General features: G+C 38.4%; 3 protein-coding genes across 3 annotated transcripts; 2 read left to right on the top strand and 1 right to left on the bottom strand.

Annotated features, from left to right (window-relative positions):
- The first annotated feature begins 998 nt into the window (after positions 1-998).
- Positions 999-12,547, top strand: LOC105044212 (uncharacterized). Its single transcript, XM_010922034.3, has 5 exons — positions 999-1,076; positions 1,512-1,568; positions 1,658-1,755; positions 11,540-11,856; positions 11,942-12,547. Exons 2-5 carry the CDS (start codon positions 1,560-1,562, stop codon positions 12,364-12,366), a joined length of 849 nt encoding a protein of 282 aa, XP_010920336.1. The 5' UTR covers positions 999-1,076; positions 1,512-1,559; the 3' UTR covers positions 12,367-12,547.
- Positions 12,548-15,873: 3,326 nt separating this feature from the next.
- LOC105044257 (transcriptional corepressor LEUNIG_HOMOLOG) lies at positions 15,874-40,033 on the top strand. Its single transcript, XM_073255984.1, is given in 18 exon segments — positions 15,874-16,519; positions 16,657-16,754; positions 17,811-17,920; positions 18,021-18,325; positions 18,413-18,488; positions 18,575-18,680; positions 21,478-21,563; positions 32,726-33,031; positions 33,337-33,411; positions 33,601-33,735; positions 33,737-33,839; positions 33,932-34,066; positions 34,133-34,242; positions 35,400-35,547; positions 37,313-37,470; positions 37,548-37,664; positions 37,822-38,019; positions 39,610-40,033. Coding segments are annotated over 18 exon segments (2,442 nt in total). The 5' UTR covers positions 15,874-16,487; the 3' UTR covers positions 39,754-40,033.
- A 4,481-nt stretch (positions 40,034-44,514) lies between these two features.
- On the bottom strand, positions 44,515-44,910 carry LOC140857225 (uncharacterized). Its single transcript, XM_073255983.1, has one exon. It carries the CDS (start codon positions 44,908-44,910, stop codon positions 44,515-44,517), a length of 396 nt encoding a protein of 131 aa, XP_073112084.1.
- Between the last annotated feature and the right edge of the window lie 9,285 nt (positions 44,911-54,195).

Genomic DNA, 54,195 nt, shown 5'->3' with positions numbered 1-54,195 from the left:
TTGACTCATGACCATAACAAAAATATTATTTAATTTTATGAATCAAGACCATTATTTCACATCCATCTCATATTCAATTCCAATATTCCGACTTCTCTATCCTTCTTGAATCAATATCTCTGATCCCTTCTATTCTCCCAACCCCTAAACATAGTAAAAAATTTAACATATAATCATCTACAATAATTATAAAAAGGATGACTGATAAATATGATCATCCTCTAACCAATTTACTTTGTTTATTTTTCAATCACTGAAGCTAATAAAAAGCCATAATTGTTTTAGATAATGACACATTACTTATTATGATGCACCATTCATTTTCATGCAATTGCAAATGTTGCTTGATCTTTACGTGGACGACATGACTATAAAAGCAACAACCATGCATGCTTGTGCCGGGCACTATTTTATATGTATTATATGCAAATACATTGAATTGATTGTTCTCATTTATCTTGTTTTCCAACTTAAAATATCCTTCTATGTTTTCTATATTATACATTTATTCTTAGATAATCATGCTTCAAGAAAAATCAAAATTCTAGCTGTTAAAACAAGAAAGAAAATATTTGATAATGATTTTTGTTTTCAATGAAGCAAGCCTTCCCTGGGTGGATTGGTTTGGGTTGCTGGGACACCGGCCCAACCGGTCGGATCAGAACGTAGCAGACTCAACTGGCGGTCTAACCGAGCCGGTGTGGTATCCCGAAGCTTCTTCCATCAGATCAGAGTTTTGCATGCGCGTCCCCACATCGTACCGGGATTGTATCTTTCGTTCGAAAAAACGATTTCCCTTCCTTATTGCGTTTCCGCCGTTCGATCGCTCAATTATCGCTTCGAGATTTGTGCAAAGAAGCCCTCGGGGTGCTTTGCGATCCGTTTGGAGCGCGATAAAAAATCAATCACTCTTTCGCGTGAAAGATACAACCCGAACCCCTACGTCCACCGGCCAGTAACCTCTAGAAGGTGGGTCCGGACCAACCACCTACGCGGAGGGCAACGGGACTATAAATTGGCTCGAAGCCTTCATTTTTTCCCTGCTCTTTGTCGCCCTCTGACCTCTGGCTTCCCAGGTACGCTTATTCCATCTTTCATCTTCTTCGTTTATTTTTTTTGGGCCTCCCCCCTTGCCTATTTTGCATTATTGTCTGATCGCAAGTGCGAGCTTTGGTTTTCCTCCTCCCGCCCTTTTTATCTCCGTTGTTCCGCCCTTTGATTGGTTCTTTTTCTTTTCTCTTCCTTGAAGTTGCGGAAGAATCTAGGGTTCGAAAACTGTGGCATGAGATATTAAGTGTGGAATTTGACATCATAGCCCTTTTTTTGGTTCCTAAACAAATTTCTATTTTTTTTCTTGAGAAAATGTATGAGGTTTTCTTCGAGACCTTTTTTTGGGTTAAGGTAATTTATGCTTGTTGGCATCATCTTGCATCTGTCAGCTGGTTTATTCGTAGGAAAAACAGGGATGTAATGTTGAAGATGTTTTCACCATCTTGCTATTTCCATTTTAGGTTTCCTTTGTTTGAAGTTTCGGCAAAAGGCTTTGGGCTCCTAGAAAGATGGCAGAGGTATTAACCTTCAGATCTTATTTTAGCTTCCCTATGCTTATTTGGGACTCTGGATTGCTTTAATTGAGACTGCTACCTTATCTGTGCAGGACGGTTACAAGGTCAAATTGAATGTCTATGACCTTAGCCAGGGGCTTGCTCGCCAGTTCTCAACTTCATTTTTGGGGAAAACTATTGAAGCCATATGGTAAGCATCTATTGCTGTATTCGCTGAATCTCTTTATAACTAAATTTGGATGAAATAGGGTAAGTGCTTGCTTATGGTGTTTAATCGAGTTCTAAGATAATCAATACCATATTTTAGAATGGGCAAGTCGTTCATTCGGAAAATTGCCTTAATCTAAGTTAGTTGAAAACATGTTGACTAGCTCTTCTTCTGATTCTTCTTCGTCTTTTGTCAAATTAATTTTGTTATTGAATTAATTTATTTTTGATAATTTTATGCCATATAAGTTTCAAAATGGAAGCAATCATTGCAATGTTAAAATGTTTAATTTTGGGAAAGCAAAATAGATTTTTCCAAGGTGCGTAATTTTGGTACTGAGTATCATACTAGTACATGACCGGTATAGCATGGTACTGATTTGTATCGTATAGATATTTTGGTGTGCAAATGCATACCTTTTGATGATACAATGTTTTTTTTTTGTTTAATCTTCTTTTTTTTTTTTTTTTGGTTTTTGTGGATTATGTAAGGTTTATGACATTTTATTGTGGCATTTTAATTGATAGTGAACTTTTTTGAATAATAGTAGGCAAGGCTTTAAATCCCATGGAACGGGGCTGTCCCAATTTTTTCATGGAACAGGATGCGGCATTGTCCTATCGTGTCCCAGCAGTTGGTACAGGTGATGTTCCAAAATATCCTGATTGGGACGTTGGGAGCCTGGGACGATGGCGGGATAGTCATGTCCCAACATATGGGATGGTATTCTATTTCAATGTCTCATGGGACGTCCCACTGGGACTTGAATCTTTTGATAGTATGACATTTTATTTTGTTTGTAAAGTCCCATCTATGCAGCCTTTTTGAATAATAGGATGGCATTTTATTTTGTCCATAAAGTACCATTTACAGTGGCTCAAAGTAGGGATGGGAAAAATATGATTCGATCTGCCAATCTGACCCGTGTTCTACCTGCCATAAACATGTTTGGGTTTGGGCTAAACAGGTTTGGGTTGTAAACAGATCAATCCGTTTAACTTGTTTATTATTTGGGTTGGATTCAGTTTTTACATATCTAACCTGTTTAACCTGTATAAGTTTTGGGTTGGACCAAATTAATAATGTATGGGCCATTCAATTTATTGAGTTGTGGGCCGGTGGGCAGTTGGGCTCCTCCCAGGTGGTGCGTAGCGCGTGCTTATTTTTCAATTCCTAGGTTACCCTCTTTTTGTAATCTCGAATCTGTGTAACCGTGTCCAAATGTCAAATCCAGCGCGGTGAGGGTTTACTCATCTCCTCCCTTCTTTGCGTCGCCGTCCACGAACACCAAACCGATGGGGGGCTCCGCATGGGGGATGGACACCAGGCTGCGCATGAGGACACCGACAGGACACCGACAGTAGCGACGAAGGAAGGGGAGGTGAAGGAGGTGGGAACAACATCGACCTCGGTGAGGTCGGGGAATCGGAGGGGGGGAGGTGGTGGTAGGGGAAGGAGGGTGAGGGAGCGATGGAGGTGATTGAGAAGGAGTCATCGCTTGCAGATGAGGGAGGTGGGGCTGTGGAGGGGTCAAGAAGGGTACTGAGAATGCGGCGGAGAAGCTCATTGGAGAGGAGGGCAGTGACGTCAGGGCCAGCCGCCATTGACGGTGCCGAAGGGGAGGGATCTAGGGTTAGGGTTTCATCTCCGAGCTGCATCTTCAGGACCACATGCTTGAGGGGTTGGTTGCCGAACCAGAAGTCAGGCTAGCTTGCCAGACAGCGTTGGGTGCTTTGAGGATGCATTTAGGGTTCCGGTGGGTCTCTTCGGCTGCGGCGGTGGTGCAGTTGGATGAGGAGAGGGCGGCCGATCGGGCGGAGCTGGATGTGAGAGCGCGGCGAGGGCTTCCAGTCGGGCGGGGTTGGAGGCGACAGTGCGGCGAGGGCGGCCGATCAGACGGGGCTAGAGGCCGGAGAGGAGGCCGAGAGCACGATGAGGGTGGAGGTCGGAGAGGCGGTCGGGTGGAGATGCGGCGAGGGTAGAGCTGCAAATTGGAGACGAGTAGGTTTTTTTTTAAATTTTTTTTAAATGGGTCATAAATGGGTTGGACTTTATTTTTTTAATGGGTTATAAACGGATCATAAACAAGTTGGGTCGGATAACCTATTTATTAAGTAGGTCAGGTTCGGATTTTAAAACCTGATCTGTTTAAATAAACAGGTCCAGTTCGGGTTCAGAGTTTTTTTGACTTGATCTGTATCTGACCCAACCCGTTTATACCCGACCCCACCTGATTGCCACCCCTAGTCCGAAGAAGAAAGAAGGAAAGAGCAAGAAAAGGAAGAAACAAAGGAATGAAAGAATAAGAAAAGGAAAGGAAAAAAAATATAGGGAAGGAGGAGGAAAAGGAAAGAAACATATGAAAGAAAGAAGATAAAGAAGAAGTGAAAAAGGATTCAAAGAAGGAAAGGAAAGGAAAAGAGAAGTAAAGAAAGAAATGGAGGTAAGATAGAAAAATGAAAGAAAGAAAGGAAAGGAGAAGAAAAGTAAAGGGAGGAGGGTAGAAAGGAAAGAAAAGGGAAAAGGGAAGGGATAAGACAGAAAGAAAGAAAGCAAATAAGGAAAAGGGGAATAAAGAAGAAGGAAAAAGGGAAATAAAAAAGTATGAGGGATCCAAACTGCTTGGGAGGTTCTGCTTGATTTGGGCTGGTCAGACCCTTTACTAAGCTGAACTCTCGAACTGCTCAATACCATGCTAGTGTGGGTTGCTTTGGTGTACCTTGGTTTTTTCTATTGGCTATGGGAAAGGGGCTAACTCGTGAAAAGAGAGAATTTGATTGCCTTTATATTTTATGGAGGTTTAATTTGACTCAAGATGGATTGAAATTTGATCACAGTAAGCTATATCGGGCCTCTATCCACATCTAGGCATTCTATGTCTTGTCACCATCCTTACAATGATGGAAAAGGTGAGACACACTTACCAATTGTATTTTGCGTGTTTAGATGCAAATTGTTAAATGATTGGAGACAAACACTATATACATAGCCAATACAAGTTGTATCATTGGACTATTGAATTGGTCGCATAGAAAAATGTTGTCCTTGAATGTTGTTAAGGAGCTGAACCACATCCTGATATATGAACTACTGTATCCTAAATTGTGTTAAGGAGAACTTGGAAGGTATATGAGCTTTTACGGCTACTTTAAATCATTTAGGTGTGGTGAACTTGATAGAGTCATGCACTATGACATTTGGGGATTCCAATTCCTAGACTGCATCCTGGTAGGAACTTGGAACATGCCTCACATACGCTGATGAACTTGAGATGTTGCACATGGGGAGTGAAACAGAATAAGGGAGTGAAACAGAATAAGGGCGTCTTTCTGGATTCAAGGAGGTGAAAAAGCCTTGTTAGGATTTAAAGAGGCCTAAAACCTCAAATGGTTTGGAAGAATTTTTAGAATTACGGGAGAATGTATTAGATGTTCCAAGCAGCTGAAACTTGTGGTTTTATTTCATGGGTGAAGTCATTTATTGTAGGAGTTGGTGGCTGAAACTTTCTAGAGCTGCTACTCTTGCAGACAAGGAAGCTGAAAAAGTACTCCATGCTAGAACTTTTTCAAGAGCTAGTGATGATTAACTTTGTGCCTAGCAAAAACTTGCAAGGACGTCTATTGTCAAGCATAAATAGTCCTTGTGAAGCCTCTCAGGTCTTAACTTTCATTTTTCTGTAGAGTATTATGATAACAAACTTTTCTTATTTCGTAATAACATGGAAGTTCCCTTCTGTTTTGCTTGTTTTCAAACAAAGGTTCGAGTGAAATCTTGCACAATTTTTAAAAGAAATCAAAATCTATAAAAAAAAGGTGATGCAAATTAGTTGTTGATTAGATTGCATGTTGTCATATGGTGACCTTGTTAATTTTCTTTATCTAGTTAACCTTATTTATAGCCACTTAATTACAAATAGTGTGACAAGGTTAAATCGATTCTGCCTTTGGAAACCTTAATTCCAGTGAAGATGTCTTGTTTTGGAGGATCTGGTGTGCTGGGCAAGAATTAATGATAAGGTAGGACTACAAGGTTGGCTACAACTAGAGGAGATCATGTTTATGGAGGATTAGGATCCCTACATCACAGTTATGTTATTTTGGCATCAAGGGCATGGCTTAAGATGGGAGGGATACAATTTGAACTTGTGTTGGGAGTACATGCCATTGGTAGGCCAACATACTTTTGTGGTTAGGGTTTCAAGAACCACTTATTGGCCTTTAGGTTGATCATATGCTTGCTTCGTAGTCCTTGTGCTGTGGATAAAGGGTTGAAGTGCTTCATTTTGTGCTCGTGCCAATTCAAGTTGGCATGGTACATACATGTGTTTGCCGGTCATCATGTGCAAGGGCTTGAGGTAGACAACAATGGGTTTATGTCAACCTAAATTCGTCTTTATGGCATGTGCTAAATAGGTAGAGATCTGTTCACACAATTCTAGGGCATATGCTCCCATATCATGGTGATGTCTTGGTCCTTGTTGGCATGGTACAACATGGTGGATATGCATGACACATCACTATGGTTGGCACTATGGGACAGGTGGATTTTTCTTCATACAACCAGAGCATCGTAACGGATAGTCTTTCAAAACCTTTTTCTTTACTTGATAAATTATCTATTGTGGAGTGGAATGTTTCACATGTATTTGTCAATCCAATTGCGACCGCTATATGTACGTATATGGACTATACTTCTTTTCAGAGGAGAATATCTATTTGTCTCAACTCCAAAATTAATAATGCAGTATACAAATGAAGATCCACATCATTGATCATGATTTGTACCACTAAAAATGTCCAAAAATAAAAATCATGTGTTTTGATGGTCTTTAACCAAGACATCATGTAGACACAAAAATGGATAGTTTGTATTGTTCTAGTGTGCACAAATACATGATAAAGCATTTACTTGAGAATCCACTTTATTGATCATGATGTAAAAGTGTTAAAACATGTAGAGATTAAAAATGGAGAAAAATGCTTTGATCATAGCAAATCATGGTCTCCTATCATTTTAGCTTTTCATTTTTGCAACAATTTGATGTATAAGTTAGAGATCATCAAAACAAATGATTTTTTAAGTTTTTGGGCATTTTTAGTGGAATAGATCCTCATCAATGGTGTGAATTTTTGATTTGGATCTGCACTATTGATTTTGGAGTCGAGAGGAGTAGATACCATCTCCTCTTGAGAGGAGCAAAGTCCATCTCATTATATGTGTATGTATGTGTATATACATTTCGGGGTCATTATGTGGTGCGTTGATAGAAGACTTGGATTGATATGTATAATGGCATAAGTTCGAGCCTCGGGGCAGTCTGTGTTAAAAAAATGCCAAAGATTTAGGTGTGTTCCCTGTTTCACTCCTCATTGGACCCTGAATTTCCAGGACCATAACTCGGTAATGGCTTTTATATATGTATTTATGTTTGCGCTTATGTAGTATGTATGTATGTATGTGTGTATATATGTATATTTAGATGCATATATGTACATATATTGGATTTATTTTATTTGTTGTGTTAAGGGATTAGGTGGGATATATCTTGAAATCAATTCTGATTCTGATCATTGGAAAAGATCATGGGATTATGAATTTGAATAAAGTCAACAGGAAAAAAGGGGGGGGGGGACAATAGAAGCTATCATCTAAGAGATGCCCATGAATGTACCTTTCGTGGGTATATCTTTAGCTTAATTGACAAATTAAAAATTTACATCTAAATATTGATGGTATGCGTGTATCTATGTATATGTATGTAGGTATATATGTAGGTAGGCACTTAGAAAGCATAGATACTGGTACATGGTACAGGTACTTGATGATACGGGTACGTCGATATGGCGAAAATTAAAAAAATCATGATACTGGTACGGCTAGATATTTTATATTTTTATTAATATTTGAATATATATAATATTTAAATATTAATAAAAATATATAAAAAAAATTGAATCATATATATATTCGAATATTAATAAAATTAATTTCTCAAATTTCAACTAAATTTATAAGTATCATCATAAAAAACAAACAAATACTTGTAATTAACGAAAAAAAAAAAACTAGCAATCTAAATAAGTAGAATAAATCAAAATAGTAAGTCTTGATAATCAAATGATAATAGTTTTAGCTGCTTCATTCTCTGCATCATCAGCAAAAAACTTCTCCGCATTTGATTTATCAAGGGACAAACTTGCAATCTTAAGAATGCAGAAATAGGAGTACCGGTGTCGCACCGGAAACATACTCACACCGAAAATGTATCCGGTATTGGTATACGCTTGAAATAGGAGTATCCGTGCTTGATAGGTAGGCACATAATTATTGATGGTGGATGCAACTGAACAACATACCAATTTTCTTTTCATTTCATACTTATGTTGGAGCCTTGATGTTGTGATGGTTGAAAGCATGCGACTGGTATCAGCTGTTCTGCAACTGGGTTCTGCTAACAGCTCTCTACTCAGAAACATATATGAGAATGATTGATGGCGATCTTAGGTCTGATGTCTAGCATTAATTTGTGATGCAATGAATTTTAAGTTTTGATGTATAGATAACTCTATCTATTATTTGTTGATAGTGTTTCAAAACTGTTGACCTGGACAGAAGTGTTTATGACTGGATCAAGCATCAATAGACCAACCTGACAGAACTCTTTTTCTTGACTGGGTGGGTCAAGCATCAAACATTCAACCACAGTTGACCTATTGACCTGTCCCATCATAAGTAAAAATATAGATAAATGTCCAAAAATTTTGAAAATAATGAAAAATTTTGTGAACACAAATATAATTAATTATAAAAAATTGCAATTGTAATCAAATTACTTGGGTAGTGTCTACCGAGCTGGCTCAGTTTTTCCTCATACTACAGTTCAGTAGGCAGTGTTAGATTGATGCCTAGATGAAGGCATTTCAATACCTTGAATATGAGGTCCCATCCATATATGGCAGTTACAATATACACCCTGTCCAAAATGATGAAATAAAAGAGCCATTAGGTTGCATTCCAATGGAGAAGAATAAGATGTTAAAATAAAATGAGAATTAAGTTCAACCACTATTTAGGGAATGAGATGAACATAGAATATAATTGGAGTCTTGGATTTAAGCTTAGAATAAACTGTAGATTGAAGGAAAATAAGGGCCTGAGGAGGAGTCCCGGTAGGACATCTAGGACACTAGGACGGGATGCCATCCTGAGGATTTAGACAAAATCATTCTGCCAGCATCTCGATCGACATGTCTTGGGAGAGATGAACATAGAATATAATTGGAGTCTTGGATTTAAGCTTAGAATAAACTGTAGATTTAAGAAAAATGAGGGCCCAAGCAGGAGTCCCGGCAGGACATCCAGGACACTAGGACGGGGTGCCATCCTGAGTATTGAGATAGGATCTTTCTGCTAGCATCTCGATCAATATGTCCCAAATGTTGGGATTAAGCGGGATGGAGGCGTGTCTCGTTCTATGGGAAAACCATGATAGCCCCATCCAAAGGCATTTAAAAACTTGTGAGGGCCACAAACATTATATGAACGAGCAAAAAGACTTTCTTAATGTTTTGTAAGATTTTTTTATTTTTATTATTTTGTTTAAGCAAGACACATGAGGGCATGTGAATTTAAACTCTTCTTGTGAAATCAACCTGTGGATTATATTCTGTGTCATATATGCCATGTAAACAGTTGAAAGGATTTCCAGTCTTCCAAGTTAGACAAATCTCAGTCTATTAGTGAATGAGCTCATAGCCTCTTAGGATCAAGTGTAATGAGATTAAAATGAAACAAAATAAGTTTGAAGTGGAGAATTTAATTTGTTGATTTCATTCACATGAGACCAAATATCTAAAAGAGAGATATGAACCATTCCATATGCAGATTCACATTTCATAGGTAACTCCAGCAGATTCACATTTCGTAATTAGTCCTACTGGGAAATCTTTTTGCTGACAAGTGAAACAACCATTAGAATTTAGACCCATTTGTTAATAATGGATCGTTGGTTCGGCACATACGCAAGAAACATGGTATCCACATTTTGTGGTTTTCTTCATAACAAAGCGTATCACCACAAACTGATTCAAATTTCTAATTCCTGGTTATGGTACATAGCAGACTCCATAGACCATGAAAGAAACCCTGGGCTAAAATAAATGTTAAAAAGGGGAAGTTAACTGTGGAACCTGCAAAGCTTTCAACATTTATCATGAAGATGAGGTAGGTTGTTGCCACTTCTTTCTAAGTGCAGGTCTACCATGGAATTTGCAAAGATTTCAAAATTTATCATTGAGATGAGGTAGGTTGTTACCACCTCTTTGTAAGCGCCTATGACCCCTGCTGCTAGCAGCTGGCAGGTGATGGCTGACCACCTTGTGGTGTGGGAGGTCGGAAGAAGCAGTAGTATATTATGCTTCTCAGCTGCCAGACTGCTGATATCTGATGGTGATGCTTGAGTCAACTGAAGGATAAACATGAAACTGGAGCAGTTTGTTTGAGTTGCTAACATCAGCAGTTCAAATTGGTTTTAGCAGTTCGGACCGGTTAAGCATTTTGGGTCCAAATGTGACCCAACCTGCAGTACTGGCCGGTGGGTCAAGCTGGTTGACTTGTTTGACCTGAATGGTTTTTGAACACATTGAATTAGTAGTTGCTTGATAGTGGTACTAAACTTTTGTTGTGGACTCATAAGCTAAGTTATTGAATACAAAATATGATTACATTATTTAAAGCATTACATGGTATATGTGATAGTTTTTCATCTGAGCATTTTGTAACTATATGTTTTCTTTTTATATTCATGAACTTGTCATAGGGAGGAAGAAAAACGAACTCAGAAGATTGTAATTGTGTTTAAGTGACATTTTCCAATTTAGACTTTGGCAGGTTGGATGTTGGAAAATATTAATAGAACCTTGTGTGAAGTTTTATATCTTTTTGGAAGACAAAAATGCATCGTGAAGGAATAAGCTGCATGTTATTGGAATAAATCATTTTCAACCAATAATGCCACTGAAGTTTGTAATATTTTCTCAATAGTGGGATATATATTGGCATAAATTGTTGGACTGTTGAGATTTTCATCATGGTGTTTCAAGCTCTTAGTGTTGCTTAGGAAGTGAAAATTTGTCTCTTTTTTAGTCTGTCCATTGTCTTGTGCCTTGGCCATTGCACAATGAAGATTAATAAAATCTTGTTGGAGCTGCACTTGCGGCTTGTGTTTACAGAGAATCCAAGGATTTTGATGTAGTAGATGTATTATAACGTAAAAAGAATATGTATCTGTTTGGTGATTATCAAACAAAATATGGTAATTGTGGCTACAACGAACTCAGAATATTGTAATTGTGTCTGTCTAAGCGACATTTTGTAATTTGGACTTCGCCATGAAAGATGTTAGAAAATATTAGTGGAACCTCACATGAAGTTTTATTTCTTTTTGGAAGACAAAAAAAACAGCACAAAAGAGTAAGCTGCATATTTATTGGAACAAGCCATTTTCAACCAATAATGCAACTGAAGTTTGTAATATTTTCTCAAAAGTGGGATATGTGTTGCCACATGATCACCAATTGTAGTAGAGATCTCAAATTTCCTATCTTTTCCTAACAATGTATAGCATCACCTTAATTTGGTGAATTCCTTTTGTTTTTTTTTCCCCCACCATTTGACTTACATATGCATTTATTGCCAGCTTCTTTGTATGGTTAACTGTATTAGTCGGTGGTCACTAAGCTTTTGTTTTTTCTATAATCCATAACAGGCACACTGGGGTGGTAGCATATGGAAATGAGTACTACTTTGGCGGAGGCATTCAATGTGATCCTGCTGGAATGACACCTTATGGAACTCCGGTTAGGGTGGTGAACCTAGGTGTGACGCATGTGCCTAAGGAGGTCTTTGAGGAGTACCTGCATGAGATTAGCCCGCGCTACACTGCTGAGACCTACAACCTTCTCAGTCACAATTGTAACAACTTCAGCAATGAGGTCGTGCAGTTCCTGGTTGGTACCAGCATCCCTGACTACATCCTTCATCTCCCAAATGAAGTCATGAGCAGCCCAATGGGAGCGCTTATATGTAAGTCATCAATCCTCAGAACTTCATGGAATAGGTGGCATTATTCAGGGCTTTTAATAATTCATTCTCTTTGATGCATCTGCAGTACCCATGATTCAGCGGCTGGAAACAACACTGAGATTAGGTGCTGTTCCTCAAGCTCCCCAGTTCACGCCTCCTGCTGCTGCTCAACCATCTATACCAAAGAATATTGCATCAAGCCCATCCAAGGACGAGAGCTTGGGGCAATCTGACGGCCAAAAAGCCGATTCTGGGAGTTCACCCTTCAAGGCTCCAGAAGGTGGGAAGGCAGTCTCACCTTCTCTTGAAGCTGCTTCAGTTTCAGAGAAGAAAAAACCTCCAGTGAGTGATCCCCTTGATGCTCGCAGCAGGGTGCAAGAAGAGATCACAAGAGAGTTTACGGCAATCATGGCGACCGGGACGCTGCGGGCGAGTGAGGCGGCAGCCCTTGCAGCAAGAAGAGTGATGGAAAGGCATGGGCTGTTAAATGTGCCCATGCAGCAGAGTTAGGCTTGTGCCCAGGGATTTAGAAGACACACTGCTATTCTTCAAAGCAAATTGCTTTGTTCTTGTTTGCTGGATTAATTTTTGTGGAATTATAATGGATAAGATGTTGTGGACATTAAACTGGTTCCGCGTGACTGCTGCAAACTTTCTTATTGAAGGGAATCGAGCAAATGAACTTTCGGAATTGATTTTGCAACCTTTTGGTTAAGTTTTCCTGTTAGATTCCATCGCAGTGTAATTACTTTGTGGAATGACGGTGTTGGTTCATGAGATGCATTTCTTGTTTCTTTCTTTGAGCACATCGAAGTATGGGTATATTGATGGGATGTTGCTTTTTCGCATGCGCACATACACGGGTAGCGGATGGAGATTACCATCTCATGGTCTGAAAAAAAAAAAAAGACTCAATAAAATAGCGTCGACAGCTTAAAAAAGAGTTCTTGGAGATCAGAAAAGAACGTCAAAGAGGCCTTAAGTGGATGGTGGATGGTCTCATGTTTGGGGAGAATTATCTATGCTGCCACGCAACGCTTGCAGGTTGCTAACGGACGGGAATTTTTAAAACCTTAGGTTATCCGATTGAGTCATTCCGCTGTGGCCATATAAACGTGTTTCAAGATTTAGTTTTAGATATTTTAATTTAATCTGAATTTTAATTTAAGATAAATTTTTCATAAAATGATAGAATATATTTTGTATATTTTATAGTTAAATTCTACATGATCATTATAGATAATATTTTTTTAATTTTTATAATTAATTTAGATATTATTTTAATGAATGAAACATATCATAAAAGGACATATCCTATGAAATTGGCCAATACTTATGAGGTTTTTCAGTTTGGAGTTAGGTTTGAGAAATCAAAATGGCATATTGGGATTTTTTTTTTTTTAATGTTTGCAGTCGGATGGCATTAATGACTTTTTTGTCGTGTAAGTTCTATTATTCAATAAAATTTAATAATATAGTATCAAAGCCATACAAAATTTTATACTTGTAGTTTGTAGTTATCTTTTATTAAATTAAATACTACCGTATTATTTGCATTGGACCCTGATCATTGTTTAAAAAAATATAAATAAAATAGAAGGAAAAAGGAAGGACGGTGGATTTCCCGCCGTCGTCCTCCTGATGGTAGGGAGATAGACTCTCCGATAGCTGCCCAGACGAGCCGCCGTCGCGCTGCCATGCCAGACAGCCGTCTCCAACATCGCAATGCCGACGGTGTGATTTCCCGATCTCACCGGACGATCCTCCCTCTTCTCCTCTGCTGTACCTCATTTCGACCGGCGGTGAGATAAAACGCGAGGCTCATCGGCCGGCGGTGTGACGGCATTCCTCTTGTTCCTCCACCAATCTGACTCCGGCTTCTACTTTCCTTGCTTTCCTCCACCGATTTTCCATAGAGCCTCTCGACCGCCGATGATCCAGCCCCATGGACACCGGTTGTGGACCGACAGGCAGGCCACCGCCGGGGGAGGGGCCTTCGGCTTCTTGCTCTTTTCGGTGCTCGTGATCTGAGGAGGAGGAAGGAGAAAGGAGAAGAGGGTTTCGGGTTTCGACCCGAAATCGAAAACCCGATTAGGTCAAAAAGGAAAATTTGTAAATTAGTCCATAATGAGGTATTTTATTGTATAAAAGTCCTTATAAAATTATATTTTTGATCCCCGTAATAATATGACATTAAGATCTTTGGATAATTATTTTGTTCTCGTAATAAAGTTTTATAACATAACGATCCTTTAATTATTATATTAAGATCCCTATGATATTATTTTGTTGTGCAAGGGTCTTAAGTTTGCCATTGCAAATTTCATATATTATTTAATTTATTTATATGTAAATAAAGTATTATAGGCCTGATATTATGCTCTTGATGATCATTATTCATGTATTTCTATCGTATTTTATATATATAGTTAATTGACATTATTTATAGAGAGTTGATACTATAAATAGAAAATTTTTGGTTTAATTGCTTGATGTGATTATCAAATTGACCTCAGGCATGAAGAATCAGAAATTTTTTATAATATATAATTCTATAATTTATCTGATAAAAATTTAATAATATCATAATTACATCTAAACTATTGAAATATTGAGCTATTCTTAAAAAAGTATCTTCATATTTGATGTGTAGACAGATGAGATAATAGTTGTGCATTGGACCAAGTTGCACTTTCATGAAAGATATGATGTTTAATTATACTTGATATGTATATCTTATTATGTTTATTGATAATGATGATATATCATTAGACGGATATAGATATTAGCATGTTATAGCACTCGTTCAAAAGTGAGACATAACACTACATATAGTTATCTACCAAAATTAAATATAAATAATATTTAACTTATTTTGGATAAAGTTTAATCATTAGTTAGTCTCATTATTTGATGATGACATGAACATATTTTATTTATAATATTAATTTCCATAATCATAGATAGTAGCAAGAAATATTTTTTTTGTTGATAGATCAAATTTTTTGAAATAGAAAGATAGAATGATGCTAGTATTAGGATAGGCTAATGTTGGTCTTATATTCCAAATAGATAAATCTTGATTACTTGTGAATGAAAATATATATAAATAAATAAATTTTTTTAAGAAATCGAAGTGTTCCAATCGTCTCAATTTGTTTCTAATGAAATCAAACAGAGCCGGACATTTTAAGAGATCCATCTTTTTATGCGACAACATATCTGATTTCTTGGAAGTTGTGGAGCAGGAGGGATTTAATTGAAAAAGAGAAAATAGATAAATAAAAAGAAAGGTTTTAAGATTATATATAATAATAAAAGATAGAAAAAAGAGAAAATTAGATATATAGCAAGAAAGGTTCAATATAATATAATAATATAAGAAAAAAAAAGCATGCTCTTGATATATGGTCCCCTCATGGACTCCAACGTGATTGTTGTGGTTCACGTTATTCGTGAGCAACTCTTATCCTATTAATTATTATATTCAAGTATATTACACACGTCTCTAATTATGGTATAGTTTAGAGATTACAATTGAATAGCCCTCTCCAATATATGGAATCCAATCCATGCCTAATAATAAAATAAAATTAAGCTCAATCCCCAAACTCATTCTATCAGGTTATGACCCTAGATGTACTTTAGAGAGTATGGATTCTCGTACAAGAAGATGTTTTTTTGTTTTTTTGGAAAAATACAAGAAGATGTTCTTTCATGGGATTAGAAAGAGCTAATCTCCACCTCCTATTTTATACCTTCGGAACCTTTCCTTCAAGGGAGACTTCTGCTGTTTTGTTGTCTATTTGGGCCTCAAGCTGTACAACGACGGCCCATTTTTGGGCGCCCAGGCTGTGCACGGACCCGGTAATCGCCGCTGGCTTTTTCTTGGGTCCATCCATTAAGCACGCTTCTCAATGCATCATTATATAGATCAGCTTCCGTGATTGGCTGCGTGCACGGCCCGGCTGTTACATGCAGTGTAGGCAATAATCTCTCTGTCCCGGCTCCTCTCCTCCTACGCGACAACCTACGCGCACGAGTTTTGTCCAAACACCCTCGCCCCAACCACTGTGCGAAAGCAAGACCTAAAAAAGAAGCCCCTCCCTCTTTCTCTCTTGCCTCCAGACTCGAGAGAGAAACCATCTCTCTCTCTCGGCAGAGACCGAGCTGTTCTTCTCTGCGAGAGGGATCGTTCTCCAATCTGAAACCCTAGGGGTTCTTTCTGGGATTCGGTTCTCTCCTTCGCCGTAATCCTTCTTTCAGTTTTCAACTCTACAAGGCGTTCTTGGGGGTTCGCAATTCAAGAACTCGAAGCGGGGTGGAGCTAACGGTAGGTATCCCGGACTCGATTCTTGGTTAAAGAAAGTCCGTTCTTTGATCTGAAATCGCGTTTCCTGCCACGACGGTTTTCTGACGCGAGGAGACGGAATCGAGGATTTTGTGTCGGTTTTGATAATGTGGGATGTGATCTTGAAGCGGTTTTCGTGTAGGAGGCTTAATTTCTGAAATCAAGATTTGTCAACTGTGCTTGCTTTCAAGGATTCACACCCCACCCCCCCCCGGGAAGGACGAGGATATCAGTGGAGTGACGTTTGTGCTTTGGGTCTTGTGGATTGGAGCTTAACGATATGGCACAGAATAACTGGGAAGCAGATAAGATGTGTGTATTCGATAAACTTTCCTTTTTTTTCCTTTACTTCCTTTGAATTCTTCTGGGTTCCTATGATATTGACTGTAGGTAAATTACTGCTCTTATCGTTTCTTTTATTGAACCTATAAAACTCCTTTTTTCATCAGGCTCGATGCTTATATTTATGACTATCTGTTGAAACGGAATCTGCAAACGACTGCCAAGGCTTTCATGGCCGAAAGAAAGGTTTCAGGAGATCCAGTAGGTAATAAATTTCATTTCTTCTTGCATGTCATTTAAATCCTTCCTATGTTTGCATTAGTTAGTTCATGTTGAGGTTTTACAACTCAAATTTCTTTGTGAAATTATTGTGACTGCTGATGAGAAATCTCTCTCTCTCTCTCTATCTACATACATTTTTATATACGATGATGTTATGCGGACATGTATTGCTACTGAGTTGTATTATGAGGTAATAAGTTGAACGACAGATGGTTTTGATGCCTTCCTGTTACACCTAGTGAATCATGCATTTCACTCTAATTTTACTCTAATTTTCTCTTTGAGAGAGAAATTCCAGTCACAAACAATTGCAAACTCTGGATGCCAATGTTTTCTCCACCTTCATTTTTTTTTTTTTGGAGTTTTGTTTTGGAAACTCTGAAGGCTGTAGGATCACAGATGTTGAGCATTTCTAACGCTCTGGTTACACCTTTATCCTGCTTAATCTCTAGATAAGTTTTTTTAAGAATTGATGTCTCTTTTTTCGGTTTGGCATCATCGAATCTTCTGCAAGTTCTAAGGGACATGGATTTCTAGGTTAGTTGATTTGCAATCTTAAACTTTTAATTACAAATTGCTTTCTGATTTCCATTTTTTTTCTTTTCATTTTTCCTTTTAATATTGGTTTCTCATGAAAAATTGAGATGCCATTATGCATGCATATGGTATGTACGGACCATGCTGCTTGGATATTGTTGGTATAGTTGGGGTAATGGGGTGTGTATTGCTGTATCATTTGTTCTGGTTTGTGTCATTTCTACTGGTTCAAGCTGGTCGAGATGGATTGATATAGGTCGATATGGGTAAGCATTTTTATTCTCTATTTTGAAATGGGACCTTCATGGCACAATATGATGCTATATAATGTTTCTGATTTGGGCTATTGATTAGCATGAATTTGAAACTTTATATTAAAGTCCTTTATCTGAACCACGCCATTCCAGCAATTGGAACATAAACTACCTTTGATAGAAAATTTCTGTTCCTCTATATAAGAGATTTGCTGGGCAGAAAGGTAAGCTTTAGCTTGAGTGTGCAGCAGTTGATGCTCCGCGAGGATTCCTTTATGAATGGTGGTCCGTATTTTGGGATATTTTCATTGCAAGGACAAATGAAAAGCATTCTGAGGTTGCTGCAGCTTACATAGAGGTAATGTTCGTAAAGAAGTACCATGTTTCTTATCCGATAATCTCTTTACTTGTTTTAGTTGCCAAGAGGGTGTTCCACCAAAATATGTGCTTGCTTGAAGGCACAACAGATGAAAGCAAGGGAGCAGCAACAACAACAGCAACAACTGCAGATGCAGCGATTGCAACTCATGCAACAGCAACATCCTCAGATGATGCGTAGGAATGCTAACCATCCTGCTCTCAATGGTACTTTAAATGCTATGAGCTCTGATGGAATGTCGGTGACGCCACCAGCTACTTTATTGGCTACCAAATTGTATGAAGAACGAATGAGGCATCCCCACTCAGTGGATTCTGAGGCATCCCAACAACTGCTTGATGCTCACAGGATGGCCCTTCTTAAGTCAGGAACCAACTATCCTGGGTAGTGTCCACTGTTTCAATGTCAATATTTTGTAGATGCTAAATGACAAGGAGTTGGTAGGTTATTCTTTCTTTGCTTCTGAGGCAGGCAACTGGTCCAAGGTAGTCCAGGCAGTGTGTCAGCTACTCTGCAGCATATTCAGGCACGAAGTCAACAGACAAATGTAATTCTTTTAACCACCTCTCTTTTAGTGCTTCATTATTCATATCATACGTTCTTTGTCATTCATTTTACTTGTACCTATTGCAGGAAATCAAGAGTGAGTTGGGTGCAGGGCAGAGATCTTTGCCAATGGACCCCTCTTCGTTATATGGGCAGGGAAACATACAAGCAAGAGCTGCATTAGGTGCTCCAGGTAAGTAACTAATACGTAGAATATGAAATTAATCTTCTCATCCATGTGTTTTACATAGTATGATAAATGCAACTGAATACATAACCTGAAGCTAGGATGTGGGTGGTACTTACTGATCTCATATGGTGTATTGACAAAAAGCATCAATCACTACAAGTTCTAATATCATGGTATTGCATGAGAGTTTTGTATAAATATTTATTTTCATGAGCCTGTATGGAAAGACCTTGCAGGTTAGTGATGTTTTTGGTTCAAGATCTCACCAATTAAAACATGCAACCATGACATGATAGACATAGGCCACTAAGTTCATAATTGGGATTTCAACAATAGAGAATAGGACATCAATTAGAGAAATATTAAAGCTAACAGAGTTAAATTTTGGTAATTATTTTTCCTTAAAAGAGTAGAAAATTGGGAATCTCCATGGGGGTAAAAATATAATATAGGCGACTCAATTAGTCTTGGTGAAAAAGGTTTTTAAATTTTTATCTACAAGGTTAAAATGAGAAAGTTATGGAACAGAAAAATCTGTAGGGCCATTGGTGAGAAACCCCTAAAATCTTCTTAAAAGTAAACAGTATAAGCAAAACCCATAGAAGCTATATGAACTAAACATCAATATCATTTCTCGTAACTTGTTAATATCAATATCGTTTCCTATAGTTTCTTAAAACCATAGCCAAGAAGTATAAGCAAAAAGGATTACTTGAGAGTGAAGGGGTGGCGGTTCATAGGATTACTGCAACTAAGATGTGGAGATTCATGTGACATCATTGGTGGACTTGTATAGCTCAACCACACTTTAGTGTTCTTTGACAAACTCTGGCATGGTTGGAACCTTTAGGATTTGGACAATTAAGCAAGTTCAACCTGTTTAGTAAGTCTAGAAATGCCACTATGTCAATGACCTAGTCTAGGAGCTCCAATAAATGCAGAGCAATGAGTGGAAAAGAAATTGGGTAGTCGATAGGAGTGAATAATTTTGCTGCCGTACTCCACATTCATATGGCTGGAGTTTGAATCTTTAATTAGGCCAAATGCATGGAGCCTATCTTCTTCTTTTCTACGAAATGCAAGGGAGTGTGGTATAGGAAGCCAAACCTCTAGAAAGGAAAATAACAATGTAAAACCCCTAAAAAAAACTATGGCACATTGGCACCTAAGGATCAAGATGTGCTAATGAATCTCTAAAGCTAAAGTATTGTAAGTCTATTGAAATCTAAGTTCAAACATTAAAACAAAAGTAGAAATATGACTATCATCAAATAGCTGTTTAGATGAGACACTATTTGAGCGTTTCCAAATGATCCATCAAATAGTAGGGATGGCAACGGGTCGGGTATGGCTCGGGTCGGCCAATACCCATACCCGCCCCGTAGGTAAAAACACCGTACCCATACCCGCCTCGGGTCAGGTTGGGTCGGGTTAAGTAGAGGTGCAGATCAAATCGGGTTGGGTCAAGTAAGGAACTCATCATATAAATATTATAAAGTAATTATAAATTCGAAAGGATGATTTAGATTAAGGTTATATGGGGTCGGGTTCGGGGTGGGGCATATCATTATCCATATCCGATCTGAAGCTATTTTGGATACTTTTTTTAGAACCCATACCTACACTGGATTTTAATCAGGTTGGTTAATACCCACCCATTCAGGTCGGGTATCGGTGGGTAGGATGAAATTGCCGTCCTTATTAATTAGGAGAGCTTACTTGCCCCTATGGTTGGATTATTGAGTTAGTAAAGCTACAAAGGTGGATGAGGAAGTTGAAAATGTGGAGTGGCCACCAAAGAGGTAGTATGGACGAGGTGGCAAGGACAGTGACATCATGTAGGCTCACATTGGGTGGCAGGATAAAAAGAACCAACTGAATTTGAGTCATTGAAGTAGGTCCACTGAGTGTTATCATGAGCATAAGCACCTTAAATAGAAGGACTGGGGATTGGAACAGCACTTCTGGTTTTCTTTATTTCAATATTTAATGTCTCCTAGTTGCCCAGTTTCTATAATAATTTTTTTTCTTATTGTAAGAATGGCTGCTCTACAGTAAAATTACAAAGGATCCTGGAGGATGGACATGCCATTTCATAGTGGTTCTTGTAATAAGTGCAGAAGCACATTTAGAAACTTTATTTTAACAATAAAGGGTTCCATGTATAGTAAGAATCGAGAGTGGAAAATGTTCGTTTATGCTGGATCATTATTTACACTTCTTGATAAGGGGACCCTATTTTTTATATGCTTTATTGGCTCATTTCTATGTCTGGATGCTATACTTATAGGGCTTATTGAATATAAATTTCTTGCTATAAACATTTAATTAAATTCCAACTATATCGTTCTTTCCGACGATTTAAGTACTGGTGCCTACTGTCTACTGTCCATACATTTTCTACCAAATTGTGTTGGTAAGATAATAGTACTGGTAAGGGTGTACTGGTACTGTACCAACACAAGGTGTTTTGCCTCCATTTTGCTGTCATTGCAGAAAGAAGGCATATGTCGGTACAGTAATTTACTGTACCAGTCTGCACCATATGGGATAGGTACCAACTGGTACTAGTAATTTAAACCTGATTCTTCATCTCTTTCAAATTCTCTCTTTCCTCCTATTACCATTAGACATTTAGAAAATTATTCATTTAAGATGCTCTATCTCTATTGTCCATGTCTTTGTTGGCTTTTCTTTTGTTTATTCCTATTATCGTCAAAGCCCTCTTGCCTAACCCCATGGCTGTGCTTGTTGCATTGCCTATGTCATTCTCACTCTTACATATCTTGCTCCCTTACAGTTATTGCTTCAATTATCGACTCGAAGGAAGACAATGCAGATGCCCCTGGTGCTAGTCCATTATGTGACAAGGAGCAAGGAGGAGCAGTTGGTGGATGAGGAGAGGATTAAGGAAGTGCAATCCTTGAGCAAGAGGTCAACGACATTCAAAGTTGGGGCAGTCTCTGCCATTCATTGCTTAGGATGGAACAGAAGAAAGGATATTTTAATTGGGGAGCTACACATTGGACAACTATGGAATTCCTTTTTTTTTTTCTTTTTCTTTTCCCTTATTTTAATTTATGTTGCTATGTCCTCCTTTTAGTTTGTCTTTTTCTTTGGTGGTGGCTCTCTTAATTGCTTTGTTCCCTTGTTTTCCTCTATCAATGGAACAATTGATAAGTAATGATTGATATTATGTGTATCTCATATTAGGGAGGGCGTGAAATTAAAATAGTGGACATTATAATGTTATTTAGGCTATGATGTGAAGAAATCAGTTAGATTAAAGGTCAAAAGAGTTGATTTAATTGAAAGGGAAAAAAGGGTGTTGTCTTATGGAGGGTTTGGTAGCAAGAATCATGTTTTGTTGTTGTATTACTTATGTTCAATTATGGAAACGATGACTAGTATTTCAGTGAAAGCGCTGCTTGACTTTTCTCGAAGTAAGATACAATTTACTATGATGGTCCATAATTTCTGTTCTATTAGGAAAGAATGAACAGGAAAAATAAAATAATGATGTGGTTCCATATGTTACTGTGCACATAATAGGTTATTTATTAGAAACTGAGATAAAATGTAAATATATTGTTATTAGATTTAGAGTGAGCAATGAAACAAGCAAATAAAGTTCTTCTTTCTGTCATGTTATGATTGTCATAACAATCTACCAAAGAAATAATTGTTATAATGCGACGACTATATAGTAGTGGTTTTTTAATTTCTCAATATACATGTTATAATCCAATGGGGGGCCTTCAAAATAATTTTAATTATAGTTATTGAAAATATTGTAGATTACCTAAGATATTTTGGTGTCTCGCTATGAACCACCATTTCATGATAGTATCATGGTGATGGGTATGAGACAAGATTGCATGCCGATTTATGTGATACTTAATAATTTGCCTTTTCGTAGTTCCAGAGTTGATTACTTACATTAGCATGTAGGGATCATAGTAAATGGAACCCTGATGTCAATAGAAGGATAAGGGGATGTGGGTTTAGTTAGTAGGCCCTGGCTTTCACAGGAAAGTAGGGATGCTTGTAGGTGCGATATATGCTTTAAAAAATTTTAAAAAAATGTTTCAAAGAGGCCTCCTTTCTTCTAATCAGCTTTTGTCGAAGTCATCCTTTGCCCCCATCCTTCATCCACTTCCCTCTGTCCACTTCCTCATCAAAGCCTTCCTCTCCCTTGCCACTCTTGGCACCCAGCTCACACATTAATGTTGTGTACATCGACCCTTTCTCCTTCGCCACACCACTGACCTTGGCGAAACTATTGCCTTATGTCACCTTTGCTGCTCATGCACCCTTCTCCCTGACCTCCCTTCGTTGAACTGGCCACCCTCCATTGCATCAGTGACCCTTCCCTCCCCCTTATTTGCACTAATCCCCATCTCTTCATCACCCCCTTTAAAGATTAAGGAGCCTAATGATGTGCTCTAGGTGCCACCAATGCCATGGTTCATGCGATGTTGGAGGCAAGATAGTGTGAAGAGCTCACAAGGGTGATGGGGTATGGTGGAGAAGGGGTTCGTGGACATTACGGATGGGGCACTCCATGTGGCTACATGGAGGGTGCATGTTAATTCCATGAGGGCGTTAGTGAAGCCAGGTGTGTGTACAAGGACATGAGGTGATGAGAGAGTGGTGTAGGGTGGTGATTAGCAAGGATGTTGTGATGATGGAGGTGCTGCTAGAGATGGCGGTGGTCTCAAGTGTTGCCACCATATAGTGGATGAAGTGGAGTACAATGGTGAAGAGTTGAGATCTCATATTTTTGTTTGTTTATTTTTACAAGCTCCTTGAGCTTTCATACAAAAGTCAAGTTTGTGAACTAAACCATGTTCAAGGAGTGAGGGCTTTAGATAGTGGTTATAAGTACTCATTAAATTTTAGTCAATAACAAGTGCGATGTGTTATGATGGTCTTTTTTAAATCTTAATTATTAACAAGGTTGGATTTGTTGTATACTTATATTTATGATTTATTGTTGTGGGGCATCAGTTGGACCATACGACATGCAATTTACATGACAATAGCTTGTCGAGTCAACAAGTCTATAACTCATCAAACTTTAGAATATCATTTTTCATCTCCATAAGAAAGAATACGAAAATGAATGTTTAGCTTTATGAAATGAAGTTTATGAAGGTCAGTTTTGTCAAGTTTCTAAAAAGAAAATTAATTTTCTCAAGATAAATAAGAATTTCTGTATCAGCTTATAGGTCTCAGCAAGGTTCACCATGCTGCTTCGAATTGACCAGTTCGGGATGTGTTGTACCATATCGAGGATGGACCAGCATGGTTCCACCCCTCCGTTTGAGACACTAGTGAGGGTGGGGGAGAGGGAGAACAGGAGAGAGGAAAAGAGAGAGGGGGAGGGAGGGAGAAGGAGGCAGAGGGTTAGAGGATGCTGGCGGAGGGATGGAGGAAGGGCTCTGTCCTTCGATGTCCCATTTTTTGGAACAAAGATTATGCAAGGGGGCTCCTTTAATTATTTTGAAAAAAATTAGGTACTTCACTTAATTTCTTCCAAATATAAAAGGATCCCCTTCGAGACCTCTACTTCGAATGAAACAAGGGAACAGAAGGGCGAAGCCCTTCCTTTGCCCCTTTGCGGCCCTCCACCTCCCTCCCTCTCTCTTCCTCCCCCCTCTCTCTCTCACTCCCTCCCCTTTCTCTCTCTTCTCCTCTCTGTCATTCTCCCTCTCCCCTATCCTCTTTGCTATATTGATATGGGTTTGGCATGGAACAGTATGGGAGTGTACCGAACTATGCAGCCGGGCAATCGGTACAGGCCCTAGTATCGGCACAACGATCATTGGGTCTAAGCCTTTCATTGCATATTTCATATACACTTTGCCTAGTTCAAGGATTTTATTATATCTAAATTATTATATATATATATATATATATATATGATGATAATATGCTAATGATTAATTTTGTATGTGAGCAAACTCATTCAAATTTCAGACCTACTTAGATGAATAAGATCCACATGAGTATTAGGGATTTCCAAATTTAATGCATTTGGTTAACGATGCGTGGATAAGGGTTGTTATACTTGTCTATTTATTGAGAACGTGGACAGCATACTTAGTACTCAGTATAACATTATAATATGTTATTTAGAATTTTGTCTTTAGTAAAGTAAATAGAGACTATCTAAATTGTTAGATAGTATCAATTTTCTTTTTTACCAAGTCCACTTTTATCTCTAATTTGTTTGGAACCTTTTTATAATAAATTCTGATTATATGTATTATAAAATGAATAACTTCACACAATGTGGAGAACCAACAAGAGATAAAATCATAAAATGCTTCTTAAGTTATGATAATATATTCCCTTACAAGAATTATTCCAGTAAAGTTTAAGACACTAAGAGAACTAGAAACAATCTAGTATAGAAAATTAGCTAGCAGTTCCTTTATTTTAAGTTGTTCTTGTCATTTTTGACTCCTTAAAGTTTAACAACCGATAATAAATCAAGCATTTATTGTTGTTTGATGCTCCAAACTTGCAAATTGGGCTATAGCCCAAAAATTGCAGCTCTTCTTTAGGAGGAGATTATGTTCAAACCCAGGGGTATATCTCTAGTGTTTGATACAGGTGATTTGAATTGATGGCTCCCTCATTTACTCTAAATATGATTCAAACAACTATCAGAATATTCAAAATCAAATATAACCCATTTATTTTACTAAACCAAACATAATTTTCCTTTAATGTTCGCATGCTAAAAGAAACCTTCATTTAATGCATTTTTTGTGGATTAACAGAACGTTGATTGTGGAAATATTTATCAGAAATCTACTAGGGTTAGCAACTAGGGAAGGGTTGAGGGCTAATAATCATAACCCAACCTAATAGCTAGATTTCCAAACCCTAGCCCAACCTGACCCAGCTTTGGGTTGTGATTTCTCTAACTTAATCCAACTCAACCCTTTGTTAATCTAATTTTGGATTGATTGGGTTGGGCTTTGTTAATCAGTTTAGATTCGATTGAGTAGGAATTTTAGGACAGGTGAAAGTTTTGGGATGTTTTTGTTGGAGTGTGATTAGTTTGTTTGATGATGTTGGATGATGGAGAAGTGGAGGGACTAACAAAACAATTAAAATATAGGCTGGCCTACCACAAGGACTCCTCAAAGGGGATAACATGCGAAATTCTTAAAAATTCAAACATCTGAATGGAAATGGAGATCGAGATTCTAATCAAATAACTTGTCCTTTTCCCTACAAAATACTCCTATACATAGGCATAGCATGGGACATGTCCCCTGAAATAAATAAGACAATTTATTCATTCCTGACAAGAGGCAGCGGATGCAAAATATACAAAAAGCCATTACAAACACCAGAAACTAAAGGACATTAGTCAAAAACTTAATTACCTATAATTGATGAACATGAATCATCATTAAAGTATGGCTTAATATCTTGAAGAAGCTCAAAGGCCAACTCAAGGGACACTTCTGGTATCAAACTCCTTTTTAGAACCTGTCCTCAAGTTCAAGTATTCTTGAGAATTTGAGGGTGAAATTCTATGAATGCCTTCCTCCATGCTGCTCTAATTTTGTCCTTACACTTCGTGACAAACATCTTCACTAGTAATAGGTGATGTAACTCGGTAGCCTTTTATTCAAAGAAAACCTGCAAATAGTTCTTTCATTCTTCTTCTTCTGAATCAAGTAAAAATAGGATCCACATACTTCTTGAATAGAAGAAATAAAGGGAAAGTATGATAGCCAAATTTTCTTCTTGAAATTGATACCGATGATTCAACCAAATTCTTGAATGAATCAATTGTTTAGTCCTTTCTCCTTCGATGCTTGTAGTCCATGGTCAAAAATTGGTACTTCAATAAAGGGTTCTTGGAAATGGATGGAACATTAGAAAAGCCCTAGAGATTATCTCCATTATGAATTTTGCCGTCATCAATTAAGATAGATTCATCTTTGCTAAAAGACAAATCACTAACAAAGATGAGATCTCGTGAATCATAGGCAGCTTTATCCAAATAAATGTCAAATATCGGAGGTAAATCACTGCCGATAGTTTGTTGTTTTGAGTCTCATTGTAGAAGAAATGATGTTTATCTTTGCTTTCTTTTGTATCATGATTGGGGAGGGGGACCTCTTCATTCAAAAGCCGTTGGTAGCATAATGAAAGTGGTTAACCTTCTCATCATTTCTGAGAAGTCGATGCTTTGAAACTTGATGAGATTTATCATGTCCCAAAGCTTCATAACCATGGAATGCAGTACCGTGCTGAACTGGCCGGTACACCTCGTACTGAGCCGGATCGACGGGGTACCAGTATGGTTCGGCTGGTTCAAACAGTATACCGGTGGAGGGAAAGAGAGGGAAAGTGAGAAAGAGAGAGATGGGGAGAGAGAGAGAGGCGGGAGCCGCTGAAGGCCGGCGGTGGCCTGCTGCGGCCATCGAAGGGCCGCGAAAGCATCCGTGGCTCGTCGGTTCGCCCGATAGGTCTTTGAAACGAGCAAGAAAGAGAGAGAGAAGGGCAGAGATCACTGAAGATGGGAGCAGACAGCGTCGCGGTAGCGATGCGGGTTTCATCGAGGTCAGGGGAGGGGGTGGCTGAAGCAGCATGGGCGGCGTCGCAGTCGCGGAATAGGGGCTGTCATCTCTGTTCACACGACCTCTTTTTTTAAAAATGAAGATCAACAGTGAAGCCGACAAACCATTTGCCAGCTTCACTGTTTAAAAAATTTTTTAAAAAAATTAAAATCAATGAAGCCGGCAAACTATTTACCAGTTTCACTTAAGTTTTGATTTAAAAAAAAAATCGTGAAACAGAGGCGTTGCCCTTGTTTCATGCCTACGGCACTGCGCGCATGGACTGCGCCGTCTGACGGCCCCGCCCCCTCCTCCTTCCCCTCCCTCTTTTTCTTTCTTCTTCCCTCTCTTTATTTCCCTCTCTTTCTCTCTTTTTCTTCTTCCGATTCGGGTTTGGTGCCTTCGTCGGTTCACTGCCGGTTCGATACAGTACTGAACGATATCGAACTGCACCGCTGGTCGGCCGAAACGGTCATCGGTACCGAGACGGCGAACCTTGTTCATAACAATGCTAGATGCTCTTCTACTTGTTTCACCTCTCCTTTTGTTTACTCATCCAGATGCCATGGAAGTCTAATTCACGCATTGAAGGGTTTTCAGCTGTCCATCCAGACGTCAATGGTTGGCCATCTTCTTGGCTTTGATACCAAATTGATGCTGGACTGTAAATAAGTGAAAGGGATACAAGGGCAATTATAATATAGGCTCGCCACCCACAAGAACTCATCTAGGGAGATAAGAGCAAGCTAATTCTTGAAGATCAAAGGTCTAAATTCAAAGAGAGTATTCTAAATTTCAAAAAAGTCTCCTTTACCTATAAAATGGTCCTGCATGTGGGGTTATGCAATAAATAAGACTATCGATTCATCTATGAGTAGAAGGGATGAATGCTGAATATATGAAAAGCCACTAGAAAATGCTAAAAGGCAACACATAATACGAAATGTTTCATAGGAAACTAGAAGTTGTTAGTCAAAACATAGTCACCTAGAATTGACGATTAGGACCCTTAATTAAAGCATCACTTAGTGTCTTGGTAGAGTAAGGGCCAACTAAAGGGACATCTCTGGTGTTAGTTAAGGCCTCAACCATCATTGTGTTTGGATGGTATGGTGCACTTGCACAATACTTTTAGTAGAACCAAAGAGGTAGCTATATGGTATTCTGTATCGGTCCGAATCAGTCGGTACATCCCGTACCATATCGACGGGGAACCGATCCAATTCAGGCCGGATTTTCGGAAAATGGCTTGAACTAGACCGAACCAGTTGGTTCGGTATGATTTAGGGCCGGTTTGGTTTGTTTTTTTTTTTTTTTTTTGTGTGCTGTTGGGTGAGATTTTTTTTGATTTTTTAATGTCTGGTATGGTATAGTACAATATGGTATGGTACCATACTGTATGGGCCGGCAATCGGTACGGGTTTCAGTATCAAGTCCGCAAACCTTGGGTAGCTACATAAAAAAGTGTTGAGCTAGTCAAATCCATGGTCATTTCTCACCACTAGTGGGTAATGCTGTGGTGTCACTTATGGCAGATGACCTAGTCAACCATTGCTTACTTCTAATTATGGCTGGTTAGGTTGTGGCTAGTTGCATAAGAGGGATGCCTTAGTATTTGTGTATATTGAATTTGGATCATTTCATAGTTTGGTATATTTCTTATAATTGATTGTCAAGTTAATGTCAATTCTCCAACCTTCTCATTTGGGCTTTAGCAGTTTCAGGCAAAATAAGTAAAGGGATTGCAAAAGGAATACCATATGTGTTTTAAGGAGTCTTATAAAATAGAACATCAAAGAAGCCTGAACCACGTAATATGTGACTCTTGTCCCCTTCTATGTTTCTCTCTCCTTCCCTTTGATTGCTTCAGCGTCCAATCTGTCTAAATTTGTCAGCTCAACATCGGTTTGCATTGGTTTCTCTTTGACAAGCTTTTGCCAACACACACAACATGCCATTATGCATAAAGTTTCATTTTACTGAAAATTGCATGGTAATACTATTATTTGTTACACCTTTTTATATTTTTTTATGGATTTGGTTCAGTTTAGAGTGACCATCATTGAAGTTCATAGAAGTTAAGTTGGCTGAAATCTAGCAGCTCGACCCATGTCTGCGATAAAGAAAATTTTAGTGCTTCTCCAAATTCATTTCAGATTACTAGGTCTTATAGTAGCTCAAGCTTGCTGACATAAAAATTCATGTTTTAATATTCTTATAATGAAAGTGTAATGTATGGTCCCTTAGTTTCTTTTCTCAAAGGCAAGATAAATCCCTTGGTTTCTTGATCTCAAGATTAAATTAATTGTTAGATCTTAATAACAAGAGTTTAAAGTTTAAGAGGAATCACATGCTCATGGTTGATGGCTCATTTGGGCATGGTCACCCACATAACTTCATTAACAAAATAACAAACCTTAAGGAACACATAGAATAAGAAAATAAACCTTTAGCTCATATATATTATCAAATCAATAAACCAAAAGCAAAAATAAGTGCTGAAGAGGAACAGAAAACTCAATTTGATAATTAATTTATTATATTATAAATATATTCATGAATTGGATTACTTAAGGGATAGAACTAAGGTTTTAAATCCTGTGGGACAAAGGTGTCCTGATATCTCCATGGAATGGGATGCCCTGCTATCCCGTCCCGTCCTGACAGCCGTCCCAATCATGCATCGTGATAAATATACTCCATGTCTCTCCTTTTCTTTTCTCCTTTCTTTCTTTTTTTTTGTTCCTTTTTTTCTTTCTTTTTCTTCTACCTTTTTTCCTTTCCTTTTTTTCCTTTCTTTTCATCATCCCTTTCTTCCTTTTTTTCCTTTTTTCTTCTTTCTCTTTCTTTTCTTCCTTCTTTCCTACCTTTCTTTTTCCTCTCCCTTCCTTTCTTTCTTTTATTTTTCTTCTTTTTCCTTCCTTTCGCTTTTTGCTTTTTTCATCTTCCGTTCGTTCTTTCCTTTTTCTTCTTCTTTCCCTACATGGATGGGTTTCGGAGTCTCGACTCCATCCCGGTCCCGTTTTCTCACGGGAATGGGATGGGACGGCCGAGACACCTCTTGTCTCGTCGGGACGTAAAACCTTGACTAGAACTGTTGCCTCTATCTATTACAATGGCAACTTTGATTGGTCACAAATCTAGCTTAATTTGAGACTCTTGTTAGGGGAGTATAAATCCTAACACTATCACATACCCCAACCAACCAAAGGGCCATTCTCTGCTTGTATGAACATCAAGGATGAAGTTGGTCGGAGGAAGGAAAGTAGTATATATCAAGTTAAAAGGTGAGGAAATGACATGGAGTTGTAAGAATGGAGTCAACCTAGAGAAAAGAATAAGATGGTAATACCATTTGCTGAATGAAGCATCATGAAACAAAAAACATGAGAAAAATATATGTTGGCATAAGACTGTCATCCTTGGCCTTATCAGACTCTAATAGTTAAAATTCTTGATTCCCAAGATCTAATGTTTTATTTAGTCTGATCATGCAGTTTAAACTTCCAAGGATGATAAGAGAGCTAAAATTACATAGAAACTTCAAAAGTGGAAATTGGCAGATCCTATATTGCTTTTATTTTTTCCTATTAATTATAGGCATTAAGTAGATCCTGTAGTTATTTATTTTATGAACTCTAGAATGAGAAACACATAATCTGCTTTACATGAGAGAGAGACCAAGGGCTGGAACCCTGGAAGGTTCCACTTTTAGATAGTGGAGAGAAATAAATCTAAGGGGAGAGAGGACTGCTAGTAAGCAAGAAAGAAAAAATAAACATGAATTCGACATATGGGAGAGATTTTGGCTGGTGAATGGGCAGCCAGAGTAAAGATTGCATGAAAGCAATGACAGGAAAACTAAAAAAAATGTATTTATTAGGGTGAGGTGAAAAATGGATGAGAGAAAGGAGATGATAATTAAGGAAAGAGAAAGAAGGGCATGGGAGGCTGATTATGAAAGATAATTAGAGTTCTTATCCCCTTTATGGCCATTCTTTTCTCATTCGTCCTCCCTACTAAATCCATTGCTAATTAGGAAATTTATTTAATGATAAAATTTATTAATTTGAAGGAGATGAGAGGAGAATGACAGCTATTAAGGAGAAAGCATGTCTGCAAGTAAGCAATAATAGAAAGGGAATTGATAGGGGGACAATAGGGTTTCAAGATGCTGATATCTCCAAATAATTGCCCCCTTAGAAACTCTTATTTCCTGTTATAATGGAAATAGCAACACTTATTTGCTTAGATTAGGTTGGCCTGAGTTTGTTAGGGAATAAAACATTGGCTGTTATGGAAGCAGTTATTGATTATCATAAAAAGATATGGTGGCAAGTAACCGGATAAAGTGATGGTGTTTTAGAAAATTATTTTTTACACCTACAATGTGGATATTAATTGAAAAAATAATAATTTTATTGGGTTGAATCACAAGAATGTAAAGTCAAAGTTGTAATTCCTGTTACATAGCGGAAGCATTATAACATCCTCTATTGTAAACCTTGAGGTTGATTGAGAAACTGATGAGAGGAGAGTGAGGGGATAGCAGTAATTGAGTAAAGAGTACGCGAGATAGCAGGACTAATTCGCAAATTTAATTAGGTTTCTCTTCCTCTCTGAAATTTGTCCTTTCTCCTTCTATTCTAACTCTGCTTGTTTAGGTATTAGTTATGATCATGTAGCTAAATGGAGGATGATACTTTTCTTCACATTTTATATGAAAATTTGGATATTTTTGGAGGGGAGAACTTTCTTCCTTCAATGTTTTGATGGACTAGGATTGCCGCGCACAAGAAGAAAGGGGATAAGGATGTTTTTGAACTTTAATTAGGTTATTCTTTCAGCTTAGTACCTTATCCAAATCCTTTTCAAAGCATGAATGCTTGGCTACTCCTTGAATGTAACCTTTCACATAAATTGTGTACTAGAGTCTTGATAAAGTTAGCTACATTAAATGATGCAGGACAACTAAGAGGTGAAACTCTTAATTCCAGAAGATACAGAAACTATATGCATTTTAGGAATTTAGGATTTTCAAAAGTTAGGGGATCCCATGGGGGTAAAAGCAAAGACTGCAATCTACTTGAACTCATCATTAGAGCCTGCATAAGCAACATAGTTTAGCTACAAACGTTGTGATCCTAGGGTAAAGCTAATAAAGGAACTAGGCTTCTAATTAATGGTATGGGCATGTAAATGAAATTTTGAGGTGAATTTAGTAAAAATGATATTTTAACTAAAATTGAAGGTTTTAGTAAGAGGCTAATGATAACATGCTTAGAAATTAGAAGAAAAATATGGAAAAAGCTTGAAATAACATCAGAGATAACACTAAATTAGAATGCTTATCAAATGAGGATTCATAAAGCTGAATCAAAATTATGGGGAGAGGGGTTGAGGGTTATGATGCCCAATAGTTGAAGTGTTTTATAAAAATTTTATAAAAATTGCTAGTTTTATGCTTGCAACAGAAGACAATGTTTTTGTGGATATGTTTTCCATCCAATAAGTCAAATACTCTGTGGGAGCCTATTTGGTGTTGCTTCTGTTGGCTCTTTGGACGTACTTAAACACATCATGGATAGTGTTTGTTTCTTGATGATACTAATGCCCCTGGATCCACAAAGATTCAGGGCCTTGCCTAGGGGTGGTTTGGATGGTAAAGATGGTCAACTCAGTGGAAATGATGGATCGATCGGTTCCCAAATTCAATCAAATTCACCAATGGTTAGACAGGATCAAGCTGAATGTCTAATGAAGGTCAGTTCTCTAAAGGGTCACCTAATACCAGTAATGTTGTGAGTCTAATCTCTCTTCCCCCCTCTGGTTCTTACACTGCTTCTGTCTATGCCAGTCACTTGCAAGTGCCGCTTCTGTCTACTTTTACATGAAAATTTTCTTTCTGCTTTTTTTTTTTTGAATCAGATGTATCATCTTGATTCCTGTGGAACTTTTAGTTCTCGTGCTGGATCTTTTGGCCTTTAGATTGTTTTGAAATGCATTATATATATTTATTTATATGTTATCCCTGCATCTCTTCTTTTGTACTGACTAAAATTTCTTAGTTGAAGGTGGCCCAGATGCAGCAATCCTCTAATCAGCAACAATCGGAACTGCAACAGCAACAACAGCTGCGACAAGTACCAAATAGGCTCAGATTTATCTATCACTCTTGATTTCTTCTCTCAAGGAAATATTTTGTTTTCTTTGTCCAGTCTGGTAGCTGTTCAGCAATGATGGTCGGCTTATGCTACATAAGCTAGTTTTCTTGAGTCCAAGTTCATTCATTCTCATTTCCTTAATTGTAAATCACATGCTTTAACATCCAGAATGTTAGAAGGAAACAGCCTACTTCTTCTGGAGCTGCAAACAGTACTGGTACAGGAAATACTGTTGGACCTTCTCCCAACTCCCCTCCATCAACTCCATCCACTCATACACCTGGTGATGGGGTTGCAGTGGCTGTTTAGTTTGCAACGCGTAACCAACATGTCAAAAAGTTTGGTGACGTATGATACAGATGGAACAGGTGGACTTGCTTCTTCATCAAATCAAATGGTATCTCCTGGTACAATTCTTTCAATGTCATTTGCAAGCAAGCTAGGGAAGTCCTTTCCAATTCATCCAGCTTAAACTATATGCATCTTTAAACAACAAGAGACTTGGAGCATTTTGGGGATGTTTCTTTGGATGATAATGTGGAATCATTTCTGTCAGAAGAAGATGGAGATGCAAGAGACATATTTGCTGCATTGAAAAGAAGTCCTGCACAACACAACACAGAGTCTTTAAAGAGTAATTTTCCTTATCATGTCAGAACTTCTGCTAGATAACCATTAACATGTTCACACTTTCTTTCAGATTTTGCCTTTACTGAAGTCAGTTCTATCCATACAAGCAACAGTAAAGTTGTTTGCTGCCACTTCTCTTCAGACAGGAAGCTAGTGACCAGTGCTGGGCATGAGAAGAAGGTGAACTAAATAGCGTTCACAATAAAAGACACTTCCGTCAATACTAATATATATATATATATATATTGAAGGATTTGTGTTGCGTAAGTACCAGTAAAAGTGTCAAATATGGCATGGGTACTGTGTTATATTGAGCAAAGCGGAATTCAAGGATTTGGCTACATTTTGTTAGCAGCAGAGTTCAATATTTTCAGTCAATTATAGAAAGTATGCTTCAGTTTGTATTTCGTTATGAATTAAATCCTCTAAAGAATGCACTGCACCACTAAGTTATGCCTATGTTTAGATTTCGCATGTTCTATTAAGGAGGTGAACATGGTCATAGATTTTTTATGACATACCTGCACAAATATAAAGTGCTGCCAAATAAATCATAAATTAAAAAAGTTCTAGGACACACAAGTTGTTGGGTCTTGCATGTGCTGGAGTGAATATGGAACTTTAAAACTTGCAGTTTCATTAGATTCTCTATATAGTTTGTATCTTGTCACAAGGTTGCCCATGCAATGGGCTTTTGTGCCTCAATTTGTCATTGTCCCTTTATAGTTTGGACCTGCTTTTAAGAATTTCTTTGATATAATTTTAGATCCAATCTCAAATTATTTGCTGTGGTAGAAGAGAAGGGCATATGAAGGGAAAGAAAGCGGAAGAAGATAGGATTGAAGAGATTAAATGTGAAAAGGAGAAAGCAAAGCAATAGAAGCCTCAAAGGAGGGAAGGAACATCCAAATCATTTTATTCTTTAAACCATAATATTTCCATAACAAACATAGGACTTAGATACCATGCTGTAAAGAAATAAAATTTTGAAAATTCCAGAACCACACCCAGGAAGTGGTTGGTCCTCGGGTTTGTTGGGAGAGGAGAGGTGTGGATTGGTGTATGCAGATGCGCAAGCAAGAGAGAAAGGGTGTCCATCTTTTTCTATTTCTGTGCATCATCTATTTTATAACTCTGTTTGTAAACTATTATATGATAATATGCTATCTTTGTTTGTATATTACCGTCATTTGTATTGTGCTATTGGTTATCATATGTGGCTTTATGTGATATATGTATCCATCTTAAAGTTGCATGCATTTATCCGCTAGAATTTATCTTCTATTTAATTGATACTTGGTATTCTAAGATTTACCATCTTATCTTTAATGTTATAGGTTGTTCTCTGGAACATGGATACTCAACAAACAGAGAGCACTCCCAAGGAACACTCTTTTATTATTAGAGTTACATGTTTTAGGCCAAACTCGACTCAGCTGGTTACATCATCTTTTGATAGAACTTTGCGACTTTCGAATGCTGCTGAAGTAAAGAATCTCTACTTTAAACTCCTAATGGTGTTTATATTTTGTTATTTTCGAGTTAATACTTGCTTTATGATTATATGTAGACATAAAGTAGATCATATATTTGTTGGTTGCATATCCTGCTACTACATATAGAAGCATGAATATTTCTGTTGTGTGGAAATTTTCATGTTTTATTCCCAAAAGAAAAATGGTAAAGGTCACCAGTGCTGTCACTACTTGGTTAATCCGTCCTAAGTGGCAATCAATTATTGGGAATTCCACCTACCCTGCCTATTCCACCAACCTCCTGTGTATAACGCCAATCCCAACTGCCTCATGGGACTGGTGTGAATTGTGTGGTGAGTTGAGCTGTGATCTCTAGTACTCTTTTCAAAGTATATCTGCTCTGAAAATGCATGTATGCTAAAACACCCATTTGGTTAGAGCTGGAGTGAGTCTCAATGGAATTTTTGATCAGTCTGGATCTTGTCCTGGATTTCAGGAACACGAATCCCACCAGAATCCTGGACTGATTTGGATCTCTGAATGATCTGAAAGAAGCATGGTTCAGGAGAATGACATCGGCATCATCCTTTTGCCCAACAAGACAATGGAAATGGAGAATAGCCTTGTGTGCTTAAAACAACCCAGTTTGCATATAGTCCAGGTGGACTGTACTCCACCTCGTAGTTCACTTAATTACTAGTTTTTGCTAGCATGTGTGATGTCCATGCAAACAGGTGGTGTTGAATAGGGAAGATAAATTGGGTGGAGCTGGAGGAAAAGAAACAGACAGAAGAGAGGGACAGCCAAAAATCAAAATTGCAGGTGGAGTTGAAGAGGGCTGGGTCCCATCATGGAGTGGAACTTGGGGATGGACGTGTGTACGATTATAGTAGTATATGTCATGTTAATTCATCCTAACAATGTTGTTTTTCCTTGATCCACAGATTCCTGGATCAACAGCCCAACTCTATTACCGTAGTATATGTCATGTTGAGTCATCCTAACTCTATTTCTTTTACTCAATCCTCATAGGTTCCAAGATCAACATCCTATTTGTGAGTTACTTCTTTGCTTTTCAGGATGTAGGAGGTGAATCCTGAGGATAACATCATAGACTTGACTGACTTATGGCTCATGCATTTGGGATGAATTCATTGGGCTCAATGAATGCTTCTGCATCTACCCTAGAGCTGCCCTCTGTTCAGCATTAGTAATAAATTATGAAAGTTCATCGTGTCATATAGGCTAACTCGATAGCAGTTTGGAATTTTATTCAAGCTGAAGTTGCCTTATGCTAATTAACTAAATAGCAAAGGAAGCAAGAGTTCTGTCACATGCTGATGAGTTATCCAACATCGGTGACAGTTGGAGGCTATTCTTCTTGTAGAATAACACAAACTGATAGAGGTGTGCCATTGGTAACTCGGATTTATCTTCTATGTTGGTGATATGAAATAGTGGTGGTAGGAGGAAGATGCTTAGAACATGTCTGTTTTATGTCAATTTTGTGTTCTTATTAAAAAATCTTCATAAAAATCCAAATTCAGAATGACTGGTAGACTAGCCTGTATCTACGAGATCATATAGTCCCAGTACTTCCCATTATCATTGCTTGATATAATACTTCACATTTTCGTTATCATTTAATATTATAATTCTAGCATTTTTAATTTGCAAATGTACTTCTAATTTTTAGCTTGAAATATAGTTCAGTTATCTTCTTGTCCAACCATTGCCTTTCCTTCCTCAATCTGCAATTATTTTGTTGGTTTTGTAACCAAACTTCAGTTTGCACATGTTTGCTGGGCACAACTCCGAAGTGAGGTCACTAGATTTTCATCCTAAGAAGACAGATCTTTTCTGCTCTTGTGATGACAATGGTGAAATTTGGTACTGGAATGCCAGCCGGTACTCATGCTTTTGTGTTTCTAAGGTTGGACTCACTGCTTCAAATGTAATTTTAATTTGACATACTGTGTTCTTCAAATTAATGATCTATTGTGAAAACAGGGTGGTACAGCGCAAGTAAGATTTCAGCCCAGAATTGGACATCTTTTGGCTGCGGCTGTGGAAAATGTGGTGTCGATTATTGATGTTGAGACAAATGTGAAGACACTCGCATTACAGGTGTTGTTATGTAATACAATTGCTTCTAAGTTGTACTTTCTTGGAAATAAAAATGGACATCTTTGATACTTTCCCATATGATAGAATATTCATGGTGAACCATTTATACTATCTTTATTTCTGTTTATTATGCATGATTTTTCTTGTTAAATTGCAGGGTCATAACAAGGAGGTACACTCCATTTGTTGGGATTCTAATGGAGATCATCTGGCATCTGTTGGTCAGGATTCTGTTAAAATCTGGTCTCTGACATCAGGAGAATGCATTCATGAGCTAAGCTCCAATAGGAACCAGTTCAGTTCATGCATATTCCATCCAAGATACCCTAAACTTCCGATCATTGGAGCTTATCAGGTAAATATGATTCTTCTCATCATGTTGTTATCTTGTTGGAGGAAAATTCCTAGTTCTTTCTTGCGATAGCCATCTGTGGAATTTTGGAAGGTTATTACTTAGGTTTGTTGTACCGGTCAGTACCATACCGGTGCCAAATCAGTATATTGTACCATACTATATCAACACTCCATATGCCAAGCTGTACCATACCAAATTGCATACCACACTGTAATAGGATGGTACCAGTGCGGGGTTGGGTACTGAGATGGTGAACCTAGCTATTAGGTTGTTGGAACACAGTGTAAGGCTAAAATCCTATTATATGTTTATCCTACCTGGTTGGATAGTTTTTGGCTGCTCCTCTGTCCTGCTTGTTTCTGGCCCGACAAAGATGAACTTTTTACCATTCCAGAGAATCTAAAATGTTAACTTATTGGCTGTCATATGAAAGTTTTATGTCTTTTCCTTTTTGGGAGAAAAACATATGGATCAAAATCTGCCATCATTAAGTTGCCATCTAAAGGCATCATTCTGTAGTGGGACTATTTTATTGTACATTATCCCTCTCGCATCTGTCTCATACAAAACTCTTCTTTTTTTACAATTGTCTGGCCATAGAAAGTGAAACATAGCATTTCTTTATGGTTCAGCACTAAGAAAGCTGAGTACACCTGTTAAGAACTTGTCTGGCATGGCTATAAAATCTTTGCTGGCATTAGCAAAAATATCTGCATTATTTGATTGTTCTTCTGCTTTTTCAGCTTACCTGTATCATGTTCTGCAGTTTAGAATATCATAGGAACACATTCTCTGTTGGTGGAGTTAAAATGAACTTCTAACTTCGGGAGTTCTCAAGTTTTTAGTGTTTTTTTTGGTAGTTTTTATTAGATCAATGTGTGGTCTTGAAATGAGCCACACAACGTGGTGTCCTGGTTCAGTTTCAGGGTGCCTCCAAGCATAAAGCTCGTAAGCTTGTCATCTGCACTAGCAGATCTGTCTGCAGCCGCAAAAGAATGCCTGGCACACCAACTGCGACTCGTCCATGCTTGTTGTACCCACCACGATCCTCTTGGATATGTGTGGATATGTGTGCATGTGCTGGTGGGTGGGCTCATCATACTGCACCATGAGCTCATAATGTCCCCAGAAGAGGAGCAAGGACCATCGGCGCACTGGCACCTGTTGGTCAAAAAGTCTGAAGCTGTTTCTATCAACTAGAAAAGAAATGCGCCTTTCAACCGTCACACTTCTTTTGCTATTATTGGAATCTCTTTACGTGAAGGAAAAACAAAAATCAATGCGAAATTGGTGAATTTATCATTTCCATTTTCATTTTCTTTTAGCTTTCTCCACACATCTAATGTGGTTGCCCTACTTCCTGGATGCTCCAGAAGATGGTCTTGGAAGCATGGATGAATTGTTTCCGAGAATTGGTCTCAATGCTATTACCCATGACATAGATCCCTTGTGACGTTTGAAATATCAATATTTTTTTTATCAATGTCAGTCATATGTTGTGTAGTTTTCACTTGCAGACTTCAGAAGACGCATCTGTAAGGCTTGAATATGTTTTTTTGCTGATCCTAATGTATTTTCAAATAATTGCAGACTTTGGAGCTGTGGGACACGGCTGAGAACCGGTACATGATGGTTCAGGCACGTGAAGGCACGGTTGCATATTTGGTACAATCACCTTTCACTGGAATTGTTGCCTCTGTGAGTCATGACATATGTGTTAAGATATGGAAATAGGCTAAGTTGGTGACTGGACTTCCTTATGGTAGCACTTCGTCAGCAGCCAGAAAAGTGAAAAAGGAAGAGGGGATGATAGGCAGTGTTGTTTTTTCTGTTTGTTTGTCAATTAGTTGGGGATTTTGGGGGCAATAAAATCAAAACGACAAATTTGGTGTAATGGCCTTAGGTTGTATCAAAAGAAAACAGGTCATAGTTCTTTTCCTTTTTTCATAAATTCATATTGATGTACATGGATAATTTGTCTTATCAAACTTTGTTTGTTGTAAAACTTCTGGCATGTTGGGATTTTGTTTATCCTCACTGCGTCTGGATGGAATGGGCATAATTTATTTTGGCTTAATGTTTTTCTTGTTTGCAAATCCTCCGGTGATCTATTTGGAAAAAGGAATCTTACAATTACGACCACCGGCCAGCTTTTATTTTTTAAGAAACGTGGTTGCTTGGATATAATTCATCCAAGTAGGTCATGAGAACAAATTTTCTTGAGAAATTAAACTTCCACAACGAAGTTAACTTTATAAATCCTCTTCTCCAACTGATGGTGATTGGTTCCTGTACTCATTGCACCGATAAGGGAAGAAGAGGGGTCATGATCCAAAATGTATAAGTTATTGATAAGAGTACGTGATGACAAGTTTTTGTGTAAGTTATTGGTAAGACTATTGTCTCTCTTTCTTTTTTCTCCGGTAACTTATTCTTAATTGAGGTACAAGATGTGGATGATCCAATTTAACATAAACTAATAAACTTACTACTTCAGCTAAGAGGCTGAGGATAAAGGTTAAAAAAAAAAACCATGAGATCAAACCTTTGTATCGAAATTAGAGAGAGGGAGAGGGGGAGAGAGAGAGAGAAGGGATTCAATCCTCTCCTGATACATGACATGCTAACCTGTGAAGGGATTTTATTAAAAAAAAAAAACGAGTAAGAATCTTATCAGAAGTTTCCAAAACATAAGATTTATTTTTATATATTTTTATATTATTTTGATTTTGATTTTTTCAGTTCTCGCTCTTCTCATTGCATTTGGTAGAGAAGCCAAGAGCAGCAACTCGAAGGCACGGAACGAAGAACTGAACCGCGGATAACGGTTCCCATGATGATGCGACCCTGGCCACTCCCCGCCCAACGGAGAGCTGTCTTCCTCGTCCACATAAATGGTGCACTAAAGTTCCTATTCTTAGCTTCTTTTTTTTTTTTTTTTTGCCACTTCTTGTGTCTTAGAACGTGTGAAAGCAAACTACAACAAGACTGGTTACAGAACCCAACATGTTGATCACATCACTAAGTTACTTTTTTTTTTTTTTTTGACGGAAACGTTGTTAAGTTACATTAAAGAAATACTAAAAGTCAAGTGGTCAAACAAAGGATTAACAAATTCAAGTATTTAATTTAGGACGGCTTGTATTTTTTTTTTTTTTTAAAAAAAATCCACGGCAAAAAGATGACAGGTCCACGTTGTTTCATTTATCAAGGTATTAGGAACAAGCCCTTGAACATCTACTCTTAAGTCACCGCTTCAAGTTATCCCTAACATAGCGAAGTCAATAAAAAAGTTTGTTTGTAACATCATTACAACGTTGGCTTCTTGTGTGCATGCTCTGACTGGAGATTTGAGAGACTTCAATGTTTCAACTGCATAAACTAATCCAGACATTGATTGGATCAGTGATCCAGTTTTCCCATGTTTTGAAACATATAATCAAGATTTCTTTTCTTGTCCTGATTGATAATAAATTATTATTCATAATAATAATGAAATTTCGGACAACTTACACCAACTTCTTGTCAATTCTTTCTTTCATTCTTCTGGTTTGAAAATGGGATCCTAATACTTGTAACTTCTTGGAGAGTTCCCAATTGGTTTGCAGTGCAACTTTTCAAGATCTGATAACGTGTGCCTGTTGAACTGGTCCTTGATGCATCTTGTCATTGGTTTTCTTAAAAGAAAGAGAGGTTTTTTCTTTTCTTTTTTTTTTTTTTTTTTTTTGATGAAATAGAAGGTCAAAGTATCAATCACCCAAAAGGAAAAGGAAAGAGAGGGGGTAATCCACCCAACGTTTGTGTCATATTTTTAAAATTAAAAAAAAACAATAATTACATGCTGTAGCCGAGTTTCCAACTATAACCAAGATCTTGTCTAGTTGCACGTAATGTGATGTATTCTTGTAACCATTGAGAGTGATTTAGAAAACCATCAAAGCAGCTGGCAAGATAGTTGACGTAGCACAAGATGGAGGTAAAAAATGGGGAAGACCGTGTATGTGTATGTACGTTTGGGACTGCAAACGGATTATGCTATTCATGAATTAGAGTTTGAATTGAGCTCGAATAATTTTTTAAATCGAACTCGAATAGTAAGATACTTGATTCGAAAGTTCGTAACTCTATTTAAATATATATATATATATATATATATATATATTTAATAATATTATTTTTATTTATAATATATATATTAATAGATAAAATTTGAATTTGAATTTAAGCATGGTTCAGTTGATATTAGAGTGTACTCGAGTCAATCTCGAATTTTATTTATTTTTTATCTAATTAAATTTGAATTTGAAATATTAAATCTCAATCAATCTCAAATAAAATTTTGAATCTCAATATTTTAAACTAATCAAATTTAAACTTCTAGTTGTTCAACTTGACTCGACCTATTGTATGCCGTGCGGTGGTCGGCTAAAGAAGCCATCCAAAAAGTAAGGACGGGGTTGTTGGCAAGCCGAAGATGCCAAGGAGAATATCAAGGACGGCGCCGCAGCTGTCAAGCATGCATGAATAAAATTAAGTTCATCGTTTTCACTGATAATTGCATCCTGCCAGAGTATACTTCAGAGTTTTTTTAATTTTCTCGTGAGCACCATTATAGGTACCAAATATTCTGGGAAATTTCCAGCCGTGAGGCATCTTTTTTATGTTTCCACTATGAATCATTGGAATAGCTGCTGTAATACAAACGGACTTCTATAAATCAATCAAATGTGTATGTATGGATCTCATGTTGCTTATTTAAATTTCTTTCTTCCTAGCCTTATCATGTTGCTAAAATTAGAGGATTTTCCCGTACTTGCTACCTGATATATTGAGATAACAAATTTTAAAGCGGCCCAAGTAGAACGCGGACCCGAGTCATTAGTACCAATAGTGACTCAACTCGGCTAAGACTTGATCCCAAACTATCTGGGTTCTCTTGGTTTAGGACTATATTTTTGGAAAGATAATTCAGAATTGGAGGCAGTTCCTTGTATTTCTTACATCATATTTGGTATTTGTATTTGACTATAAACTAAATGCATTTTTTGTTATTCAAACATGGACTTAATCCAGTCCTTCATATAAAAGGCCGAGTATGATACAAAATTCAGACCCCTAACTTTATCAAAACTGGATCAGGTTTTGCAAAAACATGGACTCTACTTGATTTGATGGCATCACTAGCCTAGCATTGGTTTCATGCCATTTGCATGGATACAAGCAAATTACTACTAACATACATTGCAAAAAAATATGGATCTATAGAGTTGGAATCCTCTACGATGCATGTTTGCACTGCATAAAAATGTACCATCTTGAATAGCTACCACATCATCTATATTGGAGATGGACAATTGTCGTTGATTTTTTGTGCATGCCATTTTTGGCACTGAGTACAATTGCTTGAATTCTTGAGACAAATATTAGCTGTTCATCTCTAAGATAGATGATGTGGCTGCTATATAAGACTATATAGCCTTTTGTGGAGCAAAACGTATATTGCGAAGGATCCAAATCGAAATCTATAAACATTTACATGATGGTTATTCTCCTGTGTATTAAGAACAATATATTTAGTCCCCTATGCTAGAGAGGATGCCGTGGAAGGAAGGTAGATGGCACTCAAATATTAGGGCCAAAATGCTCTGATAAGATTAACTCTTGGTATTATTATTTGAATATTTATTGCTATGGTGTAAAATCTATCCTTTGTCTCCATTAGATGCTGACCAACTCTTTTCTCACTGTACACACACTCCTTTGTCTCCATTAGATCGCTTAATTAAGTGATCACTATAAAGTAAGAGCATATAATATATTTAAAAAAAAAAAGAATTGTAATCAAATTTGCTGCAAATGATCATTGGTTGACAGGGTCATAGCCACCCATGAAATACATATTCTTAGATAAATCATGTAAACCACATGCATCGTATATGTCGAGATTTTTACAAATTCACGTCCCATTTGTTACGCAGATCATGCAGCTCGAGTGCAAGAGGAAAATAATCTCTATCAAACATTAGTCTCTATCAGTCCAGGTTTTATTTTGAATGTATCCTAGTACCATCTTAGACAAATATTCTTTTTGGAATATTAATCTCTATCAAACAAAGTATATAACAGATGATAAGAGCGCATCTGAACACCAAAAGATTCACAAATGCAAACTTAGACGATAATCACCATTCCACCCATAAATATCATACCAAACAAACAAATTAAAAAGCTAGTTTCAGAGCTGAGAAAGAAAGAAAAAGGGAAAGCTCCATTTCTTTCTGTACCCTTTTTTTTCCTTCTTTCTTTTCCTTTGATCTTTTTGCGTCTCGGTTCACTTACCACCACCTCGAGACTCATGCATGCAGCGAGCGCAGCAGCAACAGCAGCGGCCGAAGATTTTGTTTCCACACGAGTCGAACGCCGTCCGACCACCAAGAGATCCACGCCACGTATCGTCTCGGAACGGTGTGGTGCCCCGCGGACTCTCCTCCTTTCTCACATCTGGAGCCACCGAGCCAACTGTGTCGGGTTGACGACTCCCGGAATGTGGACCCCTCCCATCTTCACCAAGTGCGACACCTCCACGTACGCCCTCTGCGGCTTGGCCGGCTCCGGCTCGTCCCGGACAGCCGGTCGAACCGTCTCCAGGCTTTTCTCCGGTTCGGACCGGGCCGGCTCCCACCGCTGGCCGAAGAGGGTCCCTTTGGTGAGGAACTCGTGGGCCAGGTAACCGGCTAGAAGCTGGTTGCTGGACGGAGCCGGGTGAGCCGCCGCCAAGGAGTTCGGCTCGGCTTTTGGTGGCATCTGGGTCCGATGGGAGTCGGACCAGTCCCGGTCCTTCCGCTTCCTGGACGCCCCAAGTGGCGATACGGGAGACGCGTGGCTCCACATCCGAGCCAAAGCACTTTTACGAGGAACGGCCAAAGAGAAATCAATCAAGCAATAAAAAAAAAAAAAGGAAAAACAAAAAAACGACAAAGACCAAAACAAACGGGATGAGGGTGTCAAAAGACGAAATGCTCAGGGGTAAAATCGTAAAAAGGCAAGGACAGGAGCAACCACTTGGCAGAAAGTTAAGAGGATGATCGGAATCCGCCACCCGCCGTTACGACGGAAGACGGACGGAGCTCACCGCCGGAGACCGGAGAGGGGAAGGGGAAAAGAGAGAGGAGAAAGGGAGGGAGGGAGGCAGAGGAGAAGAGGGGCAGAGATTTGAGAGGAGGGGATTTCCTGAGAAAGAGGTGAAGCCATATATTTATATAGTGAGGGAGATTAGTAATGTCCCTATTGTTTAGGACAATATCTAGATTGCCATCCAACTTTTGTCGAATTGACGAAAATAACCTTAAGTCTTTACCGAATTTATTTTTGCAACTGTTGGGACGCGCTGTCCCTCGACGCTATTCCATGACTTCTTTTTCTTACGGATAAATGATATTGGTAACTAGTTTTTGCGAATATAAAAAAGTGCACTGCAATCAATAATTTAAAACTTCCATGCTTACCAAATACCAATGAACATTGCGCGTGGCTTTATGGCTTTAGCCAGTTGATGTGATTGGTAGTCCGCATGTTAGGTGATCTATTCATATATGTGCCTCCATGTCATGTCATGCATGACCCCCATTAGCTAGTGTACATCTTTTGCTGGCCACAAAGAATTCCCCTTGGATAATGGCCGGGTATTCTGGTCATTTTGTTTTTGTTCGCCGATGTGGATCTATTAGGTGAATAGTATCCGTCTGATGGACTGATGGACATTGGACGCTCGCTGGTGGTGGGTCCGGGTGGCATCACTTGAAACGATGGGAGAGGGCAGTTTCGTAATTAATGGCAGGACATCGGGCTGCTTTGGTATCTAGAAAATTCCAGCGACTGGAGGTAGCGACGGCGATGAGTAGCCTCTTAATTTGGAGTGGGGGACCAACGACCGCAACGGGTAATGGATCAAATTACTCAGGGGTAAAATGGTCATTCGAACTCGATGGACGGATGGCCGCGCGTGTGGAACGGGGAGGAGAATCTGGAGGGCGGTGGGATGGGGTACACCGGAACGTGATGGCGGTCCAAAGGGTTAATCTAGTGTGTGATTGCGCCACGTGCGGAGACCACGGTCCTCGTGTCGCACGATGTCGGGTGGGAACGAAGGCTGGGGGAGAAACGCGATTCGTCCTTGGGGTCCTTGGGGTACGGTGTAAGCTCCCCTCTCGGCTCGCTTCCTCGTATTGGCCCTCTTTTGTAAACTGACTAAAACGCCCCTAAATATTAAAGAATAATTTATGACCTGGTAGGTCGAGTGAGTGTTCCTGGGGTCCAACCAAATTATCCCGGCCGGTCATTGGAGTGTGGGGCCCACTTTTTTTGGCAGTTGACACGTGTCGGTTTTGATCCAGTGCAGCCAACCGTGTCATCAGATGTGATAATTTTAACCAGCCCATTCAATATTTGATCTAACTCAATTTAAATAAAATAAATTTTATTCAATCTAATTAAAATATGAGATAGATAAAAATTTTAAAAAATATTCAAGATAGTGTCGATTGGGCACATATATCATACGAACTAATTTGATATAATTTTAATTTATTTTTTTTCAAAATTATAATTATTTTATAATATTTATATAATAAATTTGTTATCCAATTCTATTTGATCTTTTTTATCTATCCAATTCGATCAAATATATATTTTTATTTGATCCGATATGAAATAAATCTGATTATAAAATTTTAAATTATAAGATAGATATAAATATTGATCGATCCGATCTATACCTGATTCATTACCATCTCTATATATAATATGAAATATGTATGCCGTTTTCTTGCAATTACCTTGAGCAACAAGAGGAGGTGTAATTTATTAGAAATATTTTAAAAAAGTTAATGGACAAAGATTTTACAAAAGGTAAATACCATGGACCATAAGACCTTGGATGGCGAAACGTAATTTACCTATCAACTAGAAAATGATTGTAAAAGTCTTGCTAAAAATGGTCCCATATTCGAAGAAATGATAAATTAGATCTTTTGGGAAATTTCTTATATTAGTGATGTGAAAATGCATGGAAAAATCTTGAAGTAGGGATTTGCGGAGAGTGGAGCCGGCATTAGTTGTATCACAAACAATGGTGGTAATTAGTTATGAGATAAGATTTTATCTTTTTATTTAGAAGGATGAAATTTTTAATTTAACAAAGCAACCAATCCAACAACCACTGGCAATGCACATCGTAAATAAATCGGCTTCATAATCAAAGTAAGTTTTTTAACTTTATTTTATTGTCGTTTCAGAATAATTATAACTGGCAACAAAAAATAATGTGTTCTTCTGCATGAAACACGTTCATTAGATTCAAGGTCCCCTTGACGCCTTTGTGCATGACGATCCTATCACTTGGAAAAAGAAAATAAAATAATCTTTATTAAGAGAATAGTGCAGGCATTAATTGCATCATAATCAATGGTGATAATTAGTTATCAGATGAGGTTTCATCTTTTCATTTAGAAGGATAAATTTTTAATTTTAACAAAGCAAGCAATCCGATAGCCACAAGCAATAGGCATAAATAACGTGGCTTCATTATGAAGCCAAGTCTTTTAACTTTATTTTATTGTCGTTTTAGAATAATATAATCGGCAGCAAAAACTTATGTGTTCTTCTGCATGAAAAATGTTCATCAGATTCACAGTCCCATTGGCAACTTTGTGCAGGACGATCTTGTCACTTCGTAAAGGAAAATAAAATAATCTTTATCTTTATTACGGATCCAAGTTTTTTGTTAACAGGGAAGTGTTTTAATGCAACCATTTTTTTGGGAGAAGGACCATCTTCTTTCCAAGAAGAAGAATAGAGAGAACAACATTTGGTGGACATGGTGACAACAACAACGGTGAAAATGTTGGAAGAGTTTGGACCAATTGAAGAATTTTGGCAGCCCTCCCTCAAAAGTTCCGTGGAGAATCATCCTTCTGTGGGTCTTGGGTTGTAATTAGTCTCTTTCAGGATAATTAGTCTGCAGTACACTATGATATTGTTTACAATGCAACTTGAGATTCATGCACCATATACCATAGTCCTCAGCACGAATCTTAAAATATAATGCAAATGGAACAGGAGTGTAGCGAACCGAAATGATGCCCATTTTTGTGCTGCATGCCATCAGAAATTGACAACACCAATATGATAAGGTGCGTTCTCTAATTAGAGAGATTATGATACCGATGTATAATTAATATACGGGAAGAAAAAAAAAAAGCAATTCAAATTGTTGATGATATGTTCTCACTCCAAGATAAGCCTTAACTTCAGTCAATAGAATCAAGTTTATGGCTCACCACAACAGCAAAATTCTCTTTTTCCAGCAAACACGAGTGACATTATCAGAAAGCATATTCTAGATGATATGAAGGTGGTTTATAGCATAAAGTGGCTTCCACGAAATTTCACATGGATGGAACAACAGGCAAGCGTGTGAGATTGCATCAGCCTACACTATTTATTGTTAGGAGAAAGCTAATCCTTATTGTGTTGCCCATGCTCATCTATGAAGGAACTATAAGATAAAATAAAATCAAAAATTTGCCACTTTTTTTTTTTGAAAAAATGATGGTCTCCTTGTATTTATTAAAAAAAAAAAAAAGAAACCGTAAGGACACATAGCTAAAGTCTAGAATCCAAATTTTTAGTATTTTTGTGTTTGATCTGAAACTGAATCATACTGTTTATATTTTTTAGCATGATGAGTCAGGTACTCAAGAAAAGCAACTGTGGAAGTAAGAGGTGGCAACAAAAATAATCAAGAGTTTTCAAATCCTGCAATCTATGTAATAATTACGATAGGACAACAAAATGCATATTAGAACTTTGATATCCTGCTAAATGATGAAAGTTCTTTTCCAATTAGATCACAAAAGGTTCGTTGGATTCCAATCATGATATGCAGGGAATACATGATTAAACTCACATGCCACAGGGTAGAGAACAGTGGGTTTACTGCCACATTCCAATTTATCTTTCAATCACCAAGCTATCAACATATAGCATTCAAGGGCATTAGAAACCACAATTATGGGAGAAATACTTTGGTAGCATATCTTATTATATCCATAGCAGAGATGTACACTATCATATTCATACCAAGGCAATTCTCCTGAACACCTTTCAATGTTATTACATATTCCATAGCAGAGATGTACACCATCATACCCGTAATTGCTTTGCTTTGTATCGTTTCCAGCTTTTCAGCTTCCCTTTTGTAACCCCCCAAAAAATAAAGAAGAAAAATACCTTTATTCTATGTTATTTTTCGGGGAACAGTTGAAGACTTTAACCCTGTGCCAACATTAGGAATCTACTTTGTTATGATTCTTATACCTTTTTTCTTCATCTTGTTGAGCAAACATGATTCTGATACTCTAAAACAGGAAAAGCATGCAAAAATTCTTTATCCAACCTGATCTTTTTCTTGGCCCTACAAACTGAATCTCCAACCAGGCCCTCATGGGATTCTGTGGAGCCTAGCTAAAATAGCAAATCCATTCATGTCTGTCTGAGTATCCAAGGTTTAACAGGTGCAGGTTTGGACATAAGGAATCCCTCAGTATTTGGTAAAACAAAATAGTTATGGGGACAAGTTTAGGCCATGATCAGCAGGCACCTGAACCTACAGTGTTAGTTTTGGTGACCCACAACCAAACTCAGAAAAGTTCATCGCAGATTATCCATCTCCATTACTTTATATATCCGATCCAACATCTCATATGCTTGTTCAGACTTGGTACTCAATCTTCCACTAGCTAAGAACTCATGAACCTCACCTTCGACCTCAATCAAGCTACACCCTGGGTTCTTCTTAATTCCAAACCTCTCCATCATCCCCCTCATCCTTACCGCATCATCCCACTGATCAATTGATGCATATATGTTTGACACTAGCATGTATGCCCCACTGTCCCTCGGCTCCAACTTCACAATCTCTCTACCCAACTCTTGTTCGTAGATCAGACCCTGTTGGCCATGTATCCTTAGCCCTCCAAGCAACGCACCCCACACGAACACATCCGGTTTCATTGGCATTGACTTGATGAGCTCCCGAGCTTCTTTTATATAGTTTCCTCTGCTTAGAAGATCGACCATGCAAGTATAATGCTCTATCATAGGGATAAGTCCATAAACTTGATGCATTTGATAAAAAAGTTCTCGTCCTTTGACTACCATTCCTGCATGAGAACAAGCGCTTAGGATGGCTATGAACGTAATAGCATTGGGTTTAATTTTAAACCTCTCCATTTCTTCAAATGCTTCTAATGCTTCATGGGCATGCCCATGTATGGCTAACCCATGAATCATTGAAGTCCATGAGCAGGCTTCTCTTTTCTCTAATTTATCAAACACCGATATTGCCCCCTGTAGCATCCCACACTTAGAGTACATGTCTATAAGAGATGAACCAAGCAAGTCATCCACCTCAATTCCTTGCCTATCTATATAGCCATGAATCCATATCCCTTGCTCTAGAGCCCCAAGGTGTGCACAGCATGACAAAACACTCACCAAAATAGATTGCTCAGGTCTTGGTCCCTCGACTAACATGTATTTGAACATGTCGAGAGCATCGACAAATCGACTACTCTGCGCAAAACCTGAAATGATTGCACTCCATGTAGCAACATTCTTCTTTGGTGCACGACTAAACAGCCCCCTTGCAACTGCCACAGAGCCGGATCTCGCATGAGCACCGACCATCGTGTTCCATGACACAATATCTCTCTCAGGCATATCCTCGAACAATATAGAAGCATCATCCATGCATCCAAACTTCACATACCCCCCGATCAGTGCATTATATGTGCCAACATTTTTAGCAGGCATCTCCTCAAACAACACGCGAGCCGATTCTAAATTCCCACACTTGACGTAACCCCCGATCATTGAATTCCATAGAACCACATCTCTGTCTGGAATTCCATCGAACAAGTGACGAGCGGTCTCGACCTCGTCAAACTCCGAGTACATCCTGACCAATCCACTCTGAATGTAGGGGTCGATGGAAAACCCGAGCCGCAGAATTCTTGCATGGATGGCTTTGCCGGTGCTCACCGCCGACAGAAGCGAGCAAGCTTTGAGGAGAAAAGGGAAGGTGAAGTTGTCCGAGGCCAAACTCTCTCGATTCATTCGGATATAAAGGAGGAACGCGTGGTCTGGTAGGCGGCCATTGACGAGGCCTTGTATCATAGAGTTGTAGGCGAAAGAGTTGGGATTGGGTAAATGGGCGAACAGCAAAGAGGCGAGACGCAAGTCGCCGTGGGGAGAGGTGGACGAGAAGGAGATGAGCGCGGCGAGAGAGGAAGCGTGGTTGGAGGCGTGGGATTGGATGATTTGCGTGAGGAGTTGTTTGAGATGGGAGATGGAGTTGCAGTCTCTGGAAAGCTGATATATCCTTCTCCAGAAGAACGCTGACATAGAGAACGTGGAGTGGCTAAGGACATGTGGCACCAACTCACTCCTAGGTTTGCTAATGTGATCTCAAGGAGGACCAGTTTTGAGAGAGAGAGAGAGAGAGAGAGAGATATGAATCTATCTAATAATTTTACCTTTAGATTGCGTTTGCTAGCCCGCAATCTATACAGATTGCTGATAATTTAAAGAGATCCCAAAAGATTACTACATTTGGTATATTTTTTTGATGGTAATCTAAATTGTCAAGGCAATCCAAATTACCTCCCAGAAGGTAATCTGAATTATCTAAAGAAAAGTGTTTATCCAGATTATCAAATATTTGATAATCTGAAATAAAATATTTGGACGAAACCATCCTCCTTCGTCATCCTCCTCCTCGACGGAGCCCACCATGTTCTCCTGGTAAAGAAACTCCTCACTGCACACCTTCTCCACCTCCCTATCATGATCGTGGACTAGCACCTCCGTCGTCCCCTCTCTGCTGACAGACCTCGCCAACACTGCTGCCCATAGTGAAGATGGCCACGGCCCTCCCCGACGTCTCCGAGTGGTAGCGTGGGGGCCTATCGACGAAGACGACGTCGCAGGCGAGGCGGTAGAGATGGTTGGGGAGGTCGGAGAGTGTGAGGAGGCAATCGAAGAATAGGAGGTCCTGGACGGGGCGGCACCACCCGCAGGACTCGTCTCCTCGAGACGAACGGCGGCAAGAAGGGGCGGAGGTCAGAGACACGGGTGGAGAAGGTGGTAGCATAGACATCGAGGCCCGAGAAGCTGGGGCGCTGGTCCTCGAAGTGGGAGGTGTGGAGGTCGCTGTGGTTAATGAAGATGGTGAGGCCATCGTGGTTGAGGGCGAGCTAGAGGGAGGACTCGTGGTCAAGGCCGAAGATGAGGAGGTTGCAGGGGGTGCGGTGGCACGGAGGTCGGGGTCGGCCATGTAGCTGGGGGTGGAGGAGGATGCAGCGTAGAAAAGGAGCACAGGTAGGTGAGGGCGGCAATAGAGGCGGCCATGGGGGGCACGGTGTGCGAGTTCATCGGGGGGCAGGGGATGGTGTGAGAGGGTGGGAGGAGACGTGGATAGTCGGAGAGCGGTGTCTGAGGCACGACGGACGGGTGCCGTCGGGAGGGGGGGCAGGAGGAGGGGGTGTCGGGGTGTGACGTGCGGGAGAAGGAGAAGGAAGGAGAAAAAATTTAAAAAAAAATAAAAAAATAAAAATAATAATAAATATTAAAATAATTTTTATCATTAAAAAATTAAATAAATAATTTAAAATACTAAACTAATAATTTGATTTAAGAGTATTTTGAGAATTTATTGTTATATTATCAGTAATCTAATTGTCATATCAAACATGTCAATTAAGATTCTTAGTAATTTTACTGCAATATTACCTGTGTATATCCAGCACAGTAATCAATATTACTGACAATCTATCCAAATTATAAGTAATTCAGATTATCAGATAATTCAAATTTAGATTATCTGGTAATACACCAAACACAATCTTAGGATGAAATAATTTGAATCTATCTAGGATGATTTCATGGTAGATCCATGGTGGACCCAATCCATCCATTAATTTTTCATGGTCTAGGGTGCATACTGTAGTGGGGGTATGTGGCAGGATATCTCTACCCAGCAACTATGGAATAGCTTTGTTGGATAAGTGTGAAAAATAAATTATTCAGATAATTTTATTTCATTGAATTGGCTAAATTGAATTATCATGTAGAAAGAAAGGACTTATTTGCCCTTTGCCCTTAGTTTCGATTTTGTCTCTATTCACCTTTTAAACACTCCAAGGAGTGAGGAAAAAAAAAGATGAGGCAAATTTGTTCTTGTCATAATCAAAATTCAAAGTATCGATGCATTCACTTATTTTCTCTACTTTTCAATGAATTTATTAGAAAAGATCTTATCCCACGAATTAGACTATTCCTTCAGTAGTAGAGGTCATAGCCCTTCAGAAGTCATCCCTTCTACAAATTATAGCTTTAGAAAACAATGAGGGTCAAAGCCCTTCAATGTTTCTTTGCGAACATCAATCACCATCAATGGATTGAATATTTAGATGAAATCCTATTTTTAATGCTGTACTTCTAGGTTTGTCCCCTAGTCACTGCTGAGAATGCTATATAGTCTTGTATAGCAGTCAAGATTGATGCAATACATGAGAGTAGTTTGATTTTAAGTTTTTTTTATAATAGAATAAAAAGCAAAAATTTTGGGAAAAAATTTTTAAAAAAAATACTATCTTATGCATAAAGATACTTTCAAGCCCAATCCATTCAAATATTTACTTTTTGGTCATCTTGGTTTCCACTGTGGGAGCCATAGAATGGATGTTGTTTCATGCTCGACTTAATATGTGCAAGCCCTGCAATTTGATCAGCTACTCCGGCATGTGATATAAGAGAGACTACGTACACCTCTCATGTACAAAGAAACTGCACATAATGAATAAAAGTATCGTACTACTTTTTTTTCAATTACAATAAATGATGATGATCACAAATGTGGTCATCTGGCCCTTTTCAACCGGAAATAAATGTCATTTGCTTGGTACTTCAATTGAGGACCATCGCTTCTGGTTATTCGAAGGTTTACATACATTTTTCCCCTACATCAGAGACTCATTCCCTATTTATTTCCTCATAAATTCTATACCTGGGTTGGAAAGGTGATGTATTGATGATAGATTGACAGCATTAGAAAAA

This window comes from Elaeis guineensis, chromosome 4, assembly GCF_000442705.2.
Source record: "Elaeis guineensis isolate ETL-2024a chromosome 4, EG11, whole genome shotgun sequence".
Classification (NCBI taxonomy): Eukaryota; Viridiplantae; Streptophyta; class Magnoliopsida; order Arecales; family Arecaceae; genus Elaeis; species Elaeis guineensis.
The sequence above is the reverse complement of the archived record's forward strand: the minus strand, read 5'-3'. Positions and strand labels throughout refer to the sequence as shown.

Excerpts from the sequence above, each read along its gene's own strand:
- LOC105044212 (XM_010922034.3), top strand. Across the intron at positions 1,756-11,539 it reads AAAACTATTGAAGCCATATG|GCACACTGGGGTGGTAGCAT; the intron begins GTAAGCATCTAT and ends AATCCATAACAG. Across the intron at positions 11,857-11,941 it reads CCCAATGGGAGCGCTTATAT|TACCCATGATTCAGCGGCTG; the intron begins GTAAGTCATCAA and ends ATGCATCTGCAG.
- LOC140857225 (XM_073255983.1), bottom strand. The coding sequence starts at position 44,910 with ATGTGGAGCCACGCGTCTCCCGTATCGCCACTTGGGGCGTCCAGGAAG.